The sequence below is a fragment of the Lycium barbarum genome, chromosome 3, assembly GCF_019175385.1.
Source record: "Lycium barbarum isolate Lr01 chromosome 3, ASM1917538v2, whole genome shotgun sequence".
Classification (NCBI taxonomy): domain Eukaryota; kingdom Viridiplantae; phylum Streptophyta; class Magnoliopsida; order Solanales; family Solanaceae; genus Lycium; species Lycium barbarum.
The window spans coordinates 43,206,533-43,278,621 of NC_083339.1; the positions used below are offsets into that span (position 1 = coordinate 43,206,533).

Here is a 72,089-nt window from a genome sequence, read left to right on the forward strand (position 1 = left end):
ATTAACATTGATATACAACATAATGAACAATATATGGAATAGCATAGGAGGGGAGACAATAATATCATCATCATCATGTCGCTTACTTACTCACATCGTCGTTCGTGCCCATAATAAAACTCGTACCATACTTGTGCTCGTATTAGTATACATGTCCTTATACGTATTCTTATACATAGTCTCATCACATTCTTTTACATAATATATACATACATAGTCATTTCGTATACATGGCATTTACATAGCGTACCCGACCTCATTGGGTCAGTATTTCATATACATACTTGGCCAACCAAGGCTCAATGTTACTCATACCTGGCCCTACCAAGGCTTCAGGGTTATCCGTACCATCTGCAGATGTGTGCGCGCGTTTCGTAATCGTATACATATTCTATACATATTCATACACATATATTCTACCCGGCGTTATAAACTCGGGGTTTCATTATAGCCCTTCATAGGCACGTATGAGTATAACAGCCCGTAGGCACCTTTAGCATCATTATTATCACCATCATCATTACTATCATTATTGTTATTGTTACTTCTATATCGTAGTCTTACTCGTCACCTGAGGTGCGTAGCGCATTCGTAGTACCAATCAAGGATAGTGAGCTTATGAGCTCGGATTGTGAAACATTTGTAGTCAACATACACATATAGAGGGATTAGGAGTTTGGCCAAAGAACCATGCCTTATGAAAGAAGGGTTAGCCTTACATACCTCTTTGTCGAATTATTCTACACTTGCACGTACTCCTTCGATGCTCATGTTTCTACCTTCATTAAGGCCATACTATCATTAGTATCGATAACTAGTGCACGTGGTTAGAACTAGAGAAAATTGGACAGCATCTCCCTTATCTATACAACATTTGTCCATATCATAATTCAACCCCCAAACTTCAACAACACATTTATAATATCATTTCCATGGCCATTAATCATCTACATTATCCACATTCTCAATTCACTTCCATTTGTCCCTATTTATGGTCACAACACCCAACTTCGTTCATCCATGTACAATGTCTATTTCATGATCTTAACGTCATTTATAACACACTCATACCACAATACAACAACAATCATGATTCAATTCAAACTATGTCTCAAAAACGTCACTATTCATCATTCATGCCCTAGTGGACCATGTTTTCTACAATCCATGCATTTTAATTCTCCAATACCGTAAACATCATATAAAAATCATGAATCTTACCTTAGAAGTTGTAGGGACAAGCTTTTGTTGATAATACTCCACTTTGAGTAAAACCCTAGTTTTTCTCCATTTGGGTTTCTTGACTTTAGATGATCCTTGATGGGTTTCTACCATGGATTTACTTGTTTAATGTGGTTGATGGATTAATACCCTTGAAAACTTGTACAAAAGTTGTAGAGAGATGTTTTAGAGAGAGAGAGGAAATGTGGAAATGATTTTCATGAACTTGGTCTTTATTTATTAAATCATCACTGAACTGTCGGGTTCCATTATACGGTCCATTATACGATCCGTATAATGGTTATACGGTCCGTATAATAGACCGTGAAATGGGTCTGCCCAACACCCCTTCACTGTGACTACTTGACGGTCCATTATACGGTCCGCAAAACAGTTTTACGGTCCGTATAACTGACGGTAAAACGTTACCAGTGAGCAACCTTTCACTGTGACCATTCGACGGTTCGTTATACGGTCCGTATAAATTTTATACGGTCCGTATAACTGACCGTAAAATTCCACCAGCAACCAACCTTCACTGTGATGGTTTTACGGTCCACTATACGGTCCGTATAACATTATACGGTTTGTATAATGAGCTGTAGAACTCATCAGTCACTGAACTTAGTTTCGCCACTTCGTTTGATCTCCGATCCTCATGGAACCTTCTTAACACTTGTTTAACACTTCAATTCCAATCTAAGGGACGTTATAACTCTTTCCCAAAATGCCCTTAAGTCATCCTTAACCCGATACTCGTATTTCGCTAGTTCATTCACTTGCGTACCAACGGAAGATTTTTCCGAGGTGTAACACTATCACCGGGTGCTCGTCGCGGCCCCCTAGTCGGGTCGTGACAAAAGTGGTATCATAGAAGTTCAGTCCTAGGGTGTGTCTACGAGCCGTGTCTAGTAGAGTCTTGCTTATGGGTGTGTTGCGTGCCACACTTACAAACAGGAAGCTGCGGACATTTTAGGAATAAATGACCTTCTTTCTTCATAAGAATCGTGCGATAGAGCTATGATGTACGAAATTCTCGTTCCTTAATAGTGTGTTGTGTATTTCAGAGAATGCCTGTGAAGAGAAAGGCTACAGCGGCCAAAAGGGCAAGACGGTGGCAGAAAAGCGGGCTGGAAAAGCATCGCCACCGGTAGTAGAAGAAAATGAGGCCCAGAGTGCTGCTCAATCCCAATCCTCCCAGACAGTGCCTATTATTGAGGAGCGTGAGGGAGCTCCAGCTCCTCCCCCGGATGCTTCAGGCCAAGATGTCAAAGAGGCCATACAATTGCTTACACAGTTGGTTATTGCTCAGAGTCAGCGACAAGGTACGAGGCAAGGTGACAGGGCTGTTAGTGCAAGGGCCCGTGATTTCATTACTTTAAACCCTCCGGAGTTCTTTGGGTCAAAGCCGGAGGAGGATCCTCAGGACTTCATTGATGGTATGTTGAGGACGCTCCGATTCATACACGCTTCAGACACCGAGTCGGTGGAGTTAGCGTCATATAGATTGAGGAATGTCTCGGTCCAATGGTATACGATTTGGATGGCTTCACGGGGAGCCAATGCACCTCCCCCTGTATGGCAAGAGTTTATTCATGCTTTTCTTCGACACTATATGCCTCCGGAAGTTCGGCGAGCTAGAGCCAATAAGTTCTTGAATTTGAGGCAAGGTGGCATGAGTGCTCTAGAGTATAGTCTCCGCTTCAATTCCTTGGCTAGGTATGCTTCAGCCATGGTAGCGGATATGGGTGATCGAGTGCACCGGTTTGTGAAAGGCCTAGGGCCACACTTGATGGATAGATGTTTGACTGCGTCCCTTCAGGACGGTATGGATAATGCACGCATTCAGGCCCATGCTCAGAACTTAGAGGAAAGCTTGCAACAGCAAAGAAGTGAGCGTGAGCAAGATAGGGGCCATAGCAAGAGGGCAAGACCGTCGGGTTCGAAGGGTGAGTTTTGAGGTGGGCATAGGCAGCAGTTCCCCAGACATTCAGGCTATTATATGACCAGTGCGCATCCACGGTTTTCAGGCCAGAGATTTGATAGATCTACTCGTTCAGGGCCGAGTCAGAGTTTCTCAGGGTCTCAGTTTAGAGATGATTCGGGTCAGGCGAGGCCACCTGTACCACAATGTTCCCAGTGTGGGAAGTTGCATTGGGGTCAGTGCCGATCAGGTTCAGACGTTTGCTATTCATGTGGTCGGCCAGGCCATATCATGCGTGATTGCCCCTCGATTCATGTTAGAGGCGAGACCCAGTCATCAGGGTCGGTAGCCGGATCTTCAGCATTTGTACGCCCTATGGGGCCAAGTTCATATGCGCCAGCTGTCCATGGTAGAGGCAGAGGGAGAGCTCCCACTTCTAGCAGTCCTCAGCACCGTATTTATGCATTGGCCTGACGCCAAGATCTTGAGTCTTCTCCTGACGTGGTCACAGGTATATTATCGGTATTCTCTCATGATGTATATGATTTGATTGATCCGGGCTCCATATTATCATATGTTACACCATATATTGCGGGTCGATTTATAGTCGAGCCGGGGTCGATCAAACCTTTTGAGGTGTCTACACCCGTTGGTGAATCGGTGATAGCTAGCCGAGTGTATAGAGATTGTATAGTTGTGATATGCGACCGCTGTACTATAGTTGACTTACACGAACTAAAGATGGTAGATTTTGATGTTATTATGGGCATGGATTGGTTGGCTTCTTGTTATGCCAATGTTGATTGTAGAATGAAAATGGTTCGCTTCCAGTTTCCGGGAGGACCAGTTCTAGAATGGAAAGGGAATACGGCATCACCAAAGGGTAGGTTTATTTCCTACCTAAAGGCAAGGAAGATGTTATAGCCCGTATTTTGTACATTCGGATATTTCAAGGAAGTCGTGGTAAGTTAAGGGCAAGACTATTTTCCAAAATTATTTTAATGAACAAGTTGTTTATTAGTATGGAAATATGGAGAAAGGCTAAGGATAAAAAGGGAAATTCACAAAGTGGTTCATGGTAATATTGTGGAAGGCTAGGGGCAAAACGGGAATTTCACAAAATATTCAAGAAGGTTCTTGAAGGGGCCATGTTGGCTGTGTGGCCTATAATCATATGTCCACATTGTTATTTAATGGGGGCTAATTATATATATACGTGTGGACCAAGCTTACATAGCAAGATAATTTGTCTTCTTTGTTTATTTTAAGAAAGTTCAAGAAAAAAGGAGAAGGGGACATGTGTCCACCTTGTGTTGGTAGAAGCCATATATATATATATATATATATATACAATAGATGGCAAAACAAGGCATAATCATCTTTTAAATCAAGAAGCTTGGAGAAGAAAAAGAAAGAAGAAGAGAAAAAGGCCATTCGGCCATGACTCCAAAATTTGTGTCCATGGAAGTTGATCAAGAAAAATTATTTTCTTCTAGAATTTCAACTAATTGGAAGGTCCTCATTAACATGAAGGAGTTGTTGGAGCAAGCCAAGCATTTATTTAGGTGATTTACAAACCCTAGCTAAGTAAGAAGACAACTGGAGAAAGGTAAGGTTCAATCTTCTTTTACATGTGTTATGGATGATTTGTGAATGTTGTAGTATGTAGAAATGTATGAAATTCATGAAATATGTATGTGTATGGTTGTGGCCGAATAGAGGTGGTGTTGTGTAGATGTGATGAATTGATTTTATTTAGTATTTTGATTGTTGTAGTTGTGGATTCCATGATGAAAATGAAGGTTTGATGAATTGAAATGAAGTTGGAATCATTGTGGGATAGTTGAAGAAGTTAATGTGACATTAGTATGGTTTCTTATATTTGTATGAATGATATTGCTAATGTGTAGGTTGTAAATATAATTCATGAATTTGGAAGTGAGACATGTGTTTGGAAGATTGTAAGTTGGGTTGTTGTCATTGAATTTGAAAGAAGGAAATGTGTTGCTATTGTTCTTGTTGAATTTGGAAGGTTTCGGGTGAAGTGGTATGTTGGTTGGAATATTTTGAATATTGTGTGAATTGTTTAAAGTATTCTTGAATTATGTTAGAATGATTTCGGATTAATACTTGAATGCGAGATCATTGGCGTTAGCTTGACTATATGTGATTAAATTGAATATAAATGAAATGTCGTTGAATTGTGTAGAAAGGATTGCTAGTGTTAGAATGCATTTGAAATAATTGTTGAAGTTGGAGATATGATTGTTGGTATTGTTATTGATAATTTGGCCGAGTTGAATTCTTGGATTGTTGTTGATAAATTGGCCGAGTCAGATTCTCGGGGATGGTGTATTTACAAGGGAAATGCTGCCGAAATTTTGGCAGATTATGAATGAGTTCATTTGAAGAACTAAAACAAGTATATGATGATGAATCTAATGATTATGTAAATTCTTTTGAATGCAGACTAGCAAGCTTGGGTAAATAAGCATAGCTAATAGGACGTGGGACAGGTATGTAAGGCTTACCCTTTCTTTCTTTTGGCATGATCTTTATGAAACCAACATGACAAAGTATATGTATGATTTCAAAGAAACTCTCATTCTTAGAGCCACTAGGATGGCTAACGTTCTTGATTTCCATAAGCTGTTTCATATGATTTTGATGCGTATCTATGATGTCCGAAGATCTATTTGATATGTTTCCGAATGGCATTCGAGAGATAAGTGATATGACTAATGTCTTGATTTTCAAATGATAGCACATTTGAGTATTCCATTGAGTCTGTGATATATTTTGATACGTACATATGGTTCCAAAAGCTCTATCTGATTTGATCCATAACGATATTCGAAAGGTACCTAACATGATTGTTGCTTTGATTTTCCAAAAATGGCTTCTGAAACGTTCGTAGAAGGTTCTGTACTTAAAACGCCCATAACTTTCTTATATTAAGTCGGATTGACCCGAAACTTGTTTCTGAGCCTTCAGGTGTCGGTAAGTATGCTTGTCTATCGAGTCTTAGAACTGATTTATGTGCATATGGTTTCGCACTACTCTGCTCGTGTAAGCCTCAGTATGTCCTTCACTGCGTCTCGGGCCAGGATATGTTCTCGTGCGTACTTCTCTGCATTGTTCACCGCGTCCCTCTCACTTGCGGGCCGGGGCATGTTATATATGATATGATGACATGATGATATGATGACGGGGTGGTGGCCAAGATGGCATATGATGACTCTATTCACCGCGTCCCGCAATAGAGGGTCGGGGCACGTTACATGCATATATGATACATGACATTGGCATACATGATTTCATTCACCGCGTCCCTCAATGGAGGGCCGGGGCACGTTATATGCATATATGATATATGGTGATGACATGCATGAATTTACTCACCGCGTCCTTCACTAGAGGATCGGGGCACGTTATATGATATATGATATACGATGATGGTATACATGATTTTCATTTATGATTTATGATGACATACATGATTTTCATTTGAAAAGGCAAGTGCTTTGATGTTTTAAAAGTTCATACTTGATTCTGGTAAATCTCTGTTTCAGCTATGATTCTCTTTTACTGTGATTCTTACCTTACATGCTCAGTACATTTTCCGTACTGACCCCCTTTCTTCGGGGGCTGCGTTTCATGCCGCGCAGGTACACCCAGATGAGTAGAAGCCATTATAGAAGATGTTCCAGAGGGAATGGCAAGCTCCATTTGCTCCTGGAGTGTTGCCGAGTCAAAGTATATGTACTATGATTTCTGATTGATGTTAGAGACTTTGCAGACAGAGTCGTGGGTATAGAATGTCAGTATTGTAAGCGGCTCCATCAGCCGATGTGTCATTTTGTGTTATGTGATAAGTTCCATATGATTACAAATTTTGTTTGATTTGAGAATAACGAAAAGAATATTTCTGAAAGCTTTATTATGTATTTCATCCTTATTTGATTTAAAAGTCCAAAGAGAATATGTGTGTACTAAGGGTCAGAGGGTTCGCTCGGCCCTAAATAAGGGTCGGGTGCCCATCACACCCTAGCGAGATTAGGGTGTGACAGAAGATGATCACAAAAGGGTGCATTTATCACCTAGTGCGAGTTCAAGATGTAGAAGCTGAGTCGCCAACTCTTCAGTCAGTTCCCGTAGTGAGTGAATTTCCGGATGTATTCCTGGAAGAGGTTCCAGGCCTTCCTCCCGAGCGCGAGATCGATTTTACTATTGATGTGTTGCCAGACACTAAGCCTATATCTATTCCTCCCTATAGAATGGCACCCGCAGAATTGAAAGAGTTGAAGGAGCAATTGAAAGACTTGCTCGAGAAAGGCTTCATTAGGCCTAGTTCATCCCCGTGGGGAGCACCCGTATTATTTGTCCGAAAGAAAGATGGCTCTTTGAGAATGTGCGTTGATTATCGGCAATTGAATAAAGTGACGATCAAGAACAAATATACTCTTCCGAGGATTGATGACTTATTTGATCAATTACAAGGTGCCAAATGGTTTTCAAAGATTTATTTGAGGTTCGGGTATCATCAAGTGAGAGTTAGGGAGAAAGATATCCCTAAGACAGCTTTCAGAACAAGATATGGCCATTTTGAGTTCCGAGTAATGTCATTTGGGCTAACTAATGTGCCGGCATTATTTATGGATTTGATGAACAATGTGTTCAGGCCCTTCCTGGATTTATTTGTGATAGTATTCATCGACGACATCTTGGTGTATTCTAGATCCGAGTCAGAACATGCGGATCATTTGCGTATTGTCCTTGGAGTTCTTCGAACCCGAGAATTGTATGCAAAGTTTTCCAAATGTGAGTTCAGGTTGAACTCAGTGGCATTTTAAGGCATATTATGGCAGCCGATGGTATTCGAGTGGATAGTCAAAAGATTGAGGCCGTGAAGACTTGGCCAAGGCCCACAACTCCTACAGAGGTTCGTAGCTTTCTGGGCTTAGCAGGTTATTACAGGAGGTTCGTTGAAGGTTTTTCTTCTATATCTGCACCACTCACAAAGTTGACCCAGAAATCGGCAAAGTTTCAATGGACCGATGCTTGCGAACATAGTTTCTAAGAGTTAAAGGGTAGATTGACTTCCGCCCCAGTCTTGACACTTCCAGAGGGATTGGAAGGGTATGTTGTTTATTGCGATGCTTCAGGTGTTGGGATAGGCTGTGTATTGATGCAACATGGCAAGGTGATTGCGTATGCTTCAAGGCAATTGCGAAAACATGAGCAGAATTATCCCACCCATGATCTAAAATTGGCCGCGGTAGTTCATGCATTAAAGATATGGAGACATTATTTATATGGCGTCCATGTGGATATTTACACAGATTATAAAAGTCTCCAATATATCTTGAAGCAGAAAGAGTTGAATCTGCGGCAGCGACGATGGTTAGAACTGCTAAAAGATTATGATGTTGATATTTTGTATCACCCCGGAAAGGCAAATGTCGTGGCTGATGCTCTTAGCCGCAGATCTATGGGAATTCTATGTGAAGTGCAACAAGGAAAGAGGGAAATGACTCGTGAGCTCCAGCAGTTAGCTAGCCTAGGAGTCCGAGTAGTGGACTCAGGTAGCAGTGGAGCTACTATTCAGAATTATGCAGTCTCGTCGCTAGTAGCAGAGGTGAAGGAGCGACAATATGAGGATCCCATGCTAATGCAGTACAGAGATACACTCGCTCAGAAAGAGGAGTAATCATTCGATATTTCAGGAGACGGAGTTCTCCGATGCCGAGGCAGATTATGTGTCCCTGATATGGCAAGTTTATGCCACCAGATTTTGAGAGAAGCTCATTGTTCCCGTCATTCTATCCACCCCGGAGCAACGAAAATGTATCATGATCTTAAGTCTATATATTGGTGGAATGGGATGAAGAAAGATGTAGCGAAATTTGTAGCTCAATGTCCCAATTGTCAACAAATGAAAATCGAGCACCAAAAGTCGGGTGGATTATTGCAAGCTATAGAAATCCCAACTTGGAAGTGGGAAGTGATTAATATGGACTTCATTTCAGGGTTACCCCGTTCTCGACGTAAGTATGATTCTATATGGGTGATCGTGGATAGACTCACCAAGTCAGCTCACTTCTTACCGGTCAGGACGACCTATATGGCAGAAGATTATGCAAGGCTTTACCTTAAAGAGATAGTGAGACTCCATGGCGTTCCGGTATCTATTATCTCCGATAGAGGGACCCAGTTTATAGCTAAATTTTGGGAGTCTTTCCAAGAGGGTTTAGGGACCCGAGTTAGCCTTAGCACGGCATTTCATCCACAGACCGATGGACAAGCTGAACGTACTATTCAGACTCTTGAGGATATGCTACGGGCATGTATGATAGACTTTGGAGGAAATTGGGATGATCATTTGCCACTCATTGAATTTGCTTACAATAATAGTTATCATTCTAGCATCCAAATGGCACCGTATGAAGCTTTATATGGGCGAAAGTGTAGGTCCCCAATTGGGTGGTTCGAAACAGGAGAGAGGTTTAGATAGGCAAGTACGGAGGCTTAGAAACAAAGAAGTGGCCTCAGTTAAGGTTTTGTGGAGAAATAACAATCGAGAGGAAATGACATGGGAAGCGGAAGAAAATATGCGATCCAAATACCCACATTTATTTCAGCCTTTGGACGAGGGCCAAGATGAGACGTCAAAATCATAAGGTATGTATGATTTCCTTTTTATGCTTTTGGGTCGTGTGTTGCCAAATTTTAAATGCTATTGTGTTGTGGCCTATGAGGCATCGATATTATGGGTTGTTGTGACAGGTTGGTAGAGCCATATTATAGGGGAAACTCTGGCGAAATTTCTGTAGAATCCCCGAGTGCTTAACATTCGAGGACGAATGTTCTTAAGGGGGGAAGAATGTTACACCTCGGAAAATCTTCCGTTGGTACGCAAGTGAATGGACTAGCGAAATACGAGTATCGGGTTAATGATGACTTAAGGGCATTTTGGAAAAGAGTTATAACGTCCCTTAGATTGCTAATGAAGTGTTAAACAAGTGTTAAGAAGGTTCCATAAGGATTGGAGATCAACGAAGTGACGAAAACAAGTTCAGTGGACTGGTGAGTTTTACGGCACATTATAAGGACCGTATAATGTTTTACGGACCGTATAATGGACCGTAAAACCATCACAGCGAAGGTTGCTCACTGGTGCAATTTTACGGTCAATTATACGGACCGCATAAATTTTTACGACCCGTATAATGAACCGTCAAATGGTCACAGTGAAGGGTGAAGGAAAGGCGCGTTTTACCGTCAATTATACGGACCGTATAACGATTATACGGACCGTATAATGGACCCCGACAGATCAGTGATGGGTTATTTAATAAGGGACCAAGTTCATGAAATCATTTACACATTTCATCCTTCTCTCTAAAACATCTCTCTGCATTTTATATACAAGTTTTCAAGGATTATAAGCCATCAATAACATAAACCAAGTGAATCAAGAGTAAGGAAACCCATTAAAGGCCATTCAAGTCAATAAAACCAAATGGAGGAAAACTAGGGTTTTTGCTCAAGTGGAGTATTATCAACTAAGGCTGGTTCCTACAACTTCTAAGGTAAGATTCATGATATTTATATGTTGTTTGAGGTATTTGACAGTTAAAATGCTTGGACATTAGGAGAGTATAGCAAAATGGGTCATGAATGATGAATAGTGACGTTTTAAGAAATAGTTCGAATTGAATCATGATTGTTGGGTGTTGTGACCATGAATATGGATAAATGAAAGTGAATTGAGAACCCTAGATAATGTGGATGATTAATGGCCATTGTTATGATATTGTGAATGTATTGTTGACGTTTGGAAGTTGAATTACGATATGGAGGAATGTCGTATAAATAAAGGAAATGCTGTCCGATTAACTCTAGCTTTAGCCATGTGTGCTAATCGTCGATTCTAATGATAGTACGACTTTAATGAAGGTAGAAACGTGAGCATCCAAGGAGTACGTGCAAGTGTAGAATAGTTCAACGAAAAGGTATGTAAGGCTAACCCTTTCTTCATAAGGCATGGTTCTTTGGGAAAATTTCTAAATCCTTTATACGAGTATGTTGTCTCCAAATGATTGATCTTTCAAGCTTGTAAGCTCACGATCCTTGATACGTACTACGATTGTACTACGCTCCTCATACGACGAGTAACCTTATAATATAGACGAAACGATAATTATGATGATAGTAATAATGATGATAGTAATGATGATGATAGAAATGCTGACGATAATAATGATGATGCTAAAGGTGCCTATGGGCTATTATACTTATGTATGCCTACGAAGGGCTATAATGTAACCCCGAGCTTATGACGTCGGGTAGAATATATGTATATGTATGTATACGATTACGTAACGCGCGCACACATATTTAGATGGTACGGATAACCCTGAAGCCTTGGTAGGGCCAGGTAGATATAACATTGAGCCTTGGTTGGCCAAGTATGTATGAAACACCGAACCTTACGGTCGGGTACACTATGTATGTATATAAGTGTATGGCTATGTATAATATGAATATGAATGTGAAAAGACTATGTATATGAATGCGAATAGGGGCATGTATACGAATACGAGCACTATTATGAAATACGCATGAGAAATAGAAAGTTCCTATGAAAGGCTAGTAAGTGCCATGATGATGATATTATTGTTTCCCCTCCTATGCTACTTCATATGTTGTCTATTATGCTTCTATATCGATGTTGATCATGCTTTACATACTCAGTATATTCTTCGTGCTGACGTCGTTTTGTTTGTGGACGCTGCGTCATGCCCGCAGGTGCACAGGGAGACAGACTTGATCCATAGCTGCTTATTCAGAGATTGCATAGCAGAGCTCCATTTCCTTCGGAGCCATAGCTTTTGGGTACTTATTCTTTTGTGCATATAATTATGGGCATAGCGGGGTCCTGTCCCGCTCATGTGACATGTTATACTCTTCATAGAGGCTCGTAGTCACGTGTATGTGGTTAGATATGTCTGGCTTTGTCGGCCTATATTTTGTATTGTTATATCCCGTATTTTTGAACGTCGGATTATTTGTAAGCTGAGGTGGGGCCCACATGTCAAGATTTTTTTGGAACATGTGACAAGCTATATGAATCACATATGTAAAGTTAAACACAACTCATGAAGGACCCTTGGGCCAAATCAAAGTGGAAGCCCTCCAAACGAATATTTTTAAGAAAACGTTTCCAGGTGACCTGACTTGGAGGGGCAAACACGGTATTATAAGTTTGGAATTTGGAACAATACCAAGAGATAGAAGTTATAGATAATTGAAATAGCTTTCCAACCATAGGTTGTGGGTTCCTAGGTGAAGTCGGTACAAGGAGATATGGACGTTTTAAGGTCGAAAGGTCAGTGGGCTATGCCCAACTCGGGACCAACCGGTTTGGCCCAAGAAAAATGAAAAGAAAAAATAATGAGGCCCAAGTTTAAGAGGGTGGCCGGCCAAATCCATGGCCCAAACTCACAAAAAAATTAATGAATTTTCCATGTGTTAAAATAGATGAAAGGGACCATATATTATCACTTTATCCATTAGAATCTTCAAGAAACACAAAAGATGAAGAACAAAAACAAAGGGCCATTTCAACCAAGACCCATGGAAATTGAGTACCTTAAATCTTGTTCCAAAAATTGTTTTCTTGTAGTATTCCTACCAATTCAAGTACCCTCTACAACGTGGTATGATTATTTCGGAAGATGGTTCATCCGTTTCATCGTTTCCGCACTTTGGTTAAGTGAAGAAGATTGGAGAAAAAGGTAAGAATTCATTCCATGTTATTATGTTATGAAGGTTTGTTTGTGTTGTAGTATGTAGAAATGAGTAGAAAGTATGGAAATATGGAAGTTTGCAAAGTGGGTATGTAAGTTGGCATGTAGCCGTGTGTGTATGTATGTTATATACGTATGGTGAGTTAAATTTATGTTGTATTCTAGTTGTGAGTATGATGGAATTCATATTGAGAATGAAAGTTGAATGAATTTGGTTGAAGTTGGAAATATAGGTATTGGCCGTGTGGTATATGGAGATTAGAATGGGAATGAATTAATTTTGTTTAATATGTTGGTTGTGTTGTTGTGATCCTTATAATGTAAAGGAAGGTAATATGATTTAAGTTGGCATTGAAATGGAATGTAAAAGGTTATGTCATTCTAATATGATTTTATGATATTGTGGACATGAAGTCGTAAGGTGTAAATTATGATGATTGTTGATGAAGTTGGAAGATAGAAACATGTTATGAAAATGTTTGTTAAAGATTAGAAGTTTTGGTGGAATTATGACTTTGGTGGAAAGCTTGTATATTGGGTATATCTTGTGAATATTTTGTGGAATTGATATGAAATGCTTCCAAATTATATTGTGATGATCTTGATTAATGATGAATGTGAAACCCTTGAGATTTGTTTGGAAATTCGAAGTTGAAATGGAAGTATCGCACTATGTTAGAAAGGGAACTAGTTGTGCCATATTGTGTCTTGTAGTTATTGTTGTTGTTGTTAGTGTTGTTATTGGGTTGTTGTTGATTGTTTTGGCCGAGTTGAATTCTCGGGGATGCTATATGTATAGGGGAAATGCTGCCCAAATTTCTGTAGAAACGTGTTGATTTGATATTTAAGTCCTAAAGTCTTAGGGTTAACATTTGGTAAATGTGACCATTTGTAGATTTTGAACGAAACGGGAAGTGAACTTGGAAAGGCGTAAAAAGCATAAAAGGTATGTAAAGCTATCCCAATTCTTCTTTTGGCATGTCCTAGATGTACTAGGATCGGATTCGAGCCTCGGGAAATATTCTGTCTTTCGGAATCCGCGTTTCAAATTGTCCCTTCTTCATTCACTGGAATTGAACCCTATAAGTATGTTTTGTTAAAGAATTGTGTAAACTTCCGCAAATTGTCTAGGAAGTTATGAAATGTCCCTAGGACCTCCGTAGGTGACTCCATAAGCTTAATATACGTAAGTTGAGCCCACCGCTTCGGTTGTCCCGAGGTGGGCCCACTATTTTTCGACTTTACCCTTTTTGTGTTTATAACTTAATTTCAAGCGGTTCTAAAGGAAACGCCTTAACTACTCTTCTAACTACCAATGATATTTATTCTAAATACTTTATTGAATCTCTGTAAAGGTATGATATATTGTGTCTCATTTAGTCTCCCACTATTCCCGCTTTGCCTTTTAGTGTACTATTGCCTTATTTTCGAACAATATAAAATGAAACGTTTTAACTATCCTTTTAACTACTAAGGAAAATTGTTTTAATGATTCCCTCGAGTCTGGTAAACTATTTTGGAATATGAAAGTGATCCCTGAAGGATTATTCTTCCGTAACTCATTATGACATACGACATACACTTACTATGATTCTGTCCGATTTCATTGGTTTGATTTGTCATCCGATATGCCTCATTGAGTCTCTGGAAATATATGGTATTTTTATTGCATTTAGTTTCTCACTACTCCATTCGTGGATGCCTCAATGTTTCCCCCACTGAGCCCGGGCCAGGATATGTTATCAAGCGTATTCCACTGCATTGTTCGCCGTGCCTCGATGTGAGGGGGCACGTATATATGTACATGGGTTGTGGAGTATGTTGTGCCATGTACACACATTCTGATATGATATGATCTGATATGTCCATCTGATATGATATGATCTGATATGTCCATCTGATATGATATGTTATGTTACGGGGTTATCCCCTATTCTGCTCCTTATGTGTGGTGGCACCAGCGTCGGGGGGTGGCCACGTTCTGTTTGTCGAGTCCCTTGGCAGGGGTCGGATATGATATGGTATATGTTTCTGTACACACTCCTCATGTTTTGAAAATATGCATTTGATACTTCGGATGTTACACTCACTTCTCTGTAAGTTCTGTTTCGGTTATGATTTTGTTCCGTAATGGGACCAGGTACGACATATTCTTTCAGCGAATACTATTTATGCTATATGATCAGCATTTTGCTAATCTGGATATTCAGTTCATTTTCTGTATCTTCTGCTTCGATTATGACTTTGTTTACTACGTTCCGTGCTTTACATACTCAGTACATATTTCGTACTGACCCCCTTCCTTCGGGGGCTGCGTTTTCATGCCGCGCAGGTACAGACGACAGATTTGCTGACCCGCCTGCCTAGGACATCTATTCTGCTATTTTGGGAGTGCTCTTTTGTCCAGAGCCTATATGTTGGTACAGTCTACTGCTATTATATATATGTATGTTGTTCAGGGGTATGACGGGGCCCTGTCCCGTCTTATGATTCTGTTATAATCTGTAGAGGTCTGTAGACATACTTGTGTGGGTTTTGTATATGTTTTGGGATGATATGATCTGTGACAGCCTTATCGGCTCCCATGTACTACGTCGGTTCATTTATGATGATTACTAACGCCAATTGACTTTTACATTTAAAAATATTCTGCTGATATGCTAGTCTGGGTTATTGGGTACGTTTGGGTGTCCAGCACGGACACTAGTCGCGGCCTACGGAGTTGGGTCGTTACATGTATATCATTTTGTTGGCCTCGTCGGCCCATGTACATGGTTGTGGCATAGATGCCTATGATGATTAAAGATGTTGTTGTCCAATGGGACTAGTATGATTAATGCTTAGGAATGTATGATTAATGCTTAGGAATGTATAATTAATGATGTGGCTCACCTAGATGCAAGCCTAAGTGTAGCTAAGGGGTGCCCGGGTGGGCTAGCACCGGGTGCTCGTCGCGGCCCCCTAGTCGGGTCGTGACACTTATGGTTGTATGGGTTTAAGTTCATATGATAAGCCTTGGAAGGATCGAAGGGCAAGTGAATCAAGGGAATTAAGTTTGTTGGAACTTTGAAAAAAAATGTGAAGGGCAATTTGGGCCCAACTTGGAGGAAGAATATCTTTTAGTATGCGGGGAATTTTGAGGCAAAGCAAAAGCCTAATGCGAAGTTCACGAAGTCTAGTCTCTGACACAACCAGTCGCTCATCGATGCGGTATCGGAGCAATGAGATATGGACGTTAGAAGCTAGGCTAGCAGGCTAGGAAAAAGGTTTGCGCGAACGCGCAGAAGACCAAGGGCCAACTCAGCGCGAACGCCCCACTAGGGGACGCAAACGCGCTGAGTAATTTTTAAGTCGGTGCAACTCGAGCCTCAGACGTTATAAAAAGGGGTTACCCCCTTTTTTTCTCAACCACAACATCCTCTAAGCCACTCCAAACCTCTGGAAACTTCCACCAACTTCCACACACCAAAATTTTAAGGCAAATTGAGTATAATCCCCGGATTCTGGTCAAGACAGCGTACGGTTATGATTATAAAATTGGATAGTGACGAGTATTGGCTCAAGCTCAAGGAAGAAATGGAAGATATCGCAATACTAGAGGGAGTAAGGTATGAATCTCTCCTTAATATTAGTTTCGATTTACTTACGAAGGTGAAACTATTAAACAGTCATATAATGAGTTGGTTAGTTGAGAAAGTTGAAAAACATCGTGTGAGATGTTTTATGGAACATAATGGTGTTGGTAATGATGTTGTTGATATTGGTATTGTTGTTGTTGTTGTTGGTTGTTGAATTGTGGTTTCGGGCTAGGTATATAAACAGGAGAGATGCTGCCCGAATTTCGGCAGATTCTAAATAGAATTAAATTAAGGATTTGAGATGGGCGTATGATTTTGAGCCTAACAATAGTATGAATGGTTTATATATAGATTTACGAGCTTGGAAGGGTAATCACTGAGTCGCTAAGGAGACCGAAAGGTATGTTAAGGCTAGTCCCTTTCTTTCAAAAGGCATGATTCCTATGTTATGATTCCATACATATTTTTCATAACCTTCTTACTTCCAAAAGTTAGAATTTCACGATTCTTAAAAGCTTCCTATGATACTGAAGATGAGATTTTTTTCCATAATGTCCTTATCCTCAAAAGTTAGAGAATCATGATTCCAAGAGTTTCTTATGACGCTAAAGATGAGTATGCGTTATAAGGATAAAGAAAATGAGCTATTTTCTATGATGAGCATGATGATGATGATTTTGATTCTAGAAGTTCCAAAGCTTACGATTTTAATACTATTATGAGATCATCGAGTTTATTTCATGATTTTCTTGAATTTCTCATTGTTGTTGGTCTCACCTCATGAATTGTTCCTTGGAGGTGAGATGTAGCGATGATGATTGTTCCATAATATAAATCGGAGGTTACCGACCTTACGTCACTCCAATAGAGTTGTGGCTTTCACTTGGGCTCTCATGCATGCTTTATAATTATGTATGTATTTTAATAACACCGCGCCTACATGGTCGGGCGGTATAACACTGCGCCACCTAATAGGCGGTCGGGCAGACACAGCACTGCAGTAGGCAGCTTACGCCCCGAACGCGGGCTAATGATGATAATACCGTGCCTAAATGGTCGGGCAACATAACACCGTGCCCAAATGGTCGAGCAACATAACACCGTACCTATATGGTCGGGCAGCTTATTTGTATATATTTATAATGTTGTTTTGAAATGTTAAAGCTAGCATGCATGATTTCTGCCCTTAGAGGCAAGCAAATGTACTGGTTATCTCGTTACTTCATGTTACGTTTCATGTTTCTTATTATGATATTATTCATGCCTTACATACTCAGTACACTGTTCGTACTATCGTCCTTTCTAGGATGGGTGACCCCTCTGAAAGTGTGCTAAGAAGTCCTATAAATTCAGACATAAGAGAAGGATAAGGAACTAGAATAGCTTAAGGGAAATTAGAAGCGTGTGAAACTCACGGTTGGGATGATTGCGAGAGATAAGGCGGACTGGCTTGGTGAATAGAAAGAAGACGTATTACAGCCACAGAAGTAGTACAAATTTAAGTAGTATTTGGGATACTTTTTAGGTAAGATGTTAAGAAAAGGTGTACATGATATCTTAAGCGTGGTTACGAAATCAGTAGGTGTGCCCCGATAATCAACGTTGTGATACGTTAAAAGTATTTATTGAGCTGGGTATTGAAGTTTAAGTGGCAAGTGCTTCAGGGCAAGTTGAAATTATTTTCTCTAAGGGATAGAATTGGATAAGCTTGACACAACAACATCAGGGAAAAGAAGAAGTGGGTATATAAGGGAAAGAAGAATGGGATGTCCTGAGAAAGGAGAAGTGTGAGCAAGGGAAGTATGTTGCCAAAAAGGGGCCAATTAAGGCTTCCATGAGAGAGAGTTTAGAATGACGGTAGAGGTATAGGACCACTTGGATGAATTTCAAAAGTAAGAATGCGAAGGGAATAAGGTATGGTAGTGTGGAATGAAAAGACCAGTATGTAGAGCTCGAAAACAGATTTTGATAGGTGGGACTGAAGGGCAATAACAACGAATAGTAAGGTAAATTGGGGAAGACTAATAAGGATTTTGCAAAGATGTTAAAGGGTTTCTAGCTTTTCAGATGTACCCGAAGAGGTTAATCCATAGTTATAATAACATGCCACAGTTACCTCAGAACGAAGAAGCCCTTCCAAAAGGATAACTTAGAGATAAAACGGATTTGCACTTCCGAAAGGATATTCTACGAGCTCCGGGGCCAATGTTATAAAATGGCAAGTGGAGAAGAGCATTAGGAGTAAAGGAACATAAAACCACTGAGGACGAAAGTAAGAAGGATACACCAATGGACTAGTTGAAGGAAGTCGAGCAATCACCAAGGACAAGTGAGAGGACAATAAGTTAACAAAACTAATTAAGAGGCAATATATTAGTGACATGGGATAAGAACCGCTGTAAAGAGTATAGAGATCCAGTCATAAAGGAAATAATGATATACGAGAGATATTTATAAATATGAACTAGTCGTAGTGGCAAAAAAAAAGAAAGATGAAGGCTTGACTAAAAGAAGAAGGAAAAAAAAAACGTACTTTGTAAGAATTTCATGACAAGAACCAGAAGCGGCAAGACACTGGAAGGACTATGACGCGTAATTGTGATGCAAATAAGTAGTTAAGGAGAATTTCGAGTAAACAAACTAAGCGAATGAAGAGACGAATCGTGGAAATGGACTATGTGGAATATTAACTTTAATGATATAGTATACACGTAAATCAGAATTTGGAACCCAGAGCAAGAAGAATTTCAAGGATATTAAGAAGATGATAGTGGAAAAGACTAGGGTTGAAGGAGCGAGGTATAATTGGACACTCCAAAAGGGGCTTAATGAATTCCTTTGTCCTCATTAATTCACTAGTCCAGGTAATTACTAGTCATAAAAAGTAGAAGTGGAAAAGACAACAAAGAAGGCATCTGAAGTGGACATGGTGTGCACGGGTACATCGATCGAATACAAAGACTTCTACTAGCAGAAAAGGGAGGTAAGTTAAGCCATGTGACGAAAGGAATTCCGGCATTATAAAGAATCGAGAAATAGGAGAATCGTTAAGGTCGACTAGAGGATTATCAGAGATGATTACTATTCAAAAGTTACTGGTGTATAAGAACATCCCTAAAAGGGAAGGGGTGGGGGGGGGGGGGAGGAGCCAACTTAGTCCCAAAATAAATTATGACATTCCAAAATTCCAAGGAAGAAGTGTATTAGCGCGAGGAAGCCAAAGTGGAGATGTACTGATATGTCGAGAATGTATCAGGAGAAAGCAGAATCAGATTGGAAATAAGTATATTATGGGGCGGGTATGGAAGGGAAAGTATGATAGGAAAGTAAGGGGACTAACAAGTCGGAAAGAATGATTCTCATTGAAGCGAGATATGATGTCTCTAGGTCGTGGGTCGGATCGCCCGTACCGGAGAAAATCTGGACCGCATCTGAATACGCAGTGACATATTCCAAAGGGTAACAAAGAGGATAAGAGAGGTTCGCAGGTCATCCAGAATAAGAAGAAGAATGAAATGAATACCAAGGACAACTGAGTTACGACGAAAGGGAATCTTATCGCGAGAAGAAGTAAGAATCTTAACAAAAAGGGTAATCATAGGCAGTGCGGCAAATTCCAAAAGATAAAGGCTATGGGCTTATGGGCAGTAAGATGGCAATATCGCCAACGATTAAGAAGTATCTTACAAGTCGCCAGCTATGTCGAATATGAGAGCATGTATAATAGAACTGTATGAACAATCGCCGCGAAGAAGTGGCCAATAAAAATGATATAAGGATAGCGATAGAAATTTAATAAACAATTAAGGCTTATTGAATGATCACTGGTATACGGAACTCGAGGATAAGGTACCCGTGTTGAAGGAAGTGGTAGTAAAGTGCGAGTTTGCTTTAGTTCTATGCTGGTAGGTACATTGCAGGATTCGCAGAGAACAAATTAAAGGAAAAGTTTTAATATGAGTTCGAAGTTATTTGGGGAATGAGTTAGTTTGAACTATGAGTATTAGCTTATCATAAGTATTACCCTACTACAAGGAAATATTACGAGTATACGTATTTAAGAGCTTGTGTTGAGACATCGTTATCGTTGGTGTTGGAAGCGAATTTGAGCGGACCGTCGAGGTAAGTAACTATTAAGAGTAGGGACTCATCAGTAATAAAATACGATTGTAAAGGTAACTATGATGAGCTTGTGGCGAACCAGGAGGCCTGATCACTAGACCACGAACAAATGATGTGGTGAGTATGCGAAATCGATAAGTATGAGAAGGGATAGCCAAAACTAGTGCCAAAGAAGTAAGTAAAGGATGGCGCCATAGTTGAACAAGAGAGTTGTCCACCAGCAAGTAAGAAGAGGTACTTACTAATCAACGGTTAGCCATAGAAGTTACAGGATAGAACCACCCTAATGGAAGGAGAATGATAACCAAGTATTAGTTGATTTCTGATTGCATACATAAGAACAGAAGGTCATAGAATTTGGGGAAATGATGTAATAAAGAGCTAAGAGGGAACGAGAAGAGGCTGACCAACTGATAGTATAACGGTATGATGACAGGAGTCCATGAGAAGGGAAATCACTTCACAAAATCAATAGAAACGTCGTGGATTTGTAACCGCAACATTCGAGGACGAATGTTTTTAAAAGGGGGGAAGAATGTTACACCCCGTAGTTTTGTGTATTGAGTTTCGAGCTACCTTTCAGGAGGCATATGAGATTATACGTGTTTATCTCATGGTTGTACGAGTTTAAGTTCATATGAGAAGCACTAGAAGGATCGAAGGGCAAGTGAATCAAGGGAATTAAGTTTGTTGGAACTTTGGAAAAAAATGTGAAGGGAAATTTTGGCCCAACTTGGAGGAAGAATATCGTTTATTATGCGAGAGTTTTGAGGCAAAGCAAAAGCCTAAGGTGAAGTTCACGAAGGCTAGTTTCCAACGCAACCAGTCGCTCATCGATGCGGTACCGGAACAAGGAGATATGGATGTTAAAAGCTGGGCTGGCAGGCCAGGAAAATGGTCTGCGCGAACGCGCCAGGGGGTGGCGCGAACGCGCAGAAGACTAAGGGCCAACTCAGCTCGAACGCGTCACTAGGGGACGCAAACGCGCTGAGTAATTTTTAGGTCGGTGCAACCTGAGCCTCAGATGGTATAAAAAGGGGTTAACCCCCTTATTTTCTCAACCAAAACATCCTCTAAGCCACTCCAAACCTCTGGAAACTTCCACCAACTTCCACAAACCAAAATTTTAACGCAAATTGAGTATAATCCCCGGATTCTGGTCCAGACAGCGTACAGTTGTGATTATAAAATCGGATAGTGACGAGTCTTGGCTCAAGCTCAAGGAGGAAAGGGAAGATATCGCAATACTAGAGGGAGTAAGGAATGAATCTCTCCCTATTAATATTAGTTTCGGTTTACTTACGAAGGTGAAACTATTAAACAGTCATATAATGAGTTGGTTAGTTGAGAAAGTTGAAAAACATCGTGTGAGATGTTTTATGGAACATAATGGTGTTGGTAATAATGTTTTTGATGTTGGTATTGTTTTTGTTGTTGTTGGTTGTTGAATTGTGGTTTCGGGCTAAGCATATAAACAGGGAAGATGCTGCTCGAATTTCGGTAGATTCTAAATAGAATTAAATTAAGGATTTGAGATGGGTGTATGATTTTGAGCCTAAAAATAGTATGAATGGTTTATATGTAGATTTACGAGCTTGGAAGAGTAATCACTGAGTCGCTAAGGAGACCGAAAGGTATGTTAAGGCTAGTCCCTTTCTTTCAAAAGGCATAATTCCTATGTTATGATTCCATACATATTTTTCATAACCTTCTTACTTCCAAAAGTTAGAAGTTCACGATCCTTAAAAGCTTCCTATGATACTGAAGATGAGATTTTCTCCATAATGTCCTTATCCTCAAAAGTTAGAGATTCATGATTCCAACAGTTTCGTATGACGCTAAAGATGAGTATGCTTTATAAGGATAAAGAAGATGAGATGTTTTCTATGATAAGCATGATGATGATGATGATTTTGATTCTAGAAGTTCCAAAGCTTACGATATTAATGCTATTATGAGATCATCGAGTTTATTTCATGATTTTCTTGAATTGCTCATTGTTTTTTGTCTCACCTCGTGAATTGTTCCTTTGAGATGAGATGTAACGATGATGATTGTTCCATAATATAAATCGGAGGTTACTGACCTTACGTCACTCCGATAAAGTTGTGGCTTTCACTTGGGCTCTCATGCATGCTTTATAATTATGTATGTATTTTAATAACACCGTGCCTACATGGCCGGGCAGCATAACACCACACCCGCCAATAGGCGGCCGGGCAGACACAGCACTGCAGTGGGCAGCTTACGCCCCGAACGCGGGCTAATGATGATAACACCGTGCCTAAATGCCTGGACAACATAACACCGTACCTATATGGTCGGGTAGTTTATTTGTATATATTTATAATGTTGTTTTGAAAAGTTAAAGCTAGCATGCATGATTTCCGCCCTTAGAGGCAAGCAGATGTATAGGTTATCTCTTTACTTTATGTTACGTTTCATGTTTCTTATTATGATATTATTCATGCCTTACATACTCAGTACACTATTCGTACTGACGTCCTTTCTTGTGGACGCTGCGCTCATGCCCGCAGGATCAGATAGCCAGCCAAACGATCCAGGCCAGTAGGATCTCTCGCCAGCCGCAGTCAGTGCGCTCCATTGATTCGAAGTTGCAGCCTTTTTTGGTATGCTAGAGATATGGGTATGACAGGGCCTTGTCCTGTCTTTTCTACAGTGTATATTGCATAGAGGTCTGTAGACAGTGGTATATAGTGGGAGCGTCATGTCGCTTTGTGGTCTCTTATTTTATGTATAGTACATGTAGTGGCCATCTCGAGCTGCGGTGTTATCCTTTGCATGTGTTCCTATATATATATATATATATATATATATATATATATATATATATATATATATATATATATATATATCCATGTGAACCGTTTATCAGCCGTTGAGGTAGGGTTTATTATATAAATTTTTCAGCAGGTGCTATCATTCAGGTATAAGTTAGAAATGGGCCACCAGGTTATTCGGTATATGACAAATACGAGGTTAGGGGTGCTTGGTCAGCAGTGATCAGGCGCTCGTCACGGTTCATAGGTTTGGTTCGTGACACAACCACACTATCTAACCATCAACACTTCAACACAGTTTACTACCATGGCCAAAGTCTCACCTCGAAATTAAGACTTCAACTTTCAATTGTAGAGATTTCTTCTCATCAATCAACTCTAGATCGTCTATTAAAGGATGCCATGTAACTACCCATCTTGGTACTGCACAAGTTACCTCCTCATCAATCTTTAACCACAAAGTCTCGTTAACACTTGCCATACTTCCTTCCTCATTCATACTCCTCACTTTTACAGCCAATTTGAATGATATAATATAATGCCACCATAACCCGTACACAATTCAAGTAGCTACGCTGCTTTCAATTCAAATCTTATGAACCTTAATCCTCCAAACCCGATAGTGAGATGCCTTATCTTAATTCTTCAGTTTCCATGTTCCATTCAAAATCACTTTATCATCATCAACCGAAAGTCACTCAAACCAACATGTGGGGTGAATCGAAATACCATGCATCTTTTAAAATAGCTAACCCAATCATGGAGGTAGTAGTAAACCACAATCTTGAGCGTCTGAAGGTTTCCCTTGCCTCACTCGAACCTTAAAACTAAACATTCCTCTAAGAGAAACTCATCACATATACAGTATCCACATTTCTTCTCCAAATCAGGCGCGACAACCGATAGCTCTTCAAGTATTTAAATCTTCACACTCATCCATCGCTAGAGTCATTTTGATTAGTCGGTCACTATTCCCCCAGAAGCCTACGACGTAGTCAAACTTACCTATCAATTCATGTTTCCTTAGTATTCTCTTCGTAAACAGAGTAGTCTCACAAAATCAACAATCTCATAGTTTCAAAATGACTCATTCTTATCACCATACCCTCGAGGAATCAAGTGAACCTGCAACACGGCCTTTACTAAAAGAATACACCTGACTATTTCCACAAGGTTCAATCATCCATAGTAACTTTTGCCCGGACAAGCACATCCACCACTTGTGTTCATCCTATAACTGAATATGATCCATTCGAATTCCTTTCATTACATCCCTGTTTCGTCGAGTAACAGAATACTCTTCACACACACCCCAATACTTAGTCCTACTTCCTCATACCTTATCACAAAATGCCATATTTCATGTGTAAATGCTTTCCAAACTTCTCTTCATAGCCTTATCGACTATTTCTCTTGTCCGATTAATTGATTCATCCAAGTTTTCCCTTCTCTTTAGAATATTAGTACATGTCCCATCTCATTGCATCCCAAGAACTCTTTATGTTATGCCCAAACCTCTCAAGCGTAGTCTTTAAAGCCACAACACTTATCACTTGGTTACGCTAACCGTGCCATTTAGAATCGTCAAATCTCGTCTCATCATTTGCTATACCATAATGCACTTCCTCGGCTTCCGCGCAACTACCCTTTGAAACATGGCTATCATGTAGTCGCTTGCACCATCACTTCCATTTCGTAGGGATATCATTGAACTAGAGAGTCTGAATCCTAACTCCACCCAACTGAGTTTGAGTCATAGCTGTAATATGAATCTGGTCACACGTCCTCATCACAGTGACACATCTCTTACCATACCATGCGACGTCCCATCTAGTTGTTGATGTACGAACTCGAGAACATGTCCTCTCCATCAGTGAGACATTAGAACAATGAAGTATAGACCTTAACCGAATAACATACGCATGATGAATGAAAGAATAGAATTTTTCTAAGTGTCCTATAGCCTCTAGAAGATAAGTATAGACCTCTTCGTACCGATTTGCAAGACTTAACTAGACATTGCTCTTGTACTCGTGAGATCGGTGAACCTAAAGCTCTGATACCAATTTGTCATGACCCAATTCACGAGTCATGATGGCACCTACACTATCGCACCGATAGGCGAACCATCCCCAACTCGTCAAGTCATATATAAAATAAAGCGGAAAAGTTAAATACAATTGAAACATTATCCAACAGTCTTAATATAAATATATGAAAATGCGAAAAAATATCTTAGTCTTTACAACTCCCAAAACCTGGTCTGACTCATACAAGAGCTTCTAATAGAATTTTATAAGTCTTAGATAATACATAAATGAAAAAGCTATCTCGAAATGAAGATGGACAGAATAACATAAATAACAGATCATTATAGATCACCCTAGATCCTGGAGTAGGATAAACTCGAGATCAACCACGAGGCCTGGAACTGGAACTCAAGTCTGTATCTGAACTATAAAAAGTGCAGCAAGTGTAGGTGAGTACAAAACCACTAGTACTTCATAGGTATCATAGGCCGACAACGATCAGATAACGCATATAAGATATAAAGATTGACCACACTACCACACTGAATAGATCAACCAGAACATATTTGACAGTCAACTACAGTCACGAAATCATACTTAAGTAAATGTTCAGAATAAGTATGTAAATCATTAATTAAGCAATTTAAGAATGAACATGAATGAAATGGAATGTTTTGGCCACTAATCAATTCCGTACACACATACTAAGGGCAATGCCTCATAGTCATGACCTATGGGGGACCCGCGAAGTCCATGTACCTCTCACTACCTTTCGGACCTCGGAGGCTGAGAATCACTCTCCGGCCAAGACCTCAGAGGCTATAAATCATACTATGTAATCTCAAATCAAGTCCTTATTCCTTTCCCGGCCTATCCGTCCGTATCATTTCTTTTTCAGACACCCGACCATATATTGATCACTTTACCATCATGTCATCAAATATGAAATATGGAAGGCATGTCATACATGGAATCAATTTCAACAATATCACAAGTCATAGAATCAATAGGTGCATGCCAAAAGAATACTGATCAAAGCTCAAGTCACTATTATTATCCTTCCCTTTTTTATGAGAAATCAGGTGTCGAAGATAGAATCAAACAATAATCACAATTATTAACCAAACATGGCTACAAGGCCACATAACAACATCCATACTAAATCATTGGATTTATCACCACAATCATGCCAAAATTCCTATCATGCTTTCCCCTTAAATATTTATAAGCTACATACGCTTCTCCAATTGGAGTCTAAAAAGATAAATCATAACCTACCTCGAAAGCCGAGTGGGAGCCACGAACACTCAAACCGGAGCCTTCCACTTCTGAAGCACCTCCTAGCAAGAAAAGTCTATCAAATATGAATTCTACATTAACACGTGAGTCCGTAGACACCCATATTGCTATGTTAATAATTTGGGTTCAAAAAGTCACTTAAAAAGCCAATCCCGAGCTCTGAAGATCAATACTATAATTTCGTTGCAAAATCGGGTTCAATATAGTGAAATAGTATTCTACGAGGTTAAACGAGTCCAATGATACCCATATTGCTATACTTTGATTCAGAACCCAAAAATGAACTCAAAAGTATCCCCGAGCCCGCAAAATTTTTTATTGCAAAGTTGGTTTACCCATAGCTTAATTAGTCAAAATCATGAAAACCCATTAAAAGTATTCATCTTGATCCTCAAATCCATGGTTTACCACTTTTCAACTTTCGAATTCAAAACCCCAATTTTTCCAACCAAACACGGATAAAAACGATAACCAACGAAAATAATCTTGAGAGAACATCAAAATAAAGGTTAGATACTTACCCCCTCATTGAGATGATAACAAAGCCGCGAAAATCACCTCAAACGGAGCTCTAGAACTCAAAATATGCTAAAAATACTAAATATTTCGGACTGCTCTGTTTTATACACTGTCCAGACATTTCCTTCATCGCTATTGGGACACCACGTGTCGTGATCGCGAAGGTCAAGTTTTTATTTTATTTTTATTTAAAAAAACAGAATTCAACAACAACAAAATTTAGAAAAAGGCCATATCTCACTCATATGACTACGAAATGCGACGATTCTTGTTGCTATAGTTTCGAAATTACGATACAGATCTAATGGTTCAATCGAAACACAAAATTAAGGTCTTTTGCTCAATATGGTACCCTTTTTGCTCAAAACGATGTCGAAACCAATAACAAACAGCATACAACCCAAACACATCCGAAAATCATCGGAATCTAACCAAAATTTGTGGACAAGTCCAAAATCATACGAACCTGCTCGAACTCTCAAACCATCCAAACGGGACCGTCTTGACTCGATTTTGACTGTGGTCAACTCCAAATCATCTGAAAAGCTAGTTTCTCAACCAACCACCCAAATCACCTCTGAACCTCAGAACCGAATCAATGACTCGACTAAGTCATAATTCACATTCCGGACCTAATGGAATCGACAAAACTTCAAAAAAGACTCATTTACCCCCGGTGTTGACTTTGGTCAAACTTTTTCATTTCTTAACTTAAGGATTTTCAAAATATCCTCTTCCTTACCAGAACTCATCCGAAAGCCTGGGGACTCACGCCACCCATCCCCGCAAGTGATAAACATCAATATGAAGCTAATGGAACCAACAAATTTCCAATTTGGGTCTTATTTCTTCCCCCGACCATCTTTTCACCATAAATAGGCATATTAAATGCAAAAACCGATTTAATTGTCAAAAACCAACCAAACAAACTCTATAATTAGCTCTGTCAATTTATACAAGTCATAAATAATATTACCAATCTAACGAAACCTTCAGATCGCTAATCAGAACACATTTTTCCCGAATGATCAATTAATCCAAATAATTAAATATCGGGATTTCCAAAATGAAACCTTCTCCCAATGTGAACCAAATGACATCCATTTGACTAATTTGAAGCAAGTCGAAATAATTATAACAAAGCTTTTGGAATAGACGACACGCAAAACAAAGCATCGGTTCTCAAAATGACCGATTAGGTCGTTACATCTTTTAAGGGCTTTTCCCAAGAATTGTGTCTTTTCCCTTCTCTCATTTTAATGTAATAATATATATAAAACATATTATATATATTTACCTATTTCGATATGGATCTAGGTTGACCCACATAGGTGACCCAAATCCAAATTTCCAACAGTAATTAATTAACTTTATTAGGGATTGTGCCACACCCTAAAGTTCATTTATTTTGGACTGGAGGGAGTAGAGTAGGGTTGTGCACATTTCGGATATATCCGAGAATCCGAAGCGATCCACGCTATTCGAATGGTCAGATTTTGGATTTTATTTGATTCGCATATGAGTTATGTTCTTTAAAATTTCGGATATAAGGATAGGATACGGGTTGGTACCTTTTAAACCAATATGATCCGAAATCTAAAATATATGGATATATATAAAATGTTACACTTTCATTTTAAGTTATTAGATATTTGTCTGAGATTTTAGTTTACTTTGTTAATGATTGCAGTTTATTTTTGCTGATGATTTTGTTTGATAAACTTCATTATATATGTTGGGCTAAAACGACCCAAAGATACTCTTAACATGATGTGATATTGTCCGCTTTTGGCCAAGCCAGCACGGTTTTCCCCAAAAGGCCTCACATCATTAAGAGTATTCAGCTCCTTATAAATAGCTCCCTTTTCTTTTTAGCTATCAATGTGGTACTTTGTTCGCACACCTAACAATCTCCCCCTCGAACTAAGTTCCACGTGGCTCATTATCATACCACGGGTCAGAGATTCAACATGTCTGTGTGCCACCCACATTGTCATAGTATTTATGGTCACCGAATCCCAAAGGCTGTGAATGCGTCTTCAAAGCTATAGGTAAAGGTCGTAAACCGGCCCATAGACGGGCAAAAGCACTAAGCCAGGCCCCACGCCACACTCCGCCATCTCCATACTCGTACCGCCAAACCATTGGCTCTGATACTAGTTGTTGGGCTAAAACGGCCCAAAGATACTCTTAACATGATGTGATATTGTCCGCTTTTGGCCAAGCTAGCACGGTTTTCCCCAAGAGGCCTCACATCATTAAGACTATCCAACTCCTTATAAATAACTCCATTTTCTTTTTAGCTATCAATGTGGTACTTTGTTCGCACACCTAACAATATATTGGTTGATGAAGATTATGAACTAGGTGTTGAGATGTTAGCGTGCTGCAGCAGTGCTATAAGCATCTTAATAAGACATGCAATCCAATCCGAAAATTTAACATATATACCCAAACCAAACATCATTTATTCGGATTGCATTTCACAGCATTCGAAATTTGAAATATGCTAAATCCGATCCGACCCGATCTGATGAATAGGCCTAGAGTAGAGATCATGTAGAGGGATAATAAAGCGGGCCCACATTTTCTCACGATTTAGAGAAGGGCGGGAAACGCGTGATTGCACCGCTAAATTAAAAGAACAAACACGTTAGATATCAGTGGGACCCAATGAGTGCTTTGAATCAGCCGTCCATCTCTCCGCCATAAGCCAATCGAACGGCCAATATATGAGAGTCAAAGACTTATCACTAAGGTCTCTTTGACCGCCAAGAAAATATAAAAAGAAACCATCTTTTTACCAAAAAGATAAAATAATTATTATTACACTGTTGCTATTACTAATAATAATTTTTCCAAACTTTGACTGGGGCTGTCACTTTAATCGAGGGCTCCTCTTAGTTGAATTTCGAGGTACTTTTTCTTTAATAGGACCATTAATTGACAATCATGCCCCTACAACCTTTTCATTTTTGTAATTTTCTTATCCTTTCCCATCAATTTTAGTGGTACAAGTAACCTAAATTATCCAAGTTTATTTGACTAATAAGAAATCATTTTAAATTATCATAGTCATGGTAATACTTAGTATGTTATTTAAATTCAACTAACCTTTGTCTGATCTTAATCCAACTAAATGACATGTTATTGGGCGAAGTCAATACTTGGTTATATTTATTGTGATATTAAATTTATTTTTAGATTTAATTAAAAAAATCACATTTTATAGTCGCCCACCAAATAATAACAAGTAAATGTATATTTTCTGTATATTAATTATATTTTATAAACATATACATATTTTATACATAATCAATATATTTTCTTGCTTATTGGCTAGTGACAGTATGGCAGTAATTATTAATAGTCGATTGACCAAATGTGTTAAAAACCCAATAATAAATAAATTTCAAACAAATTAGCCTAAATGAAATTTTCAGTAATAACCCTGACATAAAAGGTTCTATGCTAACTCTTTAATTTTCTTTAGTTTTTGCGTGTTGTTTAATTCATATGATCACTTAAGCCAATCGTTCACCTTTTACCCCCATCTTTTATTACATTATTTCCTTTCCTCCTATTAATTGTTTTCATCTTAAATGTTGACTGTTTTTTGTTTTCATCGATAAAAATTATAATTAATCTAAACAAAAAAAGATCTACGAGACTACGACTAATAAGCAAGAAGTCATTAAGTTCAACTAATCTTCTTATCGAAACAAATTACTTAATTAAAATTATATCGTTATCCTTAGCATTTTGTTGTAACGTGCAAAATTTAAATTGAAAAAGAGCATTGACCACTTTAAATTAAAATTTTGATTAGTTTATTTTAGTGAAAGTGTATGGAAAAAATGTTTTAAGGGGCAAAACTGTCTTTGTGATGTGGTATGTGGAGATACCAATAAAGGGGTATCTTTGTTAATTGAGAAATTTACTCATGGGAGGTTTTGGTTGGTTTGAGTGTTTGACTACTGCTTCTTCTACTCCATTTCTATTAACTTTTTCTCTGTCAAAAATCTGCTCTTTTTGCCAATTCCCATTTGTATTCATTTGACTAGTCTTTAGGGTTTCTTTGTTAACCAAGAAATTAAGTCATCAACAGATTTGGAAATTTCATTACTTGGGCTTGTTTATAACTTAAGAAATCAGTAAAGATTGAAACTTTAAGCTTATAACAGCTCAAACATCAATACTATTTGCTGGGGCGCAATTTTTCAAGGTTGGTTTTTGGGTCTTATTTGTTTTTTGTGAATTGATAATTCAGTTTCAAGATTTGGATTTTTTTTTGTGTGTGTGTGTTTGCTGTTTAGATTGGTTTTATCATTATTTCTGCTTTTTGGAGAAAAAAAAAGGAAGAAAAAATTCCACTGGATCATCCTATTGAATTTGAATGTCAAATTCAAAAGAGCAATTTTGGCCTTCTCTTTTTGAAAATTCAACAGCTCATATATTTAATGCCAGTACGTCATAATTAATGACATAGTATCACTTTTTTGTTTTGTTGAAATTTAGATAATTCTTTTTATTTATATTTATTTGTGCTGTTGCTGATTATGTGTTTGAAACCTAGAAACTAAACTGCTAACTGTTGAGTATTTGATTCTGTACTGTTGAAGATTGGACAAAGTTTATGTATTTATATAGATATCCTACTTCAGACATAATAATCATTCTCTAAGTTAACTTCAATGGTACAATTCTATTATATCTGGAATAATGTAATCCTCTGGATTTGATCATTTGTTAACACATGAAGGTTAAAAAAAATTACCGAGGACATGATCTTAGATAGGAGGCTATGGAGAACATAGATTAGGGTAGAAGGCTAGTAGATAGTTGAGCGTTGTCTCACTTATCCTTCCATACTAGTAGTCGTAGTGTTACTATTTGTTGGTTCTTTTTCTTCGATTTCTCTCACTATATGTTATTTCTTGTACTTCGATTATAGTATTATTTTGTTGTAGTTACTATTCCTTTTTTTAGAATGCTTTGTCAGGCTATCTTTAGTATTTTGTTGTGGCTTCTTCACTTTCATTATTCTTTACCCGAACTGCCTTGATATGCTTTTCCTTGAGCCGAGAGTCTATCAGAAACAACCTCTCTACCTCCTAAGGCAGGGGAAAGGTCTACGTACACACTACTCTCCCCAAACCCCACTTATGGGATTACATTGGATATGTTGTTGTTGTTGTTGAAGGTTAAAAAGAAATTGAGTTGTGCAATATTTCAGAATGGAATCATAAGTTTCTTTATGCTACTGAGTTGGCAGGAGGATATAAACCAGTGTAGACACAAAGATGGGTTGTTTCACAGTTTTAAAAAGTAGGAAGAAGAAATCCGAACAGAGTATCCACATCAAACGTGTGAATCCTCAGGATCATTCTCCTACTGCATTGCCAGAGCCCCAAGTGCAGACACGGTCGTTGCAGTCAGCACCTCCAAGTTTTAGAACCAGAGTAAAACCTGTGCAGTCGAATAATAACAGAGTTGCAAGCAGTAGGACACGGGCACTCTCTGCCCCATCAAGTTTGGACGCAGCAGAACAAGATGCTCTAGCATCGAATGAATACGAGGAACAGGACGATTTAAGGAGTCGTGTTGGTTCAATCAAGGAATACCAGTCACCAAGTCCTCAGCCTCTTCCTCTTCCATCTCCACAGAGTGCTGCTGCCACTCTCAGGACTATGGGAAGCTTTAAAGTTGGGAATGCCAGCGGTCCTTTGAATGCCTCTGGACCATTGCCGTTGCCTCCTACGCTGCCTCCAACATTGCCTTGTACTGGAGCACTGAGGAACTTCTCATTTGAAGAAGTTGCTTCGGCCTGCCACCGGTTCTCTCCTGAACGATGTATGTCAGAAGGTCTCTCTTCTGTTATCTACAGAGCTTCTTTTGGAGATGATGCCAATGGTACAAAGAAGCTTGAAGCTACTGTGACCCGCCTTCATCCTTCTTCCCAGGTAATTACAGTATGATTTATTGACTTTGAATTATTTTGCCTGTTTATCATTTTTTGCTGCCCCTCTTTTTTCTTTTCGTTTGGGTGATGGGGGGCATCTGTTGACTGATTGCCATGTGATATCTAAGATTGGGAAGGCTCATATTTTGGCTTAGATTAGTGGCTTTGTTTCTTTCATCATCCTGCATGTGCAATTAGAGAAGCAAAGTTGCTATCCGGAGGTAGAATTTCCGGGATGCAACTCCTGCTTCACACTGTACTGAAAATTTTCATTTGTAGATCATATCAGGGTAAAAATGGTCTGATTTTTTATTGTTTAAATTTAGGATGCAATTTGGCAGGTTACTTGGTTTTACAATTCTTTATGAGTTTTGCAAGACTCACTGTCTTTTGGCTTTTCAGGGGTTGAAGGAATTTGTAACTGAGGTGAACACACTAGCTTCTTTGCAACATCCATCACTTTGTAAACTGATTGGTTTTCACGCACGTGAAGGTTCCGAACACAGAATGTTGGTTTATGAAAGGCTTTTCCATGGAAGTTTAGACAGGCTTTTGTTTGGGAGGTCAGATGGCCCCCCTATAGACTGGAATGCTCGAACGAAAATTGCTTTATGTGCTGCTCAAGGTCTCACATTCCTGCATGAGGAAGGACCGTTTCAGGTTTCAATGCTTCTCCAGTTTTTTATATTGGGGTAGGCCTATGCTAGTCACATATTTTGCTTAGTTTCTTCTTTCCTGTAACAGGCAATGTTCCATGAATTTTCTACTGCAAATATACAAATTGATAAGGATTTTAGTGCAAAGCTCTCTGGATATGGATGCATTACACATATACAAGAGACAGACATATCATGCAGTTCGGTCGTAAGTTCTCCTACGTCAACAGTTGCAGAACATTCATCTCTCTCTGTTAAAAACCCTGGTCTTAAAAGTTGCCTGACCGTAGTGACTAATGTGATATCAGCATGCCCTGTATGCCGCGCCACTAATTATAAGTGTATATGAATAGGATCTTAGCAACTATGCAGGCTCTGTATAATAGTTGAAGCTTATGTATATTGGATGTGGATCTTATTAGGTGTAACCACGAGGCCTGTGCATATAACCATAGTTTGGCCCATTTGTCCATAAAAATTGTTTCACTAGTTCAGCTTAAACTTGAAATAGACCAATGTTTGTGTTTTTACTAGTTGGTCCATTTTTCATCTTCATCTTGAAATAGAGAATTTGATGTTGAAAAACTTATTTAAGGAATATTTCATTGGGCCGAGGGTCTTTCGGAAACAGCCGTCCTACGTAAGAGTAAGGTCTGCGTACGCTCTACCCTCCCCAGACCCCACGTTGTGGGACTTCATTGGGTTGTTGTTGGGGTTGTTGTTCAAGTAAAATAAAGTTCACTCACAAAAATTCTTCTTTTTTTCCAAGTGAAATTCATGTCCAAACAGAACTTCAACTTCCAAATACTCTTTTTTTCAAATTCAACTTCAAATACTCATTTTTTTCAACTTCAACCAAATATTGTCCAAACTCCTACTTAGTATTTGTTCGAGAAACATTTCATCTTTGTGTCTTTTTGGATAAACAAATTAGTGTTTGTGCCACTCTCCAGGTCTAATTGGCAATTTAGCATGAGTTTTGCTTGCAGTTGTTCACACACTGTGACCTCTTTAGAGCTCCTAAAACTTTCTTGTTAATAACCTCGAGTTTTTCAGGCCCTGGGAAATCTCTCAGAGGAGACTCTGGAGCGAGGATTGGTAACTCCGAAGAGCAATGTTTGGAGCTTTGGGATTGTTCTTCTTGAGCTGTTGACTGGGCGGAAGAATTTAGACAGTCGGCATCCAAAGGAAGAGAGGAATTTAGTGAAGTGGAGCAGGCCTTTCCTAGCTGATGACTGTAGATTATCGCTAATCATGGACCCTCAGTTAACAGGTCGGTTCCCTGCCAAAGCATCAAGGACAGTGGCTGATATTGCTCAAAGATGTCTGCAAAAAGATCCATCTGAAAGGCCCACCATGAGAACTGTAGTGGAACAACTCAAGACTGTACAAGTGATGAAGTACCCTTCTTGGTTTCCTCTTCAAGAGCCAGGCCAGGCAGTTGGTGTAAAACACATGTCAAAGTCTCCGAGCCTAAACGGAATCATTACACCAGCGCAAAGATTGAGCTTCTCCCCTTCACCACCAACCCAACCTCTTTCTATTTCTCCCACAAGGACAGCTGCTCCCCTCTGGTCTCTACCTTCATGTTCGTCCACCGTCTCCATGGAGGACTTTGATCGATTGGAAGGCCAGCGGCCATCATCTTCATCTGTTCGGAGGTCTAGTGTGGAAGGATTTTGATCGTCTGTAGAGCATTTGTTTTTCTTTTTCAAATTGCTTTTTTCTTTTTTGGGCCTTCCGTTTGACAGGTGATTACATGAAAAGATATAGAAAAGATAAAACATGCGGTTTTCCACCTTTCCTTTCCTCATGGAAGATGTGGGGAATGCCATTTTGTAAATATGGTTTCCATTTGGTTTGAGTAATCGAGATCCTGAGGGAGATGTTAATATTGCTTTCTATTGTTTCCCCTTGTTTGCATCCAACCCCTTCCTGGAAAAGAAATGGAAAAAGGAAAAAGAAAGAGAAGATGGAAAAATTCCCCTCCTAAAATTCCGCTTTGTAATCCTATAAGTGAGGTTTGAAGAAAGTAGGATGTATGCGGGGCTTATCCCTACCTTTGTGGGGTCAGCTCAAAAGAAAAGAAATCAAAGCATGTTTGCAAGGAAAAAAATATGACACCAGAATAACAAGATACAAAGCAACTAGAACGAGATAAAAGGACAGGTTAGGAAGCAAAAATGTAATGACAGTAAAGTGGCAAGATTGATACAGCCAAAGGCTAGTTTGCATAAGAAGGCTAGTTTAAAGAGTTTTTGCAATTGGCAGGAAAAGAGATGTTATCTGGTTGACATTGGCAAGGCTGGTGCAAGCTTGCTACTAAGAAGGAAGAGCAAATATCAGTTAATGTTTTACAGGAGATAAGCTAGCTGTTACCGTGGTACATGTGAAAGCACCCTTACATCATTGAGTTTCTAAAACTTGGAAAAACAGGACCATTAACAATGGGAGGAAGCTATACATTTCCATTTTCAACTGCCAGCAGATGAAACCAGTAATTGCAGCAATTTTCCTATGGTATAGTAAAGACACTAGAAATATCTTTACAACAAAGCTTGTTGTCAATAACAAAAGCCTCAATTCAAACAAGTTGAGTCGACTATATGAATTCTATGTATCTGTTCAGATCTATTTCATTCATGAAAAAGCTCATACTGAAAACAAAATCTATACATTCCCCGAGTTGAAGACCTTGTCCCCAGCCAAGTATACCGCAGGTTTATTTCTTGGCACCACCACCCCACATTTCAATGCTAAACCATACAAGTAACGAGCATTCAATAGCATTCCTTGTTGATTCAGCTCATTGATCAACAAGTTAAATGGAACTTTACTAGGAGATTTTCCATCTTTCACCATAAGAACAAACACTAATAATGCCTTGTCAATTTTTCCCTCCAAGCAAAGTACACGAATAACATTAGAGAACGTAAAAGCCTTAGGAGAATACCCAATTCTAACAATCTCATACAAATTCTCCAGAGCTTTATCCAACTTATTACCACTACAAAACGCTTCAACAACCAACTCATAACCAACAGGATCCACAACTAGTCTACGACTCCGCATTTTCATAAACACTTCATATACATCTTCTAATAACTCTTTATTTTTCCTCGATCGCCTGCATAACAACCTCAACAAGGAATTCATCATCCTCGCATCGACCTCAAGTTCAAGATTTAACATCTCTTTATAAATTGATAAAGCATCACCAATTTCACCCCATTTCAACAATCCATGCAACAATGTGTTATAAGTAACATAATCAGGCGCACAATTTTTTTCTTTCATTTTACTCAACAAAACAATCCCATCTAAAGGTCTACCTTCTTTAAAATACCCATTAAACAGAGTATTATAAGTAACCACATTAGGTGTCAACCCCATTTCTAAAGCTTCATCAAGCAATTCAAATGCCTCATTAGACCTACCAACCTTACAAAAACCATCCATAACAGCAGTATAAGTATAAAGATCAGGTTTTTTCTTAGATTTCTTGATATTCAAAAGCAATTCATATGCTTCTTCTACTCTACCAAGAAAGCAAAGACCTTTAAGCAAACAATTGTAAGTATGAATTGTGGGTTCACATCCAATTTTACCCATAACTTCAAAAACCTCATAAGCTTGTTTTAATTTCCCACATTTACAAAAAGAATTAATCAGAGTTGTAAAAGTGGTAACTTTGGGTTGAAACCCATCTTTTAACATGTGTGTTAAAATGGATTTGGCTGTTTCAGGGTCATTATTTTTGCAGTATAAAGTGACCCAAATTGAGTATGTGTATTCATTTGTTGTCAATGCTGCATAAGAAGATGAGCTTAGTTTTAAGGCTAGCTCAAACTCATCTGCTAAAACCAAAGATGTAAGTAGATGACTGAAATCAGATATGGATTGAAACCCACCATCTTTCTTGATAATATCCTTATCAAGAAAAAAACTGCAGTTTTTTTGGGTTAAAGACTGAGTTTTTATTTGAGGAAAGTGAATCTTGGTTCTATTTTTATATGGGAATGGATTGTTAAGTGTAATGTTTTGAACAGAGAAAAGCAAGTGTTGTTGGGTAGGGGAGAGAACTGAACAAGGCATAGCAGAATAGCAGTGATAACAGATGGCAAGGATTAACCTTTGAGCTGGGTTAAAGGAATTTAGAAGACATTCTTATATCAAACAGATATTGCACATTTATACGTGTCATATTCCACCAAATTAAAAACTTTTTCCCTTTAATAAACCCCTCCTATTTTTTGATATTTTTGTTCATAACAAATTAATTTTATGAGCCAATCAGCAACCTTAATTTTATTTTATTTTTTGTTGTTCTGTGGTGAACAAATAAAATAATTTGTACGTTTTAAGATAAAATTAGGTGAATAAATAAAATAATAATTTTATTTTTTGTGATGAACAAATAATAATTTGTTATGAATAAATAAGATAATTTGTATGTTTTATGACAAAGTTGGTATGTTAAATTTTAATGTTGTCCAATAGAAATATGACACGTAATAAGTAATAAATAACAATTAAAAAACTTATACTTAAGCATAAGACAGATCTGAGCCTCAATTGTCACTTTAAAAATAAAAAAATGAAAAACACACAAAACAATTACAAAATATTTTTTTTTAAAATTAAAAAGAATAATTAAAAAAATAGAGGTCTATTCGTTTTAAGGGAAAAACTGAGCCAGAAAGCTGAGCGGATATGTATTTTTAACAAAATTGGTGGATAAAGAGTATATTTAGACCTTTTGAGCTAGTTCAGGGATATTTTTAGCCCTTTTACGCATAATTTAACCATTTTTATTTTAGTTTATAAATTCGTATCACTATAGAGTTATAGAGTTAAATAATGGATCATTGTGAAAGCTTCTTACACTTTTAAATCGATAAAACTTGAAGCGGAAGCACTGAATGTTCTCTGTTAAAATCCATCCACTTACACTATGGAAGTGAAAATCTGAAACTTAGGGCCGTTTGGTCATGAAAATTGTGAGTATTTAAAAATGGTCCAGTTATTTCTTGAGAATTTTTATCGAGAAATTACCAATAATGGAGGTTATTATCCTTATACCCTTTGCAGAGAGAAATTGATCAAAATGTAAAATTAATCTTTAATTATTTCATTGTCCTTACTCATTAGGAACATCACTGACATGTCAAAGACTTTTGGTAAAAAGAGTCCAAAACAAACTTTAATAATTTTATTTACAAAGAGTACGAAATTTATTCGTTTTCCTTCCTCGTTTACTTCACATTTCATATTTGAGCTCCTCCTCTTTGTTCTTTTCATCAATTTTGTTTGGTTTTTATTTGAGCAAAGTAAATTTGGGCTCCATCTTTATATATTGGGAACGGATTGTTTGTATTGAAGGCTTTGTTAAGTGTAATGTTTTGATCAGCGGCGATTAGAGGCGTATCAGAGAAAATCAAGTATTGTTGGATAGCGGGAAGAACTGAAGAAATTTGTAGCTAGTGTCAGTTCTTTTTAAATGATGGAAGTGAAATCTGACACTACATATCATTGGATTTTCACATAATTTGATTCACCTCTTTTCTTCTTGAACTTTTAATCCCTCAAATTTGCAATAAGAATGGGAAGTGACTTGTTTATCTTTGCTAGTATTTTACCTATGTAAATGATTCATGCGGACAATATCATACTCTCACTCTGACTTGAAACTTTAGTAATTAATTATTGTTGCGATAGATCTTTTATGTTCTGATTTTTCTAGAATTTCATTCAGATTAGATCTTTAATTTACGGAAAAGGGCCAAATATACCCTTGTACTATGAGAAAAGGGTCAAATATACCTTTCGTTATACTTTGGGGTTAATTATACCCCTGTTGTTATATTTTAGGGCCAAACATACCCTTCATCCTTTAAAATTGTCCAAGTTGGACATCGAATCCTACGTGGCTGCCACGCATTTAATGAGGTGGATGCCACGTGGCATGCCACCTCAACACCCCTAACCCATTTTACCTTTCCCCTTCTTCCATCACTAAAATTTGCTTCCCCTCCCCACCATTGCTACCATCACTGCCACCACGTACATAAGTTTTTTCCCGGAATCCCTAATCCCGCCAACCTCTTAAAGCTTCAAGCTTAAGAGAGAGCACTACCCAAGGTGGCGAGATTATGTACGTGTGGCCAAGTTCGAATTTAATAAGGTGGTTTGGGCACTTTCCAGTAACATTTTGTGCTAGAATGTATCTTGACTAGTGCCAGCCATCCATGTGATTTGTTTGTCCTTGTGTGTTCATGTGCAGACAGTACTAATCAACTAGTTATTGAGTGCTTTTCATTTACTTGCATCACATAGTGTCTCTCTAGCCGATACTAAGATAATACTCAAAAGCTTTATTTAAACCGTTTTGTTCAGGCGATTGCAAACTCCACTTCAGCAACTTTCTTACGTGTTGTGGGAAGTGAACTGATCTAGAAATATTTGGAAGATGGGCCTAAATTGGTCAGGGAGCTCTTCCGGGTTGCTGATGATCGCTCACCTTCAATTGTCTTTATTGATAAAATTGATGCAGTCGGCACAAAAAGATATACATCTGGAATCTGTTCTTGAGGTTGGAATTCATGATGTTTGTTAATAAATATGTTGAGGTGATGGTGACAATGGTGGTGGAGGGGAAGAAAATTTTAGAGGTGGAAGAAGGGGAAGGTAAAATGGATTAGGGGTGTTGAGGTGGCATGCTACGTGGTATTCACCTCATTAAATGTGTGGCAGCCACGTAGGATCCGATGTCCAACTTGAATAACTTTAACGGATGAAGAGTAAATTTGGCCCTAAAGTATAATAGCAGGGGTATAATTAGCCCCAAAGTATAACGAGGGATATATTTGATCATTTTCTCATAGTACAGGGGTACATTTGGCCCTTTTCCGTTTAATTTATATATGTTTGTGCTGGGTATAATTTGAGATATAAAGTCAAACCTTAATATAAGAGTTATACATAGTATTTGACAAGATTCATACATAATTTCATGCCGACGTGAAAGTGTGATGGAAAAAATGTGAGAAATAATCAAAAAGAATATATACATCAAATTATTTACACTTGTTTGGACAATATTCAGTTGAACTTGAAAATATGAGTATTTAAAGTTGAAATTGAATTAGAATATTTGAAAGTTGAAATTGTGTTCAACTTTTTTCTTGACTTTAAATACTTCAATATGTGACTGAAATAATTAAGATCATAAAAAGAATATTGGTTACACGAAGTAGTGAGAAAAGAATGAAATTTATTAAATCTTAATATGAAAAATAAATATTTAAATTCTATAATAATAAAATAAAATTTACATTATATACAATAGAAATAATTTTTAAAAGTAAAATTTTTGGGCCTAAAGCAAGTACTTTACTTGTCTTAAGGTTAAGCTGGCACTGTGTTCATCTCAAAAATAATGTGATTGAAAATCTTTAATTTTACAAAAGCTTCTAATTTATCTTAAAATACAAAATTTAGTATTCACAATAATATAGTGTCAAGATACACTATGGAGATACAACTTTTGGAGGAATCTTTAGAGATGTTCACGGAAAATGTTTGTTGGGATACTCATGTAAAAGTGAAAAATGCTTCAAGTCTTACTAGTTACTGCAGAATTGCGGAGCATCAAGCAAGAGCTAAAAGTCGCAAACCAAATGAATTATGAAGCTGTAGAAGTAAAAATCGATTGCTTACGAACTGTGAAGTTTATCATGGAAGATATTGTTCAACAACATCCACTTAGACCTATTATTCAGACTATAGATACTTGTTGCAGGTCAACAGAGCCACGATTAGACATATTTGAAGGGAGGCAAATCAGTGTGCCGATTTTAATTTCTAGAAAATGAGGGACAATTAGGGGTGTACATGGATCGGGTTAGTTCGGATTTTTCAAATACCAAACCAATTGTGTCGAGTTTTTAATCTACAAACCAAACCAAACCAAACCAATAAAAGTCGATTTTTTCAACTTCGGGTTTTTTGCTGTAAAGTCTTCATACAAAACATATAACTTTTGCTTCAAGTATTTCTTTAGTCCTAGTAAGATGCAACTATCTAATTAAAGCGTTTCTTAAGAAAATAATACAAAATGTGAGATGAGTGATGACATTGTACTAAAATATTCAACCAAAAAGATAATGCAATTGCTAAGCCATAATGAAAATGATCAAAATCTAAAGTTACTAAGTCATGCTAAAATAAGTACATTTAATAGGTATTAATTATATGACTGATTATTAAAGAAAGCAACAACAACAACAATCCAGTGAAATCCCACAACGTAGGGTCTGGGGAGGGTAGAGTGTACGCAGACCTTACTCCTACCAAGGTAAGACGGCTGTTTCCGAAAGACCCTCAGCTCAATAAAAAGCATAAAAGAGGTCAGATAAGGCTAAGAAATTCAAAGCGATATGGAAATGCAAATAACGAAAGCGACACAGATAAAATAGGATAATCAAAGTACAGGAAATAAAAGATAATAGCAGAAATCAGAGCACAAGAAATTATACTGCGATAATGCGCCTACTAATAAGGAAGGATAACGAGACTATCGACTAGTCTACTACCCTAATCTGGGTCATCCAAACCCTTCTATCTAAGGTCATGTCCTCGGTAAGCTGTAACTGCGCCATGTCCTGTCTAATCACCTCTCCCCAATACTTCTTCGGCCTACCCCTACCTCTTCTGAAACCATCCATGGCCAACCTCTCACACCTCCGCACTGGGGCATCTATGTCTCTCCTCTTCACATGCCCAAACCATCTCAGTCTTGCTTCCCACATCTTGTTTTCCACCGAGGTCACTCCCACCTTGTCCCGGATAGCCTCATTCCTAATCCTGTCACTCCTGGTGTGCCCACACATCCATCTCAACATTCTCATCTCGGCAACTTTCATTTCTTGAACGTGAGAGATCTTAACTGGCCAACACTCCGCCCCATACAACATAGTCGGTCTAACCACCACTTTGTAGAACTTGCCCTTAAGTTGTGGTGGCACCTTCTTGTCACATAGCACTCCGGAAGCGAGCCTTCATTTCATCCACCCTGCCCCAATACGATGTGTGACATCATCGTCAATCTCCTCGCTGCCTTGCATGATAGACCTAAGATACTTGAAACTACTTTTCTTCTGGATGGCCTGGGTACCAAGCCTCACTTCCACGCCAACCTCCTGAGGTGCTTCACTGAACTTGCACTCCAAGTACTCTGTCTTGGTCCTACTCAGCTTAAACCCTTTAGACTCCAAGGTATGTCTCCAACCCTACAGCTTAGCGTTAACTCCGCTACGAGTCTCGTCGATCAGGACTATGTCATCCGCGAAAAGCATACACCATGGCACCTCACTTTGAATTTGCGGCGTCAATCCATCCATCACCAAGGCAAATAAAAACGGACTAAGAGCTGATCCTTGATGCAATCCCATCACAACTGGGAAGTGCTTTGAGTCTCCTCCTACTATCCTTACTCTGGTTTTGGCTCCCTCATACATGTCCTTGATCACCCTAATGTACGCCACAGGTGCACCTTTAGCCTCCAAGCATCTCTATAGGATCTCTCTTGGAACTTTGTCGTAAGCCTTTTCTAGGTCGATGAATACCATGTGTAAGTCCCTCTTCCTCTCCCTATACTACTCCACCAGTCTCCTCACAAGATGGATGGCTTCTGTAGTTGAGCGTCCCGGCATGAATCCGAACTGGTTCTCTGAAATAGACACGCCTCTCCTCACTCTCATCTCCACCACCTTTTCCCACACTTTCATAGTATGACTTAGTAGCTTGATACCTCTATAGTTGTTGCAACTCTGGATATCCCCCTTGTTCTTGTATAGAGGGATCATTACACTCGACCTCCATTCTTCGGGCATCCTTGCCGTCTTAAAGATGACATTAAACAACCTAGTCAGCCACTCCAAACCTACCGAGCCCGCGCTCTTCCAAATTCCATGGGAATCTCGTCAGGTCCGGTCGCTCTTCCCCTGCGCATCCTACGAACAGCACCCTTAACCTTCTCACCTTAATACTCCTGCAATACCCAAAATCGTGACGCCTCCCTGGATGTTCCAAATCTCCTAACACAATGTCTTTGTCCCCTTCTCCATTCAAGAGTTTATGGAAGTATGACTGCCATCTCCGTCTAATGAGAGTCTCCTCTACCAATACTTTGCCATGCTCGTCCTTGATGTACTTCACTTAATCCACATCACGTGCCCTTCTCAACTAAATTAAATTATGTATTTTCACTGTCTAGACCAATGCAATACTAAGAATAGATATTCAATATTATTGTTACTCCTAATGTTAGAATTGAATTTATTTCGTTAGCATTAATATTGATTTGGGCTTTATTTGAGCCACTTATATTTATGGGCTATAAAACTTATTGAATCATTCAAAATTCTAAGTCCAAGCTTGAAATAATATGTGAAAAGACAAAACCTATAAAAAAAATTAAGAAATATTTATAAATTACATTATAAATAAATATTTTTATGGATAAAATATTTCTAAATTATATAAATGTAATGTCGGGTTGGTTTGGTTGGGTTTGACTTTTTAGTTAAAACCAAACCAAACCAAACCCAACCAATTATGGTCGGGTTTTTTTTTCAATACTAAACCAAATCACTAGTCGGGTTTTTTTCTCGATTTTACTCAAATTGTTGGTTTGGTGAGGTTTGTCATATTTCTTGGTGCACCCTAGTCAGAATCACGAAGAGACGTTGATACTCTGGAGTCATGCATCGAAGGACATGGAATTTCTTCTACCAGCGAACTTAAAGCAGTATTGCTTAATTTATTTATTTTTTTAGTTAATTTGTTGTTTTTCCACTGTACCAAAACAAAAATATGAAGACGACTTGCATAGAGCGGATAAATACAAACAAAAATCATATACTAGTAGCATACTAATTTCGAATAATTGAGACTTGATTTATTGCTTTTTTGACTACAGTACATACTACAATAGTTTTCAACAGTGTCATGGAAAAATTAAACAAACAAATGATGATACTCATAATGTTGGTTCTTTAATTTCGCAGCACCACCAATATCGAAATATAGCCAACAAGGAAAAAGAACCTGAAATATATATACTTTTTACTAAACTTTGCTGCAAAGCAAGGGAAATGGCAATGAGATTTTGCACAACAAATATGAAATAACTATAATCATATATATCTAACCATATATTAAAATTTAATTAAATCCGTAACGATCTACTGAACTTGTTCCAAAACCTGGGGTCCTTGGGAATATCTGGAGGAGTTTCTATGATGCTATTATTATCTCCTTTCATTTTACCAAGAATTGGTTTCAGCAACTTCTTCATCACCTTTTGGAACCCGTAACCACGACGGCGACGGTGGCGGCACTGCCCTTGCTCCTCCTCTTGCTTAGTATCTCTGGCCAGAGGCTGATTCAGAATTTGAAGTTTCTGGGTTCCTACAGTAATCTCAAATTAATTTATAATGATAACACGATTCACAATCAAATATTTATAAAATTTTAATAAATTTGTAAGACATACTCCCTCCGTCTTAAATTATTTGTCGTGGTTACTAAAAATTGTTGTCTCAAATTCTTTGTTGGTTTAGAAGTTCAAGGCATAATTAATTATTTTTTCTCCATTTTACCCTTAATAGAATTTTGTCATTAATGGATATGACACATAATTAGAGTAAACATTTAACGGACAGAGATTATAATTTAGACATAAATAAAGGTAAAGTATGTCAAATACCCCTCTTAATCAATATTTCTTAAGGGTGTGTAAAAAAAAAACATAAATAAGGATAAAGTATGTCAAATACCCCTCTTAATTAAGTATTTCTTAAGGGGAAAAAATTTGACATATAATTTGAGACGAAGAAAGTATATAGAGTATGAGTAAAAACTACTGAATTTCCGGAATCCTGTACCTGAAGAGCTGGATCCATCCGTGTCTCTGGCGGCCAGTAGTGGTGGTGGAGCTAATAATTGTGTAGTACTACTAGTACTCTTCCTTCTACCAGGCTCAGATAAACTTCTAGCAAGAATAGCTTGGTTCAATTGTATTTCAAATGTAATCCTTTCATATTCATCAAGCAATGTGCTACTTTTTTCATCTCCAAATTTTCTCATTACTTCTGACATTGCCTTCATTGACCCCATCTTTCAGATTATATAACATGATAGAGTTTCCTTTATATATATATATAGTATATAAATGGCTAGTGCTGATGAAGCTTTAATTTCAGATTCTCTGTTTCTTTCTTCTTTTATGGTATGAATGGCTTGAAGGAAGCCGAGCTGACAACTGAAAAGCCAGGTTACTTGAAAAGAAAGAATTACTCTCTCTTGTTCCAATTTACATAGACACTTTTTGTTATTCTAGATTTTAACTTTGTAAAGTTTAACTAATATTTCAAAATGTACTCCCCTTTTTTTTAATCATATTGACATGAAAAAGTTTACAAGATATACTACTTTTTATATAATTTTTAAATATTTTTAAAATATTGGATTGATATAATACAATTTAACTTTAAAAATTAATTAAACTGACTTTCGAGAAGAGAAAGTGCAACAAAATTAAAACGGTGGAATATCTGACTTGTTATATAAGTTGGGGAATTGAAAAGACAAACTATAAATTTGACTGACGATCAAACTTCTCAAGAGGGTCCTTGTCTTTTGATTTTCTTGGGAACCGTTGGCATTATTTTACTAACACGGATTTAAAAAGGGTGAAAGAATAGAAATAGGAACAAGAGGGGTTTATCATATTGTAAACGCTCTCCAACTTCAATTCGAAAATTATGAATTCGAGTCACCAAGAGAGTAAAAAGAGAAGCTCCTGGGCAGAGGGGGTAAAAAAAAAGAATAGAAATAGAAATAAGTATAATGTTGAAACACAATGAGTACAACTAATCAAATTATGAGTATTATGATGACATGTTACTATATTCGTGTCATTCAATTGATTACCATTCATCAAAGAGTTTTGTTTTTTAAGTTAATTTGACTATTCTTCAGAGATAAATTTAATTAGATTAATTTATATTTTAAATTAAAATGTAGCTATGCAAAAGCTATATGAAAAGTATTATAAGTTGAAATTCCTCTCATGTCAGTACGGTAAAAAAAATACTTCTTAAAATATTGATCAAAATTCAAATAATTTGACTGTTGATAAGCTAAACATATCAATATGTACTAGCTAGTTCAAAAACATGTTGGCAATTGTGTAGTCAACTACAATTGTGCAGTCAACTTTCTTTATGCAAATATAAAATACAACTTCAAAAATTGATTTATTGATCTTGGATACCATTACCCTCTTGTTTTAAATTTATTTAATTTAATACACAAGCCTCTGAAACTGCTAATAACAATTTCATCATCATCCTAAATTGTACTCTCGCCATTGAAGACTTATTTGAAGCTTCATTTTGAAATCTGAAATATTTTAATATTTGTTTTCTAAGTGAGTGTGGTTGGAATTCATTGACGACACATGTTTACCCCCACAAAGTTATATACAAAATTTGAAGAAGATTGGAGGTGATTTGGACTGGTTTGGAGTCAAATTCAGAGCTAAAATCGACCTGGAAACGCCACTCTAACAATGTATATAATGCATGTATATTTATCATACACAGATTTTCATGAGTACGGTTGGTATTTGAACATCTGGATGAAGCTTTTTGCAAAATTTGAGGAATGCTGTAGATTAACATTCAGAGCTGAAATCAGACTTGGAAAATATTAATGCGGCAATGCATATAACACGTGTATATTACTGTATATCACACATAGATTTTCATGAAAATATACAAATATAAGGAGATAACTAAATATATATGGAAGATTTATATTGATATATAGTCGAGCTTCAGCTCATCTTCTTCGACTTTCAGCTCAGCTATTTCGATTCAACACCACTTCAAATTGCCTCTAAATTGTCCAAACTTCATATTTAACTTCTCAAAGGCCTTCTTGGTTTAGACAAAAAAAATTAAATTTAAATTTAAACCACTCTTTAAAACTTGCAATAAATGGTGGTTTTCAGATTTCTTCACTCATTGCTCCACTAATCCGTCAACTTCAGTGGATTACACAAGATTAACACGAATATCACAGTACTCAGATTCTCAAACTTCACTATTTTCAGGAAATTTCAAGTTCATATTCAAGATTGTAACTCTAAAGGGGTTCGAACTGTTCTTTAGAGTCTTAAGCTCAAATATCGAACCCCAACAACAAATCAGTGTTTAACGTCAATTTTCATTACAATAAACTTCAGCAGGCGATTTCAACAAACAAATCACCATTTCAAGAGTATTCATATTCAGCTTGAAGAATAAAAACTTAAAACTCAATGAAGGAAGACGAGTCAGGAAGAAGGGTGCACTTGGCTACAGCGTACCCAATCTTCTACTAAAAATGTCAATTGGGTTAAACATATGTAATAACATTAGGCTGGGTTATATTTTGCCATTCATTTGGCTGAATGGCCACCAAATTTTCAAAATATTTTATGTTATCATGTCATTCAAAAAAATATCTACAACCTTGCATAAAAAGTGAGTCTAGTAATCTTAAGAAAATGCAAGTCACCTATTACATCAGGTGATGGTAACTTGATATGACGATTGTCTTTTAATACTAATAAATATAAGCTAAACTCCTTATTAAAACGATTAATTTGGCTGTTCACTGTTGTTAAGTTAGCTTATAAATTTATACTTCGATAATACTAGTCTCTAGTAAGTAATGTTAATTAAAGCAATAATATAATTAACATTCCTATCTTATGCGATCTATCCTCACATTAATTTTCATCGTCATATTAATTACCATATTTGTTTTGTCATTTCCATATAACTTATAACGGCAAGCTGTTAAGGAAGACTACATATATAATTCTTTCCGTCGCTTTTCTTTCTTCCCTTTCTATGTTAAGAAAATGTAGATCAGGTATAAGATTTAACTTTCAAAGCGAGTGAGCCGTATACAAGCCATATCTTTTAGCCAAATTTGTGTTTCAGCATTTTATGCTTTCTTGCTTGGTTAGGTTTATGTTTTCTACCTTTCTTTAGGAGGAATCTTGTGTATTTTACTAATTTACTAAAGCAGCTTTGCATGTGGTTCTAGTACTATGTTTACTATCATCCATATTCCCCAAAAGTTAATAAGGACTGAGATGTTGGGTATAACGGAAAATCTTTTTCATGAAAAATGTTTTTCAGGAAAATAATTGAATTTTTTATTTATTTTCTTGTGTTTGATACGTAAGTAAAAAAAAATATTATCCTAAAAATATTTGTATATAATCTAGACAAATACTATTGTAGGTGAGAGTGAAGGGGTAGGAGTGCGGGATGATAGGTATATACTCACCTTCTCATTCGAAGATGGAAAAATAGAAGTAAACTCCAACCTATGAATTATGATGATATAATTAAAGAAATTTATAAAACAATATTTTCCAAATAAAAAATCTAGCCTAACATATTTTTAGTAGTACGAGCAAATTAAATTTAAGCACTCAACTTTCTGTTACTCTATCGCCTTACAGGAGTTGTGGCCCTTCCAAATTCAATTAGAAAAACAATATTATGAAGAAAAAAAAAGGATAGACGTAAAAATACACTACTAAAAAACTGGCAAAATTCGACGGATTGCGTCGCTTTGAAAAACCGACGGAAAACTGACGCAGTGTGTTGGTTTTGTGTATTTCTAATTTTTTTAATTAAAAAACCGACGGACAACGTTGGTTTTTTCCGCAAAATTTTGAAATTATATTTCCACCAATTCTTTTTTACAAAAACCGACGTCCCACGTCGGTTTTTTTTTTAAAAAATTAATTAAATTTTTAAAAATATATTAAATAATTTATAATTCATTTTTTTTTTGTAAAATATTAATAAACGAATTTTTTTTAAAGAAACCGACGGACTACGTCGGTTTTTAATTTTTTTTTTTGGTCAAAGGCTGGTCAACATTTTAAAAAAACCGACAGACCGCATCGGTTTTTCCGTCGGTTTTTTTTAACAATATGATAGAAACGGGTTTGGCATATCATTTGCTATCTTCCCCAAAAAAACCCACTTCTCTCTAAAATAAAAAACCCTAACCCGCCGCCCACCCCCCTCTGCCCACGCCCGCCACCTGCTGCTACCCGCCACCCACCCGCCGCTACCTACGCAGCCCAACCCCACCTACCCCAGCCTCGTTTTTAACTTGTAATTTGAGATAGTTTCTTTTAAATTAGGGCTTCTAAATTCTTTCAATTTTAGTTTTATTTGTAGATTTTAGGCCTAATGTTAGTCTATTTAGCTTTGTTAAACATCATTTGTAATGTTATTAATGTTGAATTTGTGAAAAAATGTAAACTTTATTTGACTAGTTTACTTTTCATTTTTTTTGGCTTGAGATTGTGCTATATTTTATGTTCATTGTCAATGTATTTGTATTAGCTTAGTTATCATTGTTTGTAATATTATTGATGTTGAATTCGTGCAAAAATGTATACTTTATTTGACTATTTTTTTTTTTTTGTTGGAATTATGCTTTTTGTTAGAATTCATAAGCTAGTAGAATTTTTATTGAGCATTCAAAATTAGAATTGATTGAGATTGTGCTATTCAAAGTAGAATTGTTAACTTATAGTATTTCTATAATCTAAAAACTAAAGTGTAGACTTTATTTGACTAGATTTACTTTTCAATTTTTGGAATTGGTTGGGATTGTACTTTTCAAAGTTATATCAAAAGTTAGAATCCATAAGTTATTAAAGTTAGAATTGTTATTGAGAATTCAAAGTTAAAATTGGTTAGGATTGTGCTTTTCAAGGTTAGAATGTTAAGTTATAATATTTCTATAACAATATTATAACCTCAAAACTAAAATGTAGACTTTATTTGGCTAGATTTACTTTTCAATTTTTAGAATTGGTTGGGATTGTTCTTTTCAAAGTTATATTGAAGTTATAATCCATAAGCTGTTAAAGTTAGAATTCATAAGTTATTAAAGTTAGAATTGGTTGGTGTTGTGTTTTCTTAAATTATTGTTAAATTTGTGAAAAAATGTAAACTTTATTTGACTAGTTTACTTTTCATATATATATATATATATATATATATATATATATATATATATATATATATATATATATATATATATATATATATTTGCTTGAGATTGTGCTAATTTTTATGTTCATTGTCAATGTATTTGTGTTAGCTTAGTTAGAATTGGTTGGGATTGTGCTTTTCCAAGTTATATATATATATATATATATTTTCTTGAGATTGTGCTAATTTTTATGTTCATTGTCAATGTATTTGTGTTACCTTAGTTAGAATTGGTTGGGATTGTGCTTTTCCAAGTTATATTAAAGTTAGAATCCATAAGTTATTAAAGTTAGAATTGTTATTGAGAATTCAAAGTTAGAATTGACTGTGATTGTGCTTTTCAAGGTTAGAATGTTAAGTCATAATATTTCTATAACCTCAAAACTAAAATGTAGACTTTATTTGGCTAGATTTACTTTTCAATTTTTAGAATTGGTTGGGATTGTGTTTTTCAAAGTTATATTGAAGTTATAATCCATAAGTTGTTAAAGCTAGAATCCATAAGTTATTAAAGTTAAAATTGTTATTGAGAATTGAAAGTTAGAATTAGTTGGGATTGTGCTTTTAAAAGTTATATTAAAGTTAGAATCCATAAGTTATTAAAGTTAGATTTGTTATTGAGAATTCAAAGTTAGAACTGGTTGAGATTGTGCTTTTAAAAGTTATATTAAAGTTAGAATCCATAAGTTATTAAAGTTAGAATTGTTATTGAGAATTCAAAGTTAGAATTGGTTGGGATTGTGTTTTCTTAAGTTATATTTTAAGTTAGAATTCTTAAGTTAAAATATATTTCTATAACCTCAATAATTTGTGGGTATATTTTTGTAGATGGATCGTATGTGGATGTATAATATAAATAATAGTGATCGTGTGGGTGTACACGATGAATTTGTTGACAAGTTTACACACATGCAATGTCACTTCACCCTTTTCAAAATGAAGGGGTAATTAGGTGTGCTTGTTCTCGTTGCCAGTGTAAGAAGTATTTGAAACCGGAAGCGGTTAGGGTTCATTTATATAGTCGTGGGGCTTATGTTTTAGTTTGGATTTCATAATGGACTTATGTTTTATGCTTTATGGAACTAGTTAATTGTACTTTTGGTTGGACATTTAAATATTTTTGAACTTTGAAGGTCTATTTAGATCGTATTTAATGTGTTTAGATAGTGTTTGATGTGTTTGATTGTTACTTAGGGTGATTTTATGTGTTGTAGCTCTTTTAGAATTGATTTGGAGCATGTTAATGCTAGTTTTGAGTAGCTTTTGGTACTGATTTCTGTGCAGGTGTGGCTGTAGAAAATGCATGAATTGCATGCAGGAAATTTTTCAGAAAACCGACGGAAAACCGAAGCAGTCCGTCGATTTTCTGGAAATTAATTTTGGAAATTTTCCAGAAAACCGACTCAGTCCGTCGGTTTTCTGGAAATTAATTCTTAAATTTTATGAAAAAACCAACGCACTGTGTCGGTTTTTTATTTAAAATAAATAATAAAAAAAAGAAACCGACGCAGTGCGTCGGTTTTTTCCTAAAATATATATTGTTTTAATATAAGGTCAAAAATTAAAAAAAAACCGACTCAATCCGTCGGTTTTTTTTTTTTTTTTTTTTTAAAATTATTGGATAAAACTCGACAGACCACGTAACCGACGCAATCCGTCGGAAAAGACCGACGTGGTCCGTCGGTTTCCAAAAAGCGAGGCTATGTAAACCGACGGACCGTAAAGGGTCAGTTTCCTATTGGTTTCATTAAAAAAACCGACGCGGTCCGTCGGTTTTCGTCGTCGGTTTTTCCCTTTTTTTAGTAGTGATATATAAGGCATGGAAAAAGTTTACTCAAGGAAAGAAAGAAAAGTTTTTAATATATTTAGGAAAGATAATAAGGTAGATCTGGAATTGTGGGATTGCAAAAATATATTTTGGGAGCAAATATACGGAAGTAATTAATTATTCTAACTATGATTAGAGTTTTGTTTTAGTTAATTAAATCTAGACCATGACATGTGTCATTTATCCAAGCAAGAACTTGGAGAAAATGGAAAGAAGAGAAATGGAGAGGAGCCGGATCTGACACAATCAATATGAAATGTCACTTGTGAAATTTGTTTTCCCTACTATCACTAGAAAAGTCATTTTCCTCATTTTAAGAAAATTGTTTTTCTAAAAAAAAAAAATTTTCTAAAAACTTTGATCAATCAAACATCAAAAGTGAAAAAACATTTTCTATTTTCCTACATGCCGAACACACCCATTGTGTTTGTGCCTTGCTCTAATGTTTGAGGAGTTCTTATTAAAGAGATATTCCATTACCTTTATATATATTTTACTCCCTCAACTTGCAAAGATTTTCTTTTTATATTTACTAGTAAATTTATCCGCATTTTCGCGCAGTCATTAAAAAAAATTAAATAATTTAATCTTTACTGATTATAAAGATCAATCTTTACTCATCTATCAATTTTATCCTTTCTCATGAAAGTAAATGTCCTCTTATCAACATTGATCCAAGATGGATAAATCTCACGATAGAATGATGATTTAGGGTGCTTCAGACAGTTTAAGAACTACTATAAGATAATACCCTCTTTTCTATGACAAAGAAAATGCTTATAATATCAGACCTTCATCAACGAATGATAACAAAATTCGCAGTGCTCCCTCCTTGAACCTAACAAAAATAATTAAAAATTAAACTTAGAATAATTAGGTGATACATAAATAACATTACTCTCTAACATGTATGTCATGGCCCATAGCATGTCAACGTTAAGGTCATATGTCAAAATAGATATATAAATTATGAACGTCGTTTATGGTCTACGTCTTTTTCATTCATTTTACTTTCTTGATTGAAGGTATAAAAACTTTTAGTTTCTCTTATTAATATAATAGTATTCGTACCCGCGCGATACACGGTGATATCAAAAGAAATTATTTATTATATAATATCATTATCTTATTTGTTTGATATAATGAAATTTTGTCATATCACATGACATATTTAAAATTAATAATTTGTGAAATATTAAATATAACTATTAAACACTAAATTTAACGTCATCAATGATGTGTATTGCTTATTCGTACTCGCAGTGCACGGATAATATTAACATTGAAGTAATAATATACTATAACCATAGCACATTTAATTTTTCAATATGATAAGATTTAAAACTTCATTTCTTAATAACAGACTTCAATTAATATTTTATCAATATTTTAACAATGATCGTACTTGTAAGCAAAGAAAGCTTACTCGCTTACAGAATAATGACAAAACTATTTTGTTTTCATCACAATATTATCAGTTTCAATCTTTCTAAGAACTAAATCAGAGTTATTATGTAAATCTAACATTTAAAGCGTCGTTATTTTATTCGTAACTACACAAAGTATAAATATTCTACAAAATGAATATTCTTCTAGCCTTATTTCATATTGATCTGGGCATGCTTAGCCAATCTTAAGCCTGTGAACGTTCTACTTACACAACCAATTTCTTAAATATACTACAGGATATGTGAAATGCAAATGACATTCAAATCATAATCTATTACACCTTGGAAATTTTATGTCGTTTGCATTACGAGTAAGCTAACGTAAGCTCAAAGTGAACATGGAGCCCTTACAAGGCCAAGAAGGGTGTCTAACAATTCTAAGTATGCACCTTGAGGTTTCAGAGTCATAAGAAGCTGCGGAAGTAAGTTTGTTGAAAGATTGGAAATTGAGTCATGTTTTGGGAAGATTTCGGATCATTTGAGTTAAACATTGCTTAGAATTACCTTGAGGGGGAGCTATAGGGCCCCTTAGATGGTTAATGAAGTTTTATACAAGTGCTAAGAAGGTTCCATAAGGATTGACTGTCAAACGAATTGAAAAGAACGCATTTTTGCAAAACCGGAAACAAATGAGCAATATGCGGCCGCATACTCAGTATGCTGAGCCTCATATTGGCAGAAAACTAAATTTGCAGCCCTCACTGCCCAACCTCCTCCCCAAGGAGATGAGGCCGCATAACCATTATGCTGAGCCGCATCTCCACCGCAAATTGATGCGCGGGGGGGGGGGGGGGGGGGGGGGAAGGTGGGCTTTGCACCTTTTTAAATCCCAAAAGATCCCATTTTCATATCAACCTCTCACACTTATTTCCCCACATTTCTAGAGAGTTCTTGAAGGTTATATAATACTCCAAAACCTTCCCTACCATCAAGAGAGAAGATCAAACATCAAAACCTCTAGAAAACCCATGGAAGGTGATTGTTCTTGTTTCTCCCAAGGTGGTGATGAACTTGATCTAGGGATGAGTTGAGTAAGGTGAAGTTATTTCATTATAAGGTTTGTTCTTCATCTTATTTATATGATTAAGTTGATTTAAAGGTTTAGCAAGTCTTGGAGAGGAAAGAACCATAGAAGAGAAGTCATAAAGTGTTGAAGTGAAGTGATGACTATGAGGTGAACTTGAAAGGGGATTTTGAATAAATTTGAAATCAAATTGAATATAACTTCTTGATTATGGTATTTTGGATGTTATTATTGACGTTTGGGAGTTGTTTTGTAATTTGGTGGAAGTCGATAAAATAAGGGAAGTGCTGCCCAAATTTCGTTAGCTCGTTAATTACACTAGTTTGAACTTAAGAGTGCTTTCAAGACTTAACCTGAGTATGAATCCTCTTGAATGTAGATTTGCGGGCTTGGGAGGAGAACGTTAAGTAATTAAGGAGACGTAAAGGTATGTTAAGGCTAACCCTTTCTTTCCAAAGGCATGATTTCCTTATTGTGAATCCATTTAAGATATCCATAATGTCCTATTTCCTAGAAATGCTAGAAGCTGATGACTCTCAAAGTTCTCATGATATTGTTGATCTTGTTCATCGTCGTTGATCTCATCTTACGATAGTTGACCCTCTAAGGAAAGGTATAGTGATAATGATGATTCCATAATGGTAATCGGAGGCTCACCGACCTTATGTCACTCCGATAGAGTTGTAATGCTTCCTTTGAATTCTCATGTATGCCATATAGGTATATATAGCTATTTTCTAACACCGAGCTTATATGGACGAGTATGATATCTATTGTGCACACCACTGCAGTTGGGTATGGACAACACCGAGCCCTGTTATGGCCGGGTATGGACACCACCGAGCCCTATTATGGCTGGGTATGGGAGACACCGAGCCTATATGGCCGGGTATGGTATCATTATATGTATGTGTATGGAATGTTTCCTTTAGAGAAAGGCTAAGTATGTATGACAGTTGTCTTAAGAGGTATAACTTGTTCTCTTATCTTATGTTATCTTCATGCTTTCATCATGTTGCTATTCATGCCTTACATACTCAGTACATTGTTCGTGCTAACATTATTTTGTTTGTGTACGATGCGTTCATGCCCGCAGGTAGATAAGGAGACATACCAGACCCCTAGGCTGCTGCATCAGTGATTGCATAGAGGTGCTCCGTTTGATCCGAAGCTGCAGTTTAGTTGGTACTATTCTTTTGTGTACATACTTGGGCATGGTGGGGTCCTGTCCCGTCTTTATGATATTACATACTCCATGCAGAGGCTCGTAGACAAATGTACATAGCTAGATATCCCATAACCTTATCGGTTTATATTTTTGTATATCATTTTGGCAGCCTTGTCAGCTTGTACATATGGGCATAGTTAATGATGCTTATATAGACGTGCATATGTTCGATAGAACTTGTCTCTTTTCAGTTTATGGTAATTATGAGTTAGTCATGTAAGTCACCTAGATATGATTATGAAAAGTATGTTAAGAGGCGCTCGGTAGGTTAGCTCCGGCTACCTGTCATAGCCCTCCGGTTGGGTTGTGACAAAAGTGGTATCAGAGCAGTTCGTCCTAGGGTGTGTCTACGAGTCATGTCCAGTAGAGTCTTTTTTATGGGTGTGAAGCGCGCCACACTTATAAACAGGAGGCCTGTAGGAATTTAGGAATGATTGACCTTTCCTCCTCATCATAGATCGTGCGATAGAGCCAAGATATAAGAATTTCCCTTTTCCTAACCATGCGTTATGTTTTCAGCGATGCCTGTGAAGATAATAGCTACATCAGCCCAGTAGGGCAAGACAGTGGCAGGTAAGAGGACTGAACGGGTACTGCTTATGGAGGTAGATGAGGGCGAGTCCAAGAACGAGGTTCCATCTCAGTCCTCCCATACTTCACCCATTTTAGAGGAGCACGGAGGAGCCTCAGCTCCAGTTCCAACACCCCTAGTTCCTCCACCAGATGCCTCAGGCCAGGAGATGAAAGAGACTATCCATTTGCTGACCCAGTTAGTCACTACTCAGGCCCAGCGACAAGGTACGGGTCATGGTGATAGAGCTGTCAGTGCCAGAGCCCGTGATTTCATTAGTTTGAACCCTCCAGAATTCTTTGGGTCAAAACCGGATGAGGACCCGCAGAACTTCATAGATGGGATGTTGAGAACATTGCGGGTAATACATGTTTCGGATGTTGAGTCGGTAGATTTAGCCTCCTATAGATTATGGGATGTTGCGGTTCATAAGTATGCTGTTTGGATGTCTTCTAGAGGATTTAACGCACTTCCAACGGCATGGCAAGAGTTTGTAGAAGCTTTTCTCCGACATTATTTGCTGCCAGAGGTTCGACGGGCCAGAGCTGATAAGTTCTTGAATCTTAGACAAGGGAATATGAGTGCCCTAGAGTATAGCCTTCGTTTTAATTCTTTGGCCAGGTATGATCTAGCCATGGTAGCTGACATGGGGGATCGCGTGCACCGGTTTTTGAATGGTTTGAGGCCACATTTAATGGACGATTGTTTCACGGCCTCACTTCAGGAGGGTATGGATACTTCTCGCATTCAGACCCCACGCCCAGAACTTGGAAGAGCAGCAACAACAGCGGAGGAGTGAGCGTGAGCATGATAGGGGTTATAGTAAGAGGGCTAGATCCTCAGGTCCTATTAGTAAATTCAGAGGAGGTCAGAGGCAACAGTATTCTAGGCACTCAGGCCATTCATCCGCTAGTGCACCTCCACAATTTGCGGGCCAGAGATTTGATCGACCTATTCACTCCAGACCGGGTCAGAGTTTCATAGCTTCGGGTTCTTAGTATAGGGGTGATTCAGGCCAGATGAGGCCGCCTCTACCATGATGTACTCTGTGTGGTAAGCTACATTGGGGACAGTGCCAATCAGGTTCAAATGTTTGTTTTACTTGTGGTCAGCCAGGCTATATCATGCGTAACTATCCATTAAGAGGTGGTAGAGGTATGGTCTAGCCCACAGGATCAGCAGTTGGTTCCTCATCATCTGTACGCCTTCCGGGGCAAAGTTCACAAAAACCAGCAGGCCGTGGTAGAGGTAGAGGAGGAGTGCCCAGTTTGAGTGGTCCTCAACACCGTATTTATGCACTCGCTGGGTGATAGGATATCGAGTCTTCCCCCGATGTTGTCACAGGTATACCATCAGTATCTTCTTATGACGTATATGCATTGATTGATCTAGGTTCAACATTGTCATCTGTTACTCCTTATGTTGTCAATCGATTTAGGGTGAAACCTGAGCCAATTAAACCTTTCAAAGTGTCTACACCCGTTGGTGACCTAGTGATAGCTAGTCGGGTATATAGAAATTGTGTGGTTGTAGTTTGCAACCGCCATACTATGGCTGATTTGATTGAGCTGAAAATGGTAGATTTTGATATCATTATGGGTATGGATTGGTTGGCCTCCTGTTATGCCAATTTTGATTGCAGAACAAAAATGGTTCGTTTCCAGTTTCTGGGAGAACCAGTTTTAGAGTGGAAGCATAATACAACGTCTCTGAGAGGTAGGTTTATTTCCTATCTCAAGGCAAGGAAGATGATTGCTAAAGGTTATATCTATCATTTAGTCTGAGTTCAGGATATAGAAGCAAAGTCGCCAACTCTTCAATCTGTCCCAGTAGCGAATGAGTTTCCGGATGTGTTTCCGGACGAGCTTTCAAGCCTCCCACCAGAGTGAGAAATTGATTTTGCCATCGATGTGCTACCGGATACTAAGCCAAATCTATTCCTCCTTATAGAATGGCTCATGCAGAATTGAGGGAATTGAAGGAGCAATTAAAATATTTGCTAGAAAAAAGATTTATCAGGCCTAGTTCATCGTTGTGGGGAGCACCTGTATTGTTTGTAAGAAAGAAAGATGGTTCCTTGCGGATGTGTATTGATTACAGATAGCTAAATAAGGTGACAATAAAGAACAAATATCCGCTCCCAAGAATCGATGATTTATTTGATCAGCTACAGGGTGCCAATATAGTTCTCGAAAATAGATTTAAGATCCGAGTATCACCAGGTGAGAGTTAGAGAGAAGGACATTCTGAAGACGGCTTTCAGGACCAGGTATGGTCATTATAAATTTCGGGTAATATCATTCGGGTTGACTAATGCACCGGCGGTATTCATGGATTTGATGAACAGTGTATTCACGCCTTTCCTAGATTTGTTCGTGATTGTGTTTATTGATGATATCCTGGTATATTCGCAATTTGAGGGAGAACATGCAGATCATTTACGTGCTGTCCTTAGAGTTTTGCAAGCTCAGGAGCTATATGCAAAATTCTCAAAATGTGAGTTTTGGTTGAATTCTGTGACTTTTCTGAGGCATATTATTTCAGCTGATGGCATTCGGATGGATACCCAGAAGATTGAAGCTGTAAATACTTGGCCGAGACCTATAACACCTATGGAGGTTCGTAGTTTTCTGGGCTTGGCAGGTTATTATAGAAGATTCGTAGAGGGATTTTCTTCTTTTCTGTACCATTGACGAAGCTGACTCAGAAATCAGCTAAATTTCAATGGACGGATGTTTGTGAGAGCAGTTTTCAGGAATTGAAGGATAGATTGTCACGACCCGGCTAGGGGGCCACGACGAGCACCCAGTGCTACCCCACCCGAGCACCCCCTTATCGTACATAACATAATATCTAGGTGAACCATAAATCAATTCGTGCTTTTCTTATCGTTAATCATATTGATCCCATTAGATGACCATCATCATTTAACATATCATAGGCATCTATGCCACATCATAAGTACACGGCCGACGAGGCCAACAAAAGATATACAAAACATTGTCCGACATGGCCGAACATCTCTACCCACATACACATGACTACGAGCCTCTAAGAGTATGACATATCGTATGAGCGGGACAGGACCCCGCTATGCCCATAATTATATACACAAAAGAATAAGTACCCAAAAGCTACGGCTCCGAAAGAAATGGAGCTCTGCTATGCAATCTCTGAATAAGCAGTTATGGATCAAGTCTGTCTCCCTGTGCACCTGCGGGCATGACGCAGCGTCCACAAACAAAAGGACGTCAGTACGAAGAATGTACTGAGTATGTAAAGCATGATCAACATCAATATAGAAGCATAATAGATATCATATGAAAATAGCATAGGAGGGGAGACAGTAATATCATCATCATGTCGCTTACTTGCATACATCGTCGTTCGTATCCCATAATAATACTCGTACCATACTTGTGCTCATATTCGTATACATGTCCTTATTCGTATTCCTATACATAGTCTTTTCACATTCATATTCATATTATATACATAGTCATTTCATATACATAGCCTTTACATAGCATACCCGACCTCATAGGATCGGTGTTTCATACATACTTGGCCAACCAAGGCTCAAGGTCATACTTACCTGGCCCTACCAAGGCATCAGGGTTATCCGTACCTTCTGCAGAAGTGCGCGCGCGTTACGTAATCATATACATACTTTATACATAGTTATATACATATAGTCTTACCCGGCATCATAAGCTCGGGGTCTTATCATAGCCCTTCATAGGCACACATATACATATATCATAGCTCGTAAGCATCTCTAGTCTCATTTTACTCTCATCATCATTACTATCCTCATCATTATCGTTACATTTACATTATAGACTTACTCGTCATACGAGGAACGTAGTATAATCATAGTACATATCAAGGGTCGTGAGCTTATGAGCTCGAAATGTCAACCATGTGAAGACAACATACTCATATAGAGGAATTTAGGAATTTGGCCAAGAACCATGCCTTATGAAAGAAGGGTTAGCCTTACATACCTTTCCGTCGAACTATTCTATACTTGCACGTTCCCTTCCAATGCTAGCGTTTATACCTTCATTAATATCATAACAATGGCCATTAGTCATTCACATTATCCACATTATCTAGATTCCTCAATTTGCCTCTAATCCACCCACATTCATGGTCATAACACCCATCTTCGTCCATTCGTCTAAAGTGTTTAGTTCATGATCTTAATACCATTTATAACACATTCATATCCCAACACAACAACATTCATATCTCAATTCAAACTATTTCTCAAAATGTCACTATTCATCATTCATGACCTAGTTGACCACATTTTCTACAATCCATGTATTTTAATTCTCAAATACCTTAAACATCTTGTAAAAATCATGAATCTTACCTTAGAAGTTGTAGGAACAAGCTTTGGTTGGTAATACTCTTCTTTGAGCAAAACCCTAGTTTTTCTCCATTTGGATTCCTTGACTTGGATGATCCTTGATGATTCCCTTATCCTTGATTCACTTGTCTTAATGTTATTGATGGCTTATAATCCTTGAAAACTCATATAATAAATGTAGAGAGAAGTTCTAGAGAGAAGTGGTGTAATGTTGTAATGAAATAAAATAAGTCTTGATCCTCATATTTAATGAAATGGAAAAATCTGTGCTGGGTGAACAGTGGTCGTCCATGGAGGTTTACGGTCCGTATTTCAGTTTACGGACCGTCCCTAGTGGTCGTTTTTAAGCTTAAGTAGAACCAGAAACTTTGGTCTGCATGCATGGTGATTTACGACCATGGTTTACGGGCCGTAAATCACTTTACGGTCCGTCCACCAGGTCGTATTTTAGCCATTCCTCAGCTGGCAGAAAGTTGAAGTTGGACATGCCAGTTTACGACGTCAAGTTTACGGACCGTATTGCACTTTACGGTCCATATTTTGCACTATACGACCACTGGGCAGTTTTGCCAACTTTCAATTTTTCTCATTTCTCGACTTTTCATTCTAATCATCCACATCCCTTTACATACATTTCCCATGAAACATTATACACTCGCACTCCTCGCACACATCATTAGTTCATTTACTTGCGTACCAACGGGAAATTTTCTGAGGTGTAACATAGATTGACTTCTGCCCCAGTTCTGACACTTCCAGAAGGACCGAAGGGCTATGTTGTTTATCGTGATGCTTCAGGCATTGGGTTAGGTTGTGTGTTGATGCAGCACGATAAAGCTATTTCTTATGCTTCAAAGCAGTTGCGGAAACATGAGAAAAACTACCCGACCCATGATCTAGAGTTAGCTGCTAGGATTCATGCATTAAAGATGTGGAGGCATTATTTGTATGGTGCTCACGTTGATATTTATACAGATCATAAGAGTCTTCAGTATATTTTCAAGCAAAAAGAGTTGAATTTATAGGAAAGGCGGTGGTTGGAGCTGTTGAAAGATTATGGTGTTAGCATTCTATATCATCCAGGGAAAAAGAACGTCGTAGTTGATGCTTTTAGCTGTAGATCTATAGGTAGCTTATGTGATATTCAGCCAGAGAAGAGAGAGTTAGCTCGTGAGCTTCAACAGTTAGCTAGCCTAGGAGTTCAGTTAATGGACTCGGGCAATATAGGATTTACCATTTAGAATTCAGCTGTTTCGTCCTTGGTAGTTGAGGTGAAAGAACGCCAGTATAAGGATCCCATGTTGGTTCATTACAGGAATACACTTCCTCAGAAGAAAAAGTCATTCTTTGAAATTTCTGCAGATGGAGTTCTCAAATGTCGAGGCAGATTATGTGTTCCTGATGTGGCAGGATTACGTCACCAGATTTTGAAGGAACCCCATTGTTCTTATTATTCTGTTCATTCGGGAGCAACGAAAATGTATCATGATCTTAAATCCACTTATTGGTGGGACGGAATGAAGAAAGACATAGTAAAATTCGTAGCTCAATGTCCTAATTGTCAGCAGGTAAAGATTGAGCATCAGAAGCCTGGGTGATTGTTGCAAGCTATGGAAATTTCGACTTGGAAATGGGAAGTGATTAATATGGATTTCATTATAGGCTTGTCCCGTTGTCAGCGTAAGTATGATTCTATATGGGTAATTGTGGATAGACTTATGAAGTCAGCTCATTTTCTACCAGTCAGAACTACATACGCAGCTGAATATTATGCAAAGCTTTATATCAAAGAGATAGTACGACTCCATGGTGTTCCAGTATCTATTATTTCTGATAGAGGAACACAGTTCATAGCTAACTTCTGGAAGTCCTTCCAAGAAGGTTTGGGGACTCAGGTGAGTCTTAGCACAACATTTCATCCACAGACTGATGGACAAGCAGAGCACACCATTCAGACTATCGAGGATATGCTACGGCATGTGTGTTAGATTTTGGAGGTAGTTGGGATGATCACTTACCACTTATTGAGTTCTCTTATAACAACAGTTATCATTCCAGCATCCAAATGGCCCCGTATGAAGCTTTATATGGGCGCAAGTGTAGATCACCAGTTGGGTGGTTCGAAGTGTGAGAAACTAAGTTAATAGGACCAGACTTGATCCAGCAAGCCATGGAAAAGGTCAAGCTTATTCAGGATCGATTATTGACAACTCAGAGTCGTTAGAAATCTTATGCAGATAATCGCCGACGAGACTTGGAGTTCCAAGTTAATGACTGGGTATTCTTGAAAGTGTAGTCGATAAAGGGCGTCATGAGATTTGGTAAAAAGGGGAAGCTTAGCCCTCGGTATATTGGGTCTTTCAAGATTGTATGCAAGGTAGGTCGGGTGGCGTATGAGTTAGATCTACCTTCAGACTTGGAGTCAATCCACCCAGTTTTTCATTTGTCAATGCTTCGCAAGTGTATTGGAGACCTTCCAGGAATGTACCTGTGGACGATGTCCAGGTCACCGAGCAATTATCCTACGAAGAAGTTCCCATTGCTATTCTAGATTGGCAAGTTCGGAGATTAAGAACCAATGTAGCTTCACTTAAAGTTCTATGAAGAAACAATAATAGGGAAGAAATGACTTGGGAAGCTGAGGAAGACATGAAGTCCAGGTATCCACATTTGTTTCCACTCCCAGAGGAGGTTCAAATATAGCCACCATTGCCTTCAAGTATGTAATGATTTCTTTAGTGATCCTTGGTTGTGTGTGGCCATTATTGTTGTTGTTATTGTAGCCCTATGAGAGGCGTTGTATATGTTGGATTGTTTTGACAGGACGGTAGTGGCATATTACAGGGGAAACTCTGGCGAAATCTTTGCAGAATCCCTGAGAGTCTAACATTCGAGGACGAATGTTCTTAAGGGAGGAGGAATGTTATACCTTGTAAATTTTATGTCATTTGCATTATGAGTAAGATAACGTACGCTCAAAGTGGACATGAACCCCTTATAAGGCCAAGGAGGGTATCTAACAATTCTAAGTATGTACCTTGAGTTTTCAGAGTCATAGAAGCGGCGGAAGTAAGTTTGTTGAAAGATTGGAAATTGAGTCATGTTTTGGGAAGATTTCGGATCATTTGAGTTATACGTTGCTTAGCAGTACCTTGAGGGGGAGATATAGGGCTCTTTAGATGGTTAATTAAGTTTTATATGAGTGCCAAGAGGGTTCCATAAGGATTGGTGGTCGAACGAATCGAAAAAAAAAAAAGCATTTTCGCGAAACCAGGGAAAAATGAGCAATATGCGGCCGCATACTCAATATGCTGAGCCGTATATTGGTAGAAAACTCACCAAATTTGCAGCCCTCACTGCCCAACCTCCTCCCCAAGGAGATGAGGTCGCATCTCCACCGCAAATTGATGCGCGGAAAGGGGGGGGGGTGGCTTTGACACCTTTTTAAATCCCAAAAGATCCCATTTTCATATCAACCTCCCACACTTATTGCCCCACATTTCTATAGAGTTATTGAAGGTTCTATAATACTCCAAAACCTTCCCTACCATCAAGAGAGAAGATCAAACATCAAAACCTCTAGAAAACCCATGGAAGGTAAATGTTCTTGTTTCTCCCCAAGGTAGTGATGAACTTGATCTAGGGAGCAGTTGAGTAAGGTTGAGTTCTTTCATTATAAGGTATGTTCTTCATCGTATTTATATGATTAAGTTGATTTAAAGGTTTAGCAACTCTTGGAAAGGAAAGAACCATAGAAGAGAAGTCATAAAGTGTTGAAGTGAAGTGATGACTATGAGGTGACCTTGAAAGGGGATTTTGAATAAAATTGAGATTAAATTGAATATAACTTCTTGGTTATGGTATTGTGGATGTTATTATTGAGGTTTGGGAGTTGTTTTGTAATTTGATGGAAGTCGATAAAATAGGAGAAATGCTGCCCAAATTTAGTTAGCTCGTTAATTACACTAGTTTGAACTTAAGAGTGCTTTCAAGACTTAACCTGAGTATGAATCCTCTTAAATGTAGATTTGCGGGTTTGGGAGGAGAACGTTAAGTAATTAAGGAGAAGTAAAGGTATGTTAAGGCTAACCCTTTCTTTCCAAAGGCATGATTTCCTTATTGTGAATCCATTTAAGATATCCATAATGTCCTATTTCCTAGAAATGCTAGAAGCTGATGACTCTCAAAGTTCTCATGATACTGTTGATCTTGTTCATCGTCGTTGATCTCATCTTACGATAGTTGGCCCTCTAAGGAAAGGTATAGTGATAATGATGATTCCATAATGGTAATCGGAGGCTCACCGACCTTATGTCACTCCGATAGAGTTGTAATGCTTCCTTTGAATTCTCATGTATGCCATATAGGTATATATATAGATATTTTCTGACACCGAGCTTATATGGACGAGTATGATATCTATTGTGCACACCACTGCAGTTGGGTATGGACAACACCGAGCCCTGTTATGGCCGGGTATGGACACCACCGAGCCCTATTATGGCTGGGTATGGGAGACACCGAGCATATATGGCCTGGTATGGTATCATTATATGTATGTGTATGGAATGTTTCCTTTAGAGAAAGGCTAAGTATGTATGACAGTTGTCTTAAGAGGTATAACTTGTTCTCTTATCTTATGTTATCTTCATGCTTTCATCATGTTGCTATTCATGCCTTACATACTCAGTACATTGTTCGTACTGACGTTCTTTTGTTTGTGTACGCTGCGTTCATGCCTGCTGGTAGACAGGGAGACATACCAGACCCCTAGGCTGCTGCATCAGTGATTGCATAGAGGTGCTCCATTTGATCCGAAGCTGGAGTTTAGTTGGTACTATTCTTTTGTGTACATACTTGGGCATGGCGGGGTCCTGTCCCGTCTTTATGATATTACATACTCCATGCAGAGGCTCGTAGACAAATGTACATAGCTAGATATCCCATAACCTTATCGGTTTATATTTTTGTATATCATTTTGGCAGCCTTGTCGGCTTGTACATATGGGCATAGTTAATGGTGCTTATATAGACGTGCATATGTTCGATAGAACTTGTCTCTTTTCAGTTTATGGTAATTATGAGTTAGCCATGTGTCTCACCTAGATATGATTATGAGAAGTATGTTAAGAGGCGCTCGGTAGGTTAGCTCCGGGTGCCCGTCATGACCCTCCGGTTGGGTCGTGACATAATCGCATTTTAAAAAATAAAAACTTAAATATAGGAGATTACTTGAGTACTATAATAAAGGTCATAACAGAGATTAAAGGACATCGGAAAGCATAAAGTCTTCATATTGATTCTTTAATTGTTTTTAGGAACTTTGTGAGATCTAAAAAAAAAGAATATCAGCGACGAACTTGCTCATGCACTTTCCCATTTGCCTTCAGTTCAATTTCTTTTGCTTTCTTCAGTCTGCTGGAGTTATACCGGAGTAATACCGTTTAGTTACCTGTTTAATCCACAATAGTTAAGTTGATTAGACCACATTGCAGAACAAATGCAACAGTTAGAATTATATCTTACTAACAAAATCCACATAGGACCTAACAAAATCCACATAGGACAATTCTAACTACAACAATAGAATAGGTGGGCTCTAGTCTTCATAAAGAACTCTTTGTTCGGAAAAGTGGCTCATGTTCCGGAATGACTTGGGAGTTATGTTCTACTGTCTCACATTCTCAAAGCCTTATAATATCCATTAATTTCTTTTCTTTCTGGTAGACACGCAATGTTTAACCTGAATACATAAATATAATGAGTTAAAGATAAATCTTGAACATGTGCGGAAAGTAAAAGCTTACACATATAAATAGTTCACGTACATATTGACAGGAAAAGATGAAATTAACAGTATTTCATTTACAATTAATGTCATTAGCAACAAAATATTTACGCTAAGTCCTATGACATGGCTATCAAGCACGCGGTACACTGGGTGTAAGGATTTAACAATATTTCCCTGCTAGCTAATGAACATAAAAGGCGGTTTCCTTCTAGAAGATTTTATAGCTGTGTATACGGTAAAAACCGGATGTATGCAAGACCGGTGAAACCGGGGACCGGGGATAGAAAGAAACAAGCACGAGTACGCAGTCTTTCCTTCGGACCGGTGGGATTGCACCAGGTGCGGTTGATCCGAGAAAAATGGAGTAAATCTATTTGGTCCGGTATTTCCGGACCAAACTCTGCATCGACGTTAGTCCGGTTTCTCTATGACCGAATTGATCGTGACCGTTAGTCCGGTTTCTTCGTGTCCAAATTGGTCGTGGCCGTTGGTCCGCTTGACCAGTTGCAAAGTTGCCACGCGTCAAGACCGTTCTGTCACATTGTACTGACGGCCGTACAGGTGTCAGACCGTACGGTCCAACCTTATCCTTTTAGGGTTTCTTTATTTTGAAGGGCTTTATGTTGTATGTAAGACCCATAAGGCAAAACTATAAATAGGGGGCATTTCCCTACTTTTAAGAGTTGGCTTCTTGAGATCTAGAATATTGTAATAGCAAAAAAATACATTAAAGCATTATCTTTCTTTCTCTTTAGTCCGAATCTATGGAGTTGTGATCTTTCATTCAATATTATATTAGCTTAATCATCAACATTTACATCTTAGCTCAAGCTGTTGACACATATATTCATATATATATATATATATATATATATATATATATATTTACCTTTACACACGAGTTCATATATATTCCATATCAACCAAAAATAGATTAAAATTTATCCACATATCTTATACCTCACTTACAAATTCAATTGATTACCTAAATTTGGGGTAAACAGTTTGGCGCCCACCATGGGGCTAGGATAATAGTGTTTTTTAATCTTGGGTTCTATCTCCTACCCGTTGGTTTAAGAAATCTTTTGCTGATCTCTGTGAAAACGGACCAAATGGCAAGCAGTGGGCAATCCGGTCATGTCAAGAACAATGAAATTGTGGCCGAAAATGAGAACAGTGGGCTACGGGACCTACCAGCAGATCCCATCGACCCAAATTTTGTTGATTCGAGGGAAGGCCTCAACCGGCAGAACACAGTGAACCAGGAGAATGCCACCCAGCTGGCCACTGATCCCTTAAATACTCACAATTCAATTACTTTATCCCGAGCACAAGGCTGGAAAGTACCGGATACCCCGGATGAGGTTAACTTACGTTTAATTTTTGAAATGTTGCAGGAACAGAGAACCGCCATCGCCGAACAAGGAATCGCAATAGCACATCTACAAAGTAAAAATGATAAAACGGCCACAGAGAGGTCGAAAGGCGTCGCTGAACCAAAAAGGGACGAAACACGGATGGTGGAGAGTAATGGATCTGGAGCCGGTTCATCCACCGAAGTTCTGAGAATGCTCGAAACATTGGCAAAGCAGGTAGACTCAACTGAGAAGAGGGTGGAAACTTATAACTCTTGGGTGGATCAGATCCCGGGGGCTCCACCTATTCTAAAAGGAACCAATTCGAAGAGGTACATTCAAAGGCCTTTTCCTCCGAGTGCGGCTCCGAAATTGATCCCAAAGAGGTTTAAAATGCCGAATATCCAGAAATATGACGGCACAACGGACCTACAGGAGCACGTGACTTCATACACCTGCGCCATAAAAGGTAATGACGTCGAAGAGGATGAAATTGAGTCCGTTTTGTTGAAAATTTTTGGAGAAACCCTATCGAAGAGAGCATTGACTTGGTACGACCATCTGCCCGAGCATTCAATCACTTCTTTCGAAATGCTCACGGATGCGTTCATAAAAGCCTATGCTGGAGCTAAAAAGGTGCGGGCCCGTAAGGCGGATATTTTCCGTATAGCCCAAAAGGATGATGAGTTGTTATGTGAGTTTGTCAACCGGTTCCAAAGGGAGTGGAAGGAGCTCCCTCCGGTTCCGGAGGAATGGGCTGGGCAAGCTTCCTCATCCAAACTAAAAGAAACTTGCTGGAATACGAGGCTGTGACCTGGGTAGATGTCCATAACAGATACGAATCAAAGATTCGGGTAGAAGATGACCAGCTCGAACTTCCCCCGGGACCCGTAAACATAAGCAAAACCTCTGTGAGATCGAGGAAAACTTACGAGCTGGAGTCAAGGCCATCGAGGGAAAAGTATCGATCATATTCTCATTCGGAAAAGCCAAGCTTTAGGTCGGAAAAATCAAGGGTTGGTCCCAATCAATTTTTCGGTCGGGGTGATAAACGGACCGAGCGCCCGTCAAACAGTCGAGGTCTGTCATTTAGAAGTGATGCCGGGAGTTCAGCTAGCAATAAAGACCTACCAACGATATCGGAGTACAACTTCAGCATCAATACCTCGGATCTCGTCTCGGCCATTGGTCGTATCGCGGAAGCAAGATGGCCAAGACCATTGAAATCAGATCCGGGTCAACGGGACCCGAGCGTGATGTGTGAGTACCATGGGACTCATGGGCACAGAACTGAAGACTGTCGCCAATTGAGGGAGGAGGTGGTTTGGTTACTGAAAAACGACCACCTTCTAGAATTCCTGAGTGAACGATCTAAAAGCCACTACAAGGAAAGGGAGTCCCACAAACGGGCCGAACCAGTGGAACCTCAACATATAATCAACATGACAATCGGGGGTACAGATGAAGAGGACAAAGGTTACCGTTGTGTGTGAGAAACGCAGCCGGGATTTTGTGCCTGAGGGTTCCATCTCCTTCAGCAACGAGGATGCAGAAGGCATCATTCAACCACATAATGATGCGTTGGTAATTTCAATTCTTATTTTCAAATCACAATTTAAACGTATTTTGATTGGCCCGGGTAGCTCGGCCAATATCATCCGGTGGAGAGTGGTTGAACAGCTAAGGTTACTCGATCAGATTGTGCCGGTGGCCCGAGTACTTAGTGGGTTCAATATGGCGAGTGAAACCACGAAGGGGGAGATTTCTTTGCCGGTCAACATTGACGGCACCATTCAACAGATAGTGTTCTATGTCATCGAAGGGGATATGAAGTATAATGCTTTGCTTGGCAGACCGTGGATACACAGTATGAGGGCTGTGCCTTCGACATTACATCAGCTTTTGAAATTCCCAACACCGGAGGGGATCAAAACCATCCGAGGTGAACAACCCGCTGCAAGGAAGATGTTCGCGGTCAATAAAGCGCCACTCTTGCCCAAATAATCGAATCCAAAAGAAGATGAGTCAGTCGGTGGAAAGGACTCTAAATAGCAACTAAAGTGTACGGGTTCGACAGCGGAGCAGAAGGGGTCGGACCCGGGGTATGAAGAGGATGATTTCGGTGTACCCAGATCATTCGTCTTGCCAGATGACTCGGATGCCACCAAGTCTACAGTAGAGGAGCTGGAGCAAGTCATCTTGTTCGAATATCTACCGGATAGAAAGGTATACCTGGGCACGGGGTTAACCTCGGAGCTCAGGAACAAGCTAATTAAGTTTCTTCAAGCTAATACTGATTGTTTTGCATGGTCCAATATAGATATGATAGGTGTGCCACCGGAGGTGATGACTCACATGCTCAGCCTGGACGGGAGATTTCCCCCAGTGAAGTAGAAGAGGAGGACCATGGCAGAACCAAAACACGCCTTCGTAAAAGACGAGGTAACAAAGCTTTTGAAAATAGGCTCTATCCGGGAGATAAAATACCCGGACTAGCTAGCTAACGCAGTGGTGGTGCCAAAAAAATGTAATAAATTTAAAATGTGCGTTGATTATAAGGATTTAAACAAAGCATGCCCAAAGGATTCATTTCTGATGCCTCACATCGATAGAATGATCGATGCGACGGCCGGGCATGAGATGTTAAGTTTTCTCGATGCTTACTCCGGGTACAACCAAAACCGGATGTACCCGGAGGATCAAGAGAAAACATCCTTTATTACCCTGTCACGACCCAACCGGAGGGTCGCGATGGGCACCCGGTGCTAACCCACCCGGGCACCTTTTATCATACTTTCACATTTACATCTAGGTGAGCCATATAGCTAAATCATACTTTCCATCCATTATTCATAATAATTTCATTGGGCAACAATACATATATATCATCATCAATAACAATGCCCATATAGATGTACATAAGCCGACGAGGCTAACAAAATGATATCCAAAATATAGGCCGACAAGGCCAAACACATCTAACCATATACACATTTCTACGAGCCTCTAAGGAGAGTATGTCATATCATATAGGCGGGACAGGACCCCGCTCTGCCCATAAATATGTACACAAAAGAATAAATACCAAAAGCTGTAGCTCCGAACGAAATGGAGCTCCGCTATGTAGTCCCTGAGTAATAAAGCTATGGATCAAGCCTGTCTCCTGGCCACCTGCGAGCATGACGCAGCGTCCACAAACAAAAGGACGTCAGTACGAAGAATGTATTGAGTATGTAAAGCATGATCAACATCATTATGAAAGCATAATAGACAACATAAGAAATAGCATAGGATGGGAGATGGTAGTATCATCGTCATAAACACTTACTTGCTTTTCATTGGGACTTTCCATTTCTAATGTGTGATTATGTACATACATCCATATCCATATCCGT

The 72,089-nt window shown here is 38.1% G+C and overlaps 3 protein-coding genes across 6 annotated transcripts; 1 reads left to right on the forward strand and 2 right to left on the reverse strand.

The window, feature by feature from the left end:
- The first annotated feature begins 31,239 nt into the window (after positions 1 to 31,239).
- On the forward strand, positions 31,240 to 35,826 carry LOC132631072 (probable serine/threonine-protein kinase PBL11). 4 transcript variants are annotated; one of them, XM_060346674.1, is made up of 5 exons: positions 31,240 to 31,531; positions 32,510 to 33,269; positions 33,671 to 33,928; positions 34,013 to 34,132; positions 34,981 to 35,826. In XM_060346674.1, the coding sequence occupies exons 2-5, from the start codon at positions 32,610 to 32,612 to the stop codon at positions 35,605 to 35,607; spliced, it is 1,665 nt and encodes a 554-aa protein (XP_060202657.1). In that variant the 5' UTR covers positions 31,240 to 31,531; positions 32,510 to 32,609; the 3' UTR covers positions 35,608 to 35,826. The 4 variants fall into 4 exon arrangements, with proteins under 4 accessions (XP_060202657.1, XP_060202658.1, XP_060202656.1 ...); XM_060346675.1 differs by having other exon boundaries at positions 32,575 to 33,269; XM_060346673.1 differs by having other exon boundaries at positions 32,582 to 33,269.
- A 768-nt stretch (positions 35,827 to 36,594) lies between these two features.
- On the reverse strand, positions 36,595 to 38,019 carry LOC132630766 (pentatricopeptide repeat-containing protein At5g41170, mitochondrial-like). The gene has a single exon (XM_060346353.1). It carries the CDS (start codon positions 38,017 to 38,019, stop codon positions 36,595 to 36,597), a length of 1,425 nt encoding a protein of 474 aa, XP_060202336.1.
- A 7,005-nt stretch (positions 38,020 to 45,024) lies between these two features.
- LOC132630767 (uncharacterized) lies at positions 45,025 to 46,104 on the reverse strand. The gene is made up of 2 exons (XM_060346354.1): positions 45,873 to 46,104; positions 45,025 to 45,396 (listed from the first exon to the last, which is right to left on the reverse strand). The coding sequence occupies exons 1-2, from the start codon at positions 46,102 to 46,104 to the stop codon at positions 45,155 to 45,157; spliced, it is 474 nt and encodes a 157-aa protein (XP_060202337.1). The 3' UTR covers positions 45,025 to 45,154.
- Positions 46,105 to 72,089: the final 25,985 nt, after the last annotated feature.

Coding starts and splice junctions, on each gene's coding strand:
- LOC132630766 (XM_060346353.1), bottom strand. CDS start 38,019: ATGCCTTGTTCAGTTCTCTCCCCTACCCAACAACACTTGCTTTTCTCT.
- LOC132631072 (XM_060346674.1), top strand. CDS start 32,610: ATGGGTTGTTTCACAGTTTTAAAAAGTAGGAAGAAGAAATCCGAACAG. Junction 33,270..33,670: donor GCCTTCATCCTTCTTCCCAG/GTAATTACAGTA, acceptor TTGGCTTTTCAG/GGGTTGAAGGAATTTGTAAC. Junction 33,929..34,012: donor ATGAGGAAGGACCGTTTCAG/GTTTCAATGCTT, acceptor TTCCTGTAACAG/GCAATGTTCCATGAATTTTC.
- LOC132630767 (XM_060346354.1), bottom strand. CDS start 46,104: ATGGGGTCAATGAAGGCAATGTCAGAAGTAATGAGAAAATTTGGAGAT. Junction 45,397..45,872: donor GGATGGATCCAGCTCTTCAG/GTACAGGATTCC, acceptor AGATTACTGTAG/GAACCCAGAAACTTCAAATT.